Here is a 72089-nt window from a genome sequence, read left to right as displayed (position 1 = left end):
CCTGAGGAGCACTAGATCTGGCTGTATTAAATTGGAATTTGGTCTAATGCTTAAGTTACAAGAGATCAGTAAGCCAGAAGCCAAAAACGCTTTATCTCAGCGAAAGAAGTCAAAAATGGACTATCTGTGAATTTGCAGCTTTACATTCAATTTTCAGCCTTGTTAGTTGTTGGACAGCTCCGAAATGCTGAGCAGCACTATAGCTGGCTGTATTAAATTGGAATTTGGTCTAATGCTTAAGTTACAAGTGATCAGCAAGCCAGAAGCCAAAAACGCTTTATCTCAGCGAAAGAAGTCAAAAATGGACTATCAGTGAATTTTCAGCTTTACATTCAATTTTCAGCCTTGTTAGTTGTTGGACAGCTCCGAAATCCTGAGGAGCACTAGATCTGGCTGTATTAAATTGGAATTTGGTCTAATGCTTAAGTTACAAGTGATCAGCAAGCCAGAAGCCAAAAACGCTTTATCTCAGCGAAAGAAGTCAAAAATGGACTATCAGTGAATTTGCAGCTTTACATTCAATTTTCAGCCTTGTTAGCTGTTGGACAGCTCCGAAATGCTGAGCAGCACTATAGCTGGCTGTATTAAATTGGAATTTGGTCTAATGCTTAAGTTACAAGTGATCAGTAAGCCAGAAGCCAAAAACGCTTTATGTCAGCGAAAGAAGTCAAAAATGGACTATTTGTGAATTTGCAGCTTTACATTCAATTTTCAGCCTTGTTAGTTGCTGGAAAGCTCCGAAATCCTGAGGAGCACTAGATCTGGCTGTATTAAATTGGAATTTGGTCTAATGCTTAAGTTACAAGAGATCAGTAAGCCAGAAGCCAAAAACGCTTTATCTCAACGAAAGAAGTCAAAAATGGACTATCTGTGAATTTGCAGCTTTACATTCAATTTTCAGCCTTGTTAGTTGTTGGACAGCTCCGAAATGCTGAGGAGCACTAGATCTGGCTGTATTAAATTGGAATTTGGTCTAATGCTTAAGTTACAAGAGATCAGTAAGCCAGAAGCCAAAAACGCTTTATCTCAACGAAAGAAGTCAAAAATGGAATATTTGTGAATTTGCAGCTTTACATTCAATTTTCAGCCTTGTTAGTTGCTGGACAGCTCCGAAATGCTGAGCAGCACTATAGCTGGCTGTATTAAATTGGAATTTGGTCTAATGCTTAAGTTACAAGTGATCAGCAAGCCAGAAGCCAAAAACGCTTTATCTCAGCGAAAGAAGTCAAAAATGGACTATCAGTGAATTTTCAGCTTTACATTCAATTTTCAGCCTTGTTAGTTGTTGGACAGCTCCGAAATCCTGAGGAGCACTAGATCTGGCTGTATTAAATTGGAATTTGGTCTAATGCTTAAGTTACAAGTGATCAGCAAGCCAGAAGCCAAAAACGCTTTATCTCAGCGAAAGAAGTCAAAAATGGACTATCAGTGAATTTGCAGCTTTACATTCAATTTTCAGCCTTGTTAGCTGTTGGACAGCTCCGAAATGCTGAGCAGCACTATAGCTGGCTGTATTAAATTGGAATTTGGTCTAATGCTTAAGTTACAAGTGATCAGTAAGCCAGAAGCCAAAAACGCTTTATGTCAGCGAAAGAAGTCAAAAATGGACTATTTGTGAATTTGCAGCTTTACATTCAATTTTCAGCCTTGTTAGTTGTTGGACAGCTCCGAAATGCTGAGGAGCACTAGATCTGGCTGTATTAAATTGGAATTTGGTCTAATGCTTAAGTTACAAGTGATCAGCAAGCCAGAAGCCAAAAACGCTTTATCTCAGCGAAAGAAGTCAAAAATGGACTATCAGTGAATTTTCAGCTTTACATTCAATTTTCAGCCTTGTTAGTTGTTGGACAGCTCCGAAATCCTGAGGAGCACTAGATCTGGCTGTATTAAATTGGAATTTGGTCTAATGCTTAAGTTACAAGTGATCAGCAAGCCAGAAGCCAAAAACGCTTTATCTCAGCGAAAGAAGTCAAAAATGGACTATCAGTGAATTTGCAGCTTTACATTCAATTTTCAGCCTTGTTAGCTGTTGGACAGCTCCGAAATGCTGAGCAGCACTATAGCTGGCTGTATTAAATTGGAATTTGGTCTAATGCTTAAGTTACAAGTGATCAGTAAGCCAGAAGCCAAAAACGCTTTATCTCAGCGAAAGAAGTCAAAAATGGACTATTTGTGAATTTTCAGCTTTACATTCAATTTTCAGCCTTGTTAGTTGCTGGACAGCTCCGAAATCCTGAGGAGCACTAGATCTGGCTGTATTAAATTGGAATTTGGTCTAATGCTTAAGTTACAAAAGATCAGTAAGCCAGAAGCCAAAAACGCTTTATCTCAGCGAAAGAAGTGAAAAATGGACAATCTGTGAATTTGCAGCTGTACATTCAATTTTCAGCCTTGTTAGTTGTTGGACAGCTCCGAAATGCTGAGCAGCACTATAGCTGGCTGTATTAAATTGGAATTTGGTCTAATGCTTAAGTTACAAGTGATCAGTAAGCCAGAAGCCAAAAACGCTTTATCTCAGCGAAAGAAGTCAAAAATGGACTATCAGTGAATTTGCAGCTTTACATTCAATTTTCAGCCTTGTTAGTTGTTGGACAGCTCCGAAATCCTGAGGAGCACTAGATCTGGCTGTATTAAATTGGAATTTGGTCTAATGCTTATGTTACAAGTGATCAGCAAGCCAGAAGCCAAAAACGCTTTATCTCAGCGAAAGAAGTCAAAAATGGACTATCAGTGAATTTGCAGCTTTACATTCAATTTTCAGCCTTGTTAGCTGTTGGACAGCTCCGAAATGCTGAGCAGCACTATAGCTGGCTGTATTAAATTGGAATTTGGTCTAATGCTTAAGTTACAAGTGATCAGTAAGCCAGAAGCCAAAAACGCTTTATGTCAGCGAAAGAAGTCAAAAATGGACTATTTGTGAATTTGCAGCTTTACATTCAATTTTCAGCCTTGTTAGTTGCTGGAAAGCTCCGAAATCCTGAGGAGCACTAGATCTGGCTGTATTAAATTGGAATTTGGTCTAATGCTTAAGTTACAAGAGATCAGTAAGCCAGAAGCCAAAAACGCTTTATCTCAACGAAAGAAGTCAAAAATGGACTATCTGTGAATTTGCAGCTTTACATTCAATTTTCAGCCTTGTTAGTTGTTGGACAGCTCCGAAATGCTGAGGAGCACTAGATCTGGCTGTATTAAATAGGAATTTGGTCTAATGCTTAAGTTACAAGAGATCAGTAAGCCAGAAGCCAAAAACGCTTTATCTCAACGAAAGAAGTCAAAAATGGAATATTTGTGAATTTGCAGCTTTACATTCAATTTTCAGCCTTGTTAGTTGCTGGACAGCTCCGAAATGCTGAGCAGCACTATAGCTGGCTGTATTAAATTGGAATTTGGTCTAATGCTTAAGTTACAAGTGATCAGCAAGCCAGAAGCCAAAAACGCTTTATCTCAGCGAAAGAAGTCAAAAATGGACTATCAGTGAATTTTCAGCTTTACATTCAATTTTCAGCCTTGTTAGTTGTTGGACAGCTCCGAAATCCTGAGGAGCACTAGATCTGGCTGTATTAAATTGGAATTTGGTCTAATGCTTAAGTTACAAGTGATCAGCAAGCCAGAAGCCAAAAACGCTTTATCTCAGCGAAAGAAGTCAAAAATGGACTATCAGTGAATTTGCAGCTTTACATTCAATTTTCAGCCTTGTTAGCTGTTGGACAGCTCCGAAATGCTGAGCAGCACTATAGCTGGCTGTATTAAATTGGAATTTGGTCTAATGCTTAAGTTACAAGTGATCAGTAAGCCAGAAGCCAAAAACGCTTTATGTCAGCGAAAGAAGTCAAAAATGGACTATTTGTGAATTTGCAGCTTTACATTCAATTTTCAGCCTTGTTAGTTGCTGGACAGCTCCGAAATCCTGAGGAGCACTAGATCTGGCTGTATTAAATTGGAATTTGGTCTAATGCTTAAGTTACAAGAGATCAGTAAGCCAGAAGCCAAAAACGCTTTATCTCAACGAAAGAAGTCAAAAATGGACTATCTGTGAATTTGCAGCTTTACATTCAATTTTCAGCCTTGTTAGTTGTTGGACAGCTCCGAAATGCTGAGGAGCACTAGATCTGGCTGTATTAAATTGGAATTTGGTCTAATGCTTAAGTTACAAGTGATCAGTAAGCCAGAAGCCAAAAACGCTTTATCTCAGCGAAAGAAGTCAAAAATGGAATATTTGTGAATTTGCAGCTTTACATTCAATTTTCAGCCTTGTTAGTTGCTGGACAGCTCCGAAATGCTGAGCAGCACTAGATCTGGCTGTATTAAATTGGAATTTGGTCTAATGCTTAAGTTACAAGTGATCAGCAAGCCAGAAGCCAAAAACGCTTTATCTCAGCGAAAGAAGTCAAAAATGGACTATCAGTGAATTTGCAGCTTTACATTCAATTTTCAGCCTTGTTAGCTGTTGGACAGCTCCGAAATGCTGAGCAGCACTATAGCTGGCTGTATTAAATTGGAATTTGGTCTAATGCTTAAGTTACAAGTGATCAGTAAGCCAGAAGCCAAAAACGCTTTATCTCAGCGAAAGAAGTCAAAAATGGACTATTTGTGAATTTTCAGCTTTACATTCAATTTTCAGCCTTGTTAGTTGCTGGACAGCTCCGAAATCCTGAGGAGCACTAGATCTGGCTGTATTAAATTGGAATTTGGTCTAATGCTTAAGTTACAAAAGATCAGTAAGCCAGAAGCCAAAAACGCTTTATCTCAGCGAAAGAAGTGAAAAATGGACTATCTGTGAATTTGCAGCTGTACATTCAATTTTCAGCCTTGTTAGTTGTTGGACAGCTCCGAAATGCTGAGGAGCAATAGATCTGGCTGTATTAAATTGGAATTTGGTCTAATGCTTAAGTTACAAGTGATCAGCAAGCCAGAAGCCAAAAACACTTTATCTCAGCGAAAGAAGTCAAAAATGGACTATCAGTGAATTTCCAGCTTTACATTCAATTTTCAGCCTTGTTAGTTGTTGGACAGCTGCGAAATGCTGAGCAGCACTAGATCTGGCTGTATTAAATTGGAACTTGGTCTAATGCTTAAGTTACAACTGATTAGCAAGCCAGAAGCCAAAAACGCTTTATCTCAACGAAAGAAGTGAAAAATGGACTATCTGTGAATTTGCAGCTTTACATTCAATTTTCAGCCTTGTTAGTTGTTGGACAGCTCCGAAATGCTGAGGAGCAATAGATCTGGCTGTATTAAATTGGAATTTGGTCTAATGCTTAAGTTACAAGTGATCAGCAAGCCAGAAGCCAAAAACGCTTTATCTCAGCGAAAGAAGTCAAAAATGGACTATCAGTGAATTTCCAGCTTTACATTCAATTTTCAGCCTTGTTAGCTGTTGGACAGCTCCGAAATGCTGAGCAGCACTATAGCTGGCTGTATTAAATTGGAATTTGGTCTAATGCTTAAGTTACAAGTGATCAGTAAGCCAGAAGCCAAAAACGCTTTATCTCAGCGAAAGAAGTCAAAAATGGACTATTTGTGAATTTGCAGCTTTACATTCAATTTTCAGCCTTGTTAGTTGTTGGACAGCTCCGAAATGCTGAGCAGCACTAGATCTGGCTGTATTAAATTGGAATTTGGTCTAATGCTTAAGTTACAAGTGATCAGCAAGCCAGAAGCCAAAAACGCTTTATCTCAGCGAAAGAAGTGAAAAATGGACTATCAGTGAATTTCCAGCTTTACATTCAATTTTCAGCCTTGTTAGTTGTTGGACAGCTCCGAAATGCTGAGCAGCACTATAGCTGGCTGTATTAAATTGGAATTTGGTCTAATGCTTAAGTTACAAGTGATCAGTAAGCCAGAAGCCAAAAACGCTTTATCTCAGCGAAAGAAGTCAAAAATGGACTATTTGTGAATTTGCAGCTTTACATTCAATTTTCAGCCTTGTTAGTTGTTGGACAGCTCCGAAATGCTGAGCAGCACTAGATCTGGCTGTATTAAATTGGAATTTGGTCTAATGCTTAAGTTACAAGTGATCAGCAAGCCAGAAGCCAAAAACGCTTTATCTCAGCGAAAGAAGTCAAAAATGGACTATCAGTGAATTTGCAGCTTTACATTCAATTTTCAGCCTTGTTAGCTGTTGGACAGCTCCGAAATGCTGAGCAGCACTATAGCTGGCTGTATTAAATTGGAATTTGGTCTAATGCTTAAGTTACAAGTGATCAGTAAGCCAGAAGCCAAAAACGCTTTATCTCAGCGAAAGAAATCAAAAATGGACTATTTGTGAATTTTCAGCTTTACATTCAATTTTCAGCCTTGTTAGTTGCTGGACAGCTCCGAAATCCTGAGGAGCACTAGATCTGGCTGTATTAAATTGGAATTTGGTCTAATGCTTAAGTTACAAGTGATCAGCAAGCCAGAAGCCAAAAACGCTTTATCTCAGCGAAAGAAGTCAAAAATGGACTATCAGTGAATTTGCAGCTTTACATTCAATTTTCAGCCTTGTTAGCTGTTGGACAGCTCCGAAATGCTGAGCAGCACTATAGCTGGCTGTATTAAATTGGAATTTGGTCTAATGCTTAAGTTACAAGTGATCAGTAAGCCAGAAGCCAAAAACGCTTTATCTCAGCGAAAGAAGTGAAAAATGGACTATCTGTGAATTTGCAGCTTTACATTCAATTTTCAGCCTTGTTAGTTGTTGGACAGCTCCGAAATGCTGAGCAGCACTATAGCTGGCTGTATTAAATTGGAATTTTGTCTAATGCTTAAGTTACAACTGATTAGCAAGCCAGAAGCCAAAAACGCTTTATCTCAGCGAAAGAAGTGAAAAATGGACTATCTGTGAATTTGCAGCTTTACATTCAATTTTCAGCCTTGTTAGTTGTTGGACAGCTCCGAAATGCTGAGCAGCACTAGATCTGGCTGTATTAAATTGGAATGTGGTCTAATGCTTAAGTTACAAGTGATCAGTAAGCCAGAAGCCAAAAACGCTTTATCTCAGCGAAAGAAGTCAAAAATGGAATATTTGTGAATTTGCAGCTTTACATTCAATTTTCAGCCTTGTTAGTTGCTGGACAGCTCCGAAATGCTGAGCAGCACTAGATCTGGCTGTATTAAATTGGAATTTGGTCTAATGCTTAAGTTACAAGTGATCAGCAAGCCAGAAGCCAAAAACGCTTTATCTCAGCGAAAGAAGTCAAAAATGGACTATTTGTGAATTTTCAGCTTTACATTCAATTTTCAGCCTTGTTAGTTGCTGGACAGCTCCGAAATCCTGAGGAGCACTAGGTCTGGCTGTATTAAATTGGAATTTGGTCTAATGCTTAAGTTACAAAAGATCAGTAAGCCAGAAGCCAAAAACGCTTTATCTCAGCGAAAGAAGTGAAAAATGGACTATCTGTGAATTTGCAGCTGTACATTCAATTTTCAGCCTTGTTAGTTGTTGGACAGCTCCGAAATGCTGAGCAGCACTATAGCTGGCTGTATTAAATTGGAATTTGGTCTAATGCTTAAGTTACAAGTGATCAGTAAGCCAGAAGCCAAAAACGCTTTATCTCAGCGAAAGAAGTCAAAAATGGACTATCAGTGAATTTTCAGCTTTACATTCAATTTTCAGCCTTGTTAGTTGTTGGACAGCTCCGAAATCCTGAGGAGCACTAGATCTGGCTGTATTAAATTGGAATTTGGTCTAATGCTTATGTTACAAGTGATCAGCAAGCCAGAAGCCAAAAACGCTTTATCTCAGCGAAAGAAGTCAAAAATGGACTATCAGTGAATTTGCAGCTTTACATTCAATTTTCAGCCTTGTTAGCTGTTGGACAGCTCCGAAATGCTGAGCAGCACTATAGCTGGCTGTATTAAATTGGAATTTGGTCTAATGCTTAAGTTACAAGTGATCAGTAAGCCAGAAGCCAAAAACGCTTTATCTCAGCGAAAGAAGTCAAAAATGGACTATTTGTGAATTTGCAGCTTTACATTCAATTTTCAGCCTTGTTAGTTGCTGGACAGCTCCGAAATCCTGAGGAGCACTAGATCTGGCTGTATTAAATTGGAATTTGGTCTAATGCTTAAGTTACAAGAGATCAGTAAGCCAGAAGCCAAAAACGCTTTATCTCAGCGAAAGAAGTGAAAAATGGACTATCTGTGAATTTGCAGCTTTACATTCAATTTTCAGCCTTGTTAGTTGTTGGACAGCTCCGAAATGCTGAGCAGCACTATAGCTGGCTGTATTAAATTGGAATTTGGTCTAATGCTTAAGTTACAACTGATTAGCAAGCCAGAAGCCAAAAACGCTTTATCTCAGCGAAAGAAGTGAAAAATGGACTATCTGTGAATTTGCAGCTTTACATTCAATTTTCAGCCTTGTTAGTTGTTGGACAGCTCCGAAATGCTGAGCAGCACTATAGCTGGCTGTATTAAATTGGAATTTGGTCTAATGCTTAAGTTACAAGTGATCAGTAAGCCAGAAGCCAAAAACGCTTTATCTCAGCGAAAGAAGTCAAAAATGGACTATTTGTGAATTTGCAGCTTTACATTCAATTTTCAGCCTTGTTAGTTGCTGGACAGCTCCGAAATCCTGAGGAGCACTAGATCTGGCTGTATTAAATTGGAATTTGGTCTAATGCTTAAGTTACAAGAGATCAGTAAGCCAGAAGCCAAAAACGCTTTATCTCAGCGAAAGAAGTGAAAAATGGACTATCTGTGAATTTGCAGCTTTACATTCAATTTTCAGCCTTGTTAGTTGTTGGACAGCTCCGAAATGCTGAGCAGCACTATAGCTGGCTGTATTAAATTGGAATTTGGTCTAATGCTTAAGTTACAAGTGATCAGTAAGCCAGAAGCCAAAAACGCTTTATCTCAGCGAAAGAAGTCAAAAATGGACTATTTGTGAATTTGCAGCTTTACATTCAATTTTCAGCCTTGTTAGTTGTTGGACAGCTCCGAAATGCTGAGCAGCACTATAGCTGGCTGTATTAAATTGGAATTTGGTCTAATGCTTAAGTTACAAGTGATCAGTAAGCCAGAAGCCAAAAACGCTTTATCTCAGCGAAAGAAGTCAAAAATGGACTATTTGTGAATTTGCAGCTTTACATTCAATTTTCAGCCTTGTTAGTTGTTGGACAGCTCCGAAATGCTGAGCAGCACTAGATCTGGCTGTATTAAATTGGAATTTGGTCTAATGCTTAAGTTACAAGTGATCAGCAAGCCAGAAGCCAAAAACGCTTTATCTCAGCGAAAGAAGTCAAAAATGGACTATCAGTGAATTTGCAGCTTTACATTCAATTTTCAGCCTTGTTAGCTGTTGGACAGCTCCGAAATGCTGAGCAGCACTATAGCTGGCTGTATTAAATTGGAATTTGGTCTAATGCTTAAGTTACAAGTGATCAGTAAGCCAGAAGCCAAAAACGCTTTATCTCAGCGAAAGAAATCAAAAATGGACTATTTGTGAATTTTCAGCTTTACATTCAATTTTCAGCCTTGTTAGTTGCTGGACAGCTCCGAAATCCTGAGGAGCACTAGATCTGGCTGTATTAAATTGGAATTTGGTCTAATGCTTAAGTTACAAGTGATCAGCAAGCCAGAAGCCAAAAACGCTTTATCTCAGCGAAAGAAGTCAAAAATGGACTATCAGTGAATTTGCAGCTTTACATTCAATTTTCAGCCTTGTTAGCTGTTGGACAGCTCCGAAATGCTGAGCAGCACTATAGCTGGCTGTATTAAATTGGAATTTGGTCTAATGCTTAAGTTACAAGTGATCAGTAAGCCAGAAGCCAAAAACGCTTTATCTCAGCGAAAGAAGTGAAAAATGGACTATCTGTGAATTTGCAGCTTTACATTCAATTTTCAGCCTTGTTAGTTGTTGGACAGCTCCGAAATGCTGAGCAGCACTATAGCTGGCTGTATTAAATTGGAATTTTGTCTAATGCTTAAGTTACAACTGATTAGCAAGCCAGAAGCCAAAAACGCTTTATCTCAGCGAAAGAAGTGAAAAATGGACTATCTGTGAATTTGCAGCTTTACATTCAATTTTCAGCCTTGTTAGTTGTTGGACAGCTCCGAAATGCTGAGCAGCACTAGATCTGGCTGTATTAAATTGGAATGTGGTCTAATGCTTAAGTTACAAGTGATCAGTAAGCCAGAAGCCAAAAACGCTTTATCTCAGCGAAAGAAGTCAAAAATGGAATATTTGTGAATTTGCAGCTTTACATTCAATTTTCAGCCTTGTTAGTTGCTGGACAGCTCCGAAATGCTGAGCAGCACTAGATCTGGCTGTATTAAATTGGAATTTGGTCTAATGCTTAAGTTACAAGTGATCAGCAAGCCAGAAGCCAAAAACGCTTTATCTCAGCGAAAGAAGTCAAAAATGGACTATCAGTGAATTTGCAGCTTTACATTCAATTTTCAGCCTTGTTAGCTGTTGGACAGCTCCGAAATGCTGAGCAGCACTATAGCTGGCTGTATTAAATTGGAATTTGGTCTAATGCTTAAGTTACAAGTGATCAGTAAGCCAGAAGCCAAAAACGCTTTATCTCAGCGAAAGAAGTCAAAAATGGACTATTTGTGAATTTTCAGCTTTACATTCAATTTTCAGCCTTGTTAGTTGCTGGACAGCTCCGAAATCCTGAGGAGCACTAGGTCTGGCTGTATTAAATTGGAATTTGGTCTAATGCTTAAGTTACAAAAGATCAGTAAGCCAGAAGCCAAAAACGCTTTATCTCAGCGAAAGAAGTGAAAAATGGACTATCTGTGAATTTGCAGCTGTACATTCAATTTTCAGCCTTGTTAGTTGTTGGACAGCTCCGAAATGCTGAGCAGCACTATAGCTGGCTGTATTAAATTGGAATTTGGTCTAATGCTTAAGTTACAAGTGATCAGTAAGCCAGAAGCCAAAAACGCTTTATCTCAGCGAAAGAAGTCAAAAATGGACTATCAGTGAATTTTCAGCTTTACATTCAATTTTCAGCCTTGTTAGTTGTTGGACAGCTCCGAAATCCTGAGGAGCACTAGATCTGGCTGTATTAAATTGGAATTTGGTCTAATGCTTATGTTACAAGTGATCAGCAAGCCAGAAGCCAAAAACGCTTTATCTCAGCGAAAGAAGTCAAAAATGGACTATCAGTGAATTTGCAGCTTTACATTCAATTTTCAGCCTTGTTAGCTGTTGGACAGCTCCGAAATGCTGAGCAGCACTATAGCTGGCTGTATTAAATTGGAATTTGGTCTAATGCTTAAGTTACAAGTGATCAGTAAGCCAGAAGCCAAAAACGCTTTATCTCAGCGAAAGAAGTCAAAAATGGACTATTTGTGAATTTGCAGCTTTACATTCAATTTTCAGCCTTGTTAGTTGCTGGACAGCTCCGAAATCCTGAGGAGCACTAGATCTGGCTGTATTAAATTGGAATTTGGTCTAATGCTTAAGTTACAAGAGATCAGTAAGCCAGAAGCCAAAAACGCTTTATCTCAGCGAAAGAAGTGAAAAATCGACTATCTGTGAATTTGCAGCTTTACATTCAATTTTCAGCCTTGTTAGTTGTTGGACAGCTCCGAAATGCTGAGCAGCACTATAGCTGGCTGTATTAAATTGGAATTTGGTCTAATGCTTAAGTTACAACTGATTAGCAAGCCAGAAGCCAAAAACGCTTTATCTCAGCGAAAGAAGTGAAAAATGGACTATCTGTGAATTTGCAGCTTTACATTCAATTTTCAGCCTTGTTAGTTGTTGGACAGCTCCGAAATGCTGAGCAGCACTATAGCTGGCTGTATTAAATTGGAATTTGGTCTAATGCTTAAGTTACAAGTGATCAGTAAGCCAGAAGCCAAAAACGCTTTATCTCAGCGAAAGAAGTCAAAAATGGACTATTTGTGAATTTGCAGCTTTACATTCAATTTTCAGCCTTGTTAGTTGCTGGACAGCTCCGAAATCCTGAGGAGCACTAGATCTGGCTGTATTAAATTGGAATTTGGTCTAATGCTTAAGTTACAAGAGATCAGTAAGCCAGAAGCCAAAAACGCTTTATCTCAGCGAAAGAAGTGAAAAATGGACTATCTGTGAATTTGCAGCTTTACATTCAATTTTCAGCCTTGTTAGTTGTTGGACAGCTCCGAAATGCTGAGCAGCACTATAGCTGGCTGTATTAAATTGGAATTTGGTCTAATGCTTAAGTTACAAGTGATCAGTAAGCCAGAAGCCAAAAACGCTTTATCTCAGCGAAAGAAGTCAAAAATGGACTATTTGTGAATTTGCAGCTTTACATTCAATTTTCAGCCTTGTTAGTTGTTGGACAGCTCCGAAATGCTGAGCAGCACTATAGCTGGCTGTATTAAATTGGAATTTGGTCTAATGCTTAAGTTACAAGTGATCAGTAAGCCAGAAGCCAAAAACGCTTTATCTCAGCGAAAGAAGTCAAAAATGGACTATTTGTGAATTTGCAGCTTTACATTCAATTTTCAGCCTTGTTAGTTGTTGGACAGCTCCGAAATGCTGAGCAGCACTAGATCTGGCTGTATTAAATTGGAATTTGGTCTAATGCTTAAGTTACAAGTGATCAGCAAGCCAGAAGCCAAAAACGCTTTATCTCAGCGAAAGAAGTCAAAAATGGACTATCAGTGAATTTGCAGCTTTACATTCAATTTTCAGCCTTGTTAGCTGTTGGACAGCTCCGAAATGCTGAGCAGCACTATAGCTGGCTGTATTAAATTGGAATTTGGTCTAATGCTTAAGTTACAAGTGATCAGTAAGCCAGAAGCCAAAAACGCTTTATCTCAGCGAAAGAAATCAAAAATGGACTATTTGTGAATTTTCAGCTTTACATTCAATTTTCAGCCTTGTTAGTTGCTGGACAGCTCCGAAATCCTGAGGAGCACTAGATCTGGCTGTATTAAATTGGAATTTGGTCTAATGCTTAAGTTACAAGTGATCAGCAAGCCAGAAGCCAAAAACGCTTTATCTCAGCGAAAGAAGTCAAAAATGGACTATCAGTGAATTTGCAGCTTTACATTCAATTTTCAGCCTTGTTAGCTGTTGGACAGCTCCGAAATGCTGAGCAGCACTATAGCTGGCTGTATTAAATTGGAATTTGGTCTAATGCTTAAGTTACAAGTGATCAGTAAGCCAGAAGCCAAAAACGCTTTATCTCAGCGAAAGAAATCAAAAATGGACTATTTGTGAATTTTCAGCTTTACATTCAATTTTCAGCCTTGTTAGTTGCTGGACAGCTCCGAAATCCTGAGGAGCACTAGATCTGGCTGTATTAAATTGGAATTTGGTCTAATGCTTAAGTTACAAGTGATCAGCAAGCCAGAAGCCAAAAACGCTTTATCTCAGCGAAAGAAGTCAAAAATGGACTATCAGTGAATTTGCAGCTTTACATTCAATTTTCAGCCTTGTTAGCTGTTGGACAGCTCCGAAATGCTGAGCAGCACTATAGCTGGCTGTATTAAATTGGAATTTGGTCTAATGCTTAAGTTACAAGTGATCAGTAAGCCAGAAGCCAAAAACGCTTTATCTCAGCGAAAGAAGTCAAAAATGGAATATTTGTGAATTTGCAGCTTTACATTCAATTTTCAGCCTTGTTAGTTGTTGGACAGCTCCGAAATGCTGAGCAGCACTATAGCTGGCTGTATTAAATTGGAATTTTGTCTAATGCTTAAGTTACAACTGATTAGCAAGCCAGAAGCCAAAAACGCTTTATCTCAGCGAAAGAAGTGAAAAATGGACTATCTGTGAATTTGCAGCTTTACATTCAATTTTCAGCCTTGTTAGTTGTTGGACAGCTCCGAAATGCTGAGCAGCACTAGATCTGGCTGTATTAAATTGGAATGTGGTCTAATGCTTAAGTTACAAGTGATCAGTAAGCCAGAAGCCAAAAACGCTTTATCTCAGCGAAAGAAGTCAAAAATGGAATATTTGTGAATTTGCAGCTTTACATTCAATTTTCAGCCTTGTTAGTTGCTGGACAGCTCCGAAATGCTGAGCAGCACTAGATCTGGCTGTATTAAATTGGAATTTGGTCTAATGCTTAAGTTACAAGTGATCAGCAAGCCAGAAGCCAAAAACGCTTTATCTCAGCGAAAGAAGTCAAAAATGGACTATCAGTGAATTTGCAGCTTTACATTCAATTTTCAGCCTTGTTAGCTGTTGGACAGCTCCGAAATGCTGAGCAGCACTATAGCTGGCTGTATTAAATTGGAATTTGGTCTAATGCTTAAGTTACAAGTGATCAGTAAGCCAGAAGCCAAAAACGCTTTATCTCAGCGAAAGAAGTCAAAAATGGACTATTTGTGAATTTTCAGCTTTACATTCAATTTTCAGCCTTGTTAGTTGCTGGACAGCTCCGAAATCCTGAGGAGCACTAGGTCTGGCTGTATTAAATTGGAATTTGGTCTAATGCTTAAGTTACAAAAGATCAGTAAGCCAGAAGCCAAAAACGCTTTATCTCAGCGAAAGAAGTGAAAAATGGACTATCTGTGAATTTGCAGCTGTACATTCAATTTTCAGCCTTGTTAGTTGTTGGACAGCTCCGAAATGCTGAGCAGCACTATAGCTGGCTGTATTAAATTGGAATTTGGTCTAATGCTTAAGTTACAAGTGATCAGTAAGCCAGAAGCCAAAAACGCTTTATCTCAGCGAAAGAAGTCAAAAATGGACTATCAGTGAATTTTCAGCTTTACATTCAATTTTCAGCCTTGTTAGTTGTTGGACAGCTCCGAAATCCTGAGGAGCACTAGATCTGGCTGTATTAAATTGGAATTTGGTCTAATGCTTATGTTACAAGTGATCAGCAAGCCAGAAGCCAAAAACGCTTTATCTCAGCGAAAGAAGTCAAAAATGGACTATCAGTGAATTTGCAGCTTTACATTCAATTTTCAGCCTTGTTAGCTGTTGGACAGCTCCGAAATGCTGAGCAGCACTATAGCTGGCTGTATTAAATTGGAATTTGGTCTAATGCTTAAGTTACAAGTGATCAGTAAGCCAGAAGCCAAAAACGCTTTATCTCAGCGAAAGAAGTCAAAAATGGACTATTTGTGAATTTGCAGCTTTACATTCAATTTTCAGCCTTGTTAGTTGCTGGACAGCTCCGAAATCCTGAGGAGCACTAGATCTGGCTGTATTAAATTGGAATTTGGTCTAATGCTTAAGTTACAAGAGATCAGTAAGCCAGAAGCCAAAAACGCTTTATCTCAGCGAAAGAAGTGAAAAATGGACTATCTGTGAATTTGCAGCTTTACATTCAATTTTCAGCCTTGTTAGTTGTTGGACAGCTCCGAAATGCTGAGCAGCACTATAGCTGGCTGTATTAAATTGGAATTTGGTCTAATGCTTAAGTTACAACTGATTAGCAAGCCAGAAGCCAAAAACGCTTTATCTCAGCGAAAGAAGTGAAAAATGGACTATCTGTGAATTTGCAGCTTTACATTCAATTTTCAGCCTTGTTAGTTGTTGGACAGCTCCGAAATGCTGAGCAGCACTATAGCTGGCTGTATTAAATTGGAATTTGGTCTAATGCTTAAGTTACAAGTGATCAGTAAGCCAGAAGCCAAAAACGCTTTATCTCAGCGAAAGAAGTCAAAAATGGACTATTTGTGAATTTGCAGCTTTACATTCAATTTTCAGCCTTGTTAGTTGCTGGACAGCTCCGAAATCCTGAGGAGCACTAGATCTGGCTGTATTAAATTGGAATTTGGTCTAATGCTTAAGTTACAAGAGATCAGTAAGCCAGAAGCCAAAAACGCTTTATCTCAGCGAAAGAAGTCAAAAATGGACTATCTGTGAATTTGCAGCTTTACATTCAATTTTCAGCCTTGTTAGTTGTTGGACAGCTCCGAAATGCTGAGCAGCACTATAGCTGGCTGTATTAAATTGGAATTTGGTCTAATGCTTAAGTTACAAGTGATCAGTAAGCCAGAAGCCAAAAACGCTTTATCTCAGCGAAAGAAGTCAAAAATGGACTATTTGTGAATTTGCAGCTTTACATTCAATTTTCAGCCTTGTTAGTTGTTGGACAGCTCCGAAATGCTGAGCAGCACTATAGCTGGCTGTATTAAATTGGAATTTGGTCTAATGCTTAAGTTACAAGTGATCAGTAAGCCAGAAGCCAAAAACGCTTTATCTCAGCGAAAGAAGTCAAAAATGGACTATTTGTGAATTTGCAGCTTTACATTCAATTTTCAGCCTTGTTAGTTGTTGGACAGCTCCGAAATGCTGAGCAGCACTAGATCTGGCTGTATTAAATTGGAATTTGGTCTAATGCTTAAGTTACAAGTGATCAGCAAGCCAGAAGCCAAAAACGCTTTATCTCAGCGAAAGAAGTCAAAAATGGACTATCAGTGAATTTGCAGCTTTACATTCAATTTTCAGCCTTGTTAGCTGTTGGACAGCTCCGAAATGCTGAGCAGCACTATAGCTGGCTGTATTAAATTGGAATTTGGTCTAATGCTTAAGTTACAAGTGATCAGTAAGCCAGAAGCCAAAAACGCTTTATCTCAGCGAAAGAAATCAAAAATGGACTATTTGTGAATTTTCAGCTTTACATTCAATTTTCAGCCTTGTTAGTTGCTGGACAGCTCCGAAATCCTGAGGAGCACTAGATCTGGCTGTATTAAATTGGAATTTGGTCTAATGCTTAAGTTACAAGTGATCAGCAAGCCAGAAGCCAAAAACGCTTTATCTCAGCGAAAGAAGTCAAAAATGGACTATCAGTGAATTTGCAGCTTTACATTCAATTTTCAGCCTTGTTAGCTGTTGGACAGCTCCGAAATGCTGAGCAGCACTATAGCTGGCTGTATTAAATTGGAATTTGGTCTAATGCTTAAGTTACAAGTGATCAGTAAGCCAGAAGCCAAAAACGCTTTATCTCAGCGAAAGAAATCAAAAATGGACTATTTGTGAATTTTCAGCTTTACATTCAATTTTCAGCCTTGTTAGTTGTTGGACAGCTCCGAAATGCTGAGCAGCACTAGATCTGGCTGTATTAAATTGGAATTTGGTCTAATGCTTAAGTTACAAGTGATCAGCAAGCCAGAAGCCAAAAACGCTTTATCTCAGCGAAAGAAGTCAAAAATGGACTATCAGTGAATTTGCAGCTTTACATTCAATTTTCAGCCTTGTTAGCTGTTGGACAGCTCCGAAATGCTGAGCAGCACTATAGCTGGCTGTATTAAATTGGAATTTGGTCTAATGCTTAAGTTACAAGTGATCAGTAAGCCAGAAGCCAAAAACGCTTTATCTCAGCGAAAGAAATCAAAAATGGACTATTTGTGAATTTTCAGCTTTACATTCAATTTTCAGCCTTGTTAGTTGCTGGACAGCTCCGAAATCCTGAGGAGCACTAGATCTGGCTGTATTAAATTGGAATTTGGTCTAATGCTTAAGTTACAAGTGATCAGCAAGCCAGAAGCCAAAAACGCTTTATCTCAGCGAAAGAAGTCAAAAATGGACTATCAGTGAATTTGCAGCTTTACATTCAATTTTCAGCCTTGTTAGCTGTTGGACAGCTCCGAAATGCTGAGCAGCACTATAGCTGGCTGTATTAAATTGGAATTTGGTCTAATGCTTAAGTTACAAGTGATCAGTAAGCCAGAAGCCAAAAACGCTTTATCTCAGCGAAAGAAATCAAAAATGGACTATTTGTGAATTTTCAGCTTTACATTCAATTTTCAGCCTTGTTAGTTGCTGGACAGCTCCGAAATCCTGAGGAGCACTAGATCTGGCTGTATTAAATTGGAATTTGGTCTAATGCTTAAGTTACAAGTGATCAGCAAGCCAGAAGCCAAAAACGCTTTATCTCAGCGAAAGAAGTCAAAAATGGACTATCAGTGAATTTGCAGCTTTACATTCAATTTTCAGCCTTGTTAGCTGTTGGACAGCTCCGAAATGCTGAGCAGCACTATAGCTGGCTGTATTAAATTGGAATTTGGTCTAATGCTTAAGTTACAAGTGATCAGTAAGCCAGAAGCCAAAAACGCTTTATCTCAGCGAAAGAAGTGAAAAATGGACTATCTGTGAATTTGCAGCTTTACATTCAATTTTCAGCCTTGTTAGTTGTTGGACAGCTCCGAAATGCTGAGCAGCACTATAGCTGGCTGTATTAAATTGGAATTTTGTCTAATGCTTAAGTTACAACTGATTAGCAAGCCAGAAGCCAAAAACGCTTTATCTCAGCGAAAGAAGTGAAAAATGGACTATCTGTGAATTTGCAGCTTTACATTCAATTTTCAGCCTTGTTAGTTGTTGGACAGCTCCGAAATGCTGAGCAGCACTAGATCTGGCTGTATTAAATTGGAATGTGGTCTAATGCTTAAGTTACAAGTGATCAGTAAGCCAGAAGCCAAAAACGCTTTATCTCAGCGAAAGAAGTCAAAAATGGAATATTTGTGAATTTGCAGCTTTACATTCAATTTTCAGCCTTGTTAGTTGCTGGACAGCTCCGAAATGCTGAGCAGCACTAGATCTGGCTGTATTAAATTGGAATTTGGTCTAATGCTTAAGTTACAAGTGATCAGCAAGCCAGAAGCCAAAAACGCTTTATCTCAGCGAAAGAAGTCAAAAATGGACTATCAGTGAATTTGCAGCTTTACATTCAATTTTCAGCCTTGTTAGCTGTTGGACAGCTCCGAAATGCTGAGCAGCACTATAGCTGGCTGTATTAAATTGGAATTTGGTCTAATGCTTAAGTTACAAGTGATCAGTAAGCCAGAAGCCAAAAACGCTTTATCTCAGCGAAAGAAGTCAAAAATGGACTATTTGTGAATTTTCAGCTTTACATTCAATTTTCAGCCTTGTTAGTTGCTGGACAGCTCCGAAATGCTGAGCAGCACTAGATCTGGCTGTATTAAATTGGAATTTGGTCTAATGCTTAAGTTACAAGTGATCAGCAAGCCAGAAGCCAAAAACGCTTTATCTCAGCGAAAGAAGTCAAAAATGGACTATCAGTGAATTTGCAGCTTTACATTCAATTTTCAGCCTTGTTAGCTGTTGGACAGCTCCGAAATGCTGAGCAGCACTATAGCTGGCTGTATTAAATTGGAATTTGGTCTAATGCTTAAGTTACAAGTGATCAGTAAGCCAGAAGCCAAAAACGCTTTATCTCAGCGAAAGAAGTCAAAAATGGACTATTTGTGAATTTTCAGCTTTACATTCAATTTTCAGCCTTGTTAGTTGCTGGACAGCTCCGAAATCCTGAGGAGCACTAGGTCTGGCTGTATTAAATTGGAATTTGGTCTAATGCTTAAGTTACAAAAGATCAGTAAGCCAGAAGCCAAAAACGCTTTATCTCAGCGAAAGAAGTGAAAAATGGACTATCTGTGAATTTGCAGCTGTACATTCAATTGTCAGCCTTGTTAGTTGTTGGACAGCTCCGAAATGCTGAGCAGCACTATAGCTGGCTGTATTAAATTGGAATTTGGTCTAATGCTTAAGTTACAAGTGATCAGTAAGCCAGAAGCCAAAAACGCTTTATCTCAGCGAAAGAAGTCAAAAATGGACTATCAGTGAATTTTCAGCTTTACATTCAATTTTCAGCCTTGTTAGTTGTTGGACAGCTCCGAAATCCTGAGGAGCACTAGATCTGGCTGTATTAAATTGGAATTTGGTCTAATGCTTATGTTACAAGTGATCAGCAAGCCAGAAGCCAAAAACGCTTTATCTCAGCGAAAGAAGTCAAAAATGGACTATCAGTGAATTTGCAGCTTTACATTCAATTTTCAGCCTTGTTAGCTGTTGGACAGCTCCGAAATGCTGAGCAGCACTATAGCTGGCTGTATTAAATTGGAATTTGGTCTAATGCTTAAGTTACAAGTGATCAGTAAGCCAGAAGCCAAAAACGCTTTATCTCAGCGAAAGAAGTCAAAAATGGACTATTTGTGAATTTGCAGCTTTACATTCAATTTTCAGCCTTGTTAGTTGCTGGACAGCTCCGAAATCCTGAGGAGCACTAGATCTGGCTGTATTAAATTGGAATTTGGTCTAATGCTTAAGTTACAAGAGATCAGTAAGCCAGAAGCCAAAAACGCTTTATCTCAGCGAAAGAAGTGAAAAATGGACTATCTGTGAATTTGCAGCTTTACATTCAATTTTCAGCCTTGTTAGTTGTTGGACAGCTCCGAAATGCTGAGCAGCACTATAGCTGGCTGTATTAAATTGGAATTTGGTCTAATGCTTAAGTTACAACTGATTGTAACTTAAGCATTAGATAAGATAGCGTTTTGGAGATAAAGCCAAAAACGCTTTATCTTCAGATAAAACGCTTTTATCTGAGATAAAAACGCTTTATCTCAGCGAAAGAAGTGAAAAATGGACTATCTGTGAATTTGCAGCTTTACATTCAATTTTCAGCCTTGTTAGTTGTTGGACAGCTCCGAAATGCTGAGCAGCACTATAGCTGGCTGTATTAAATTGGAATTTGGTCTAATGCTTAAGTTACAAGTGATCAGTAAGCCAGAAGCCAAAAACGCTTTATCTCAGCGAAAGAAGTCAAAAATGGACTATTTGTGAATTTGCAGCTTTACATTCAATTTTCAGCCTTGTTAGTTGCTGGACAGCTCCGAAATCCTGAGGAGCACTAGATCTGGCTGTATTAAATTGGAATTTGGTCTAATGCTTAAGTTACAAGAGATCAGTAAGCCAGAAGCCAAAAACGCTTTATCTCAGCGAAAGAAGTGAAAAATGGACTATCTGTGAATTTGCAGCTTTACATTCAATTTTCAGCCTTGTTAGTTGTTGGACAGCTCCGAAATGCTGAGCAGCACTATAGCTGGCTGTATTAAATTGGAATTTGGTCTAATGCTTAAGTTACAACTGATTAGCAAGCCAGAAGCCAAAAACGCTTTATCTCAGCGAAAGAAGTGAAAAATGGACTATCTGTGAATTTGCAGCTTTACATTCAATTTTCAGCCTTGTTAGTTGTTGGACAGCTCCGAAATGCTGAGCAGCACTAGATCTGGCTGTATTAAATTGGAATTTGGTCTAATGCTTAAGTTACAAGTGATCAGTAAGCCAGAAGCCAAAAACGCTTTATCTCAGCGAAAGAAGTCAAAAATGGAATATTTGTGAATTTGCAGCTTTACATTCAATTTTCAGCCTTGTTAGTTGCTGGACAGCTCCGAAATGCTGAGCAGCACTAGATCTGGCTGTATTAAATTGGAATTTGGTCTAATGCTTAAGTTACAAGTGATCAGCAAGCCAGAAGCCAAAAACGCTTTATCTCAGCGAAAGAAGTCCAAAATGGACTATCAGTGAATTTGCAGCTTTACATTCAATTTTCAGCCTTGTTAGCTGTTGGACAGCTCCGAAATGCTGAGCAGCACTATAGCTGGCTGTATTAAATTGGAATTTGGTCTAATGCTTAAGTTACAAGTGATCAGTAAGCCAGAAGCCAAAAACGCTTTATCTCAGCGAAAGAAGTCAAAAATGGACTATTTGTGAATTTTCAGCTTTACATTCAATTTTCAGCCTTGTTAGTTGCTGGACAGCTCCGAAATCCTGAGGAGCACTAGATCTGGCTGTATTAAATTGGAATTTGGTCTAATGCTTAAGTTACAAAAGATCAGTAAGCCAGAAGCCAAAAACGCTTTATCTCAGCGAAAGAAGTGAAAAATGGACTATCTGTGAATTTGCAGCTGTACATTCAATTTTCAGCCTTGTTAGTTGTTGGACAGCTCCGAAATGCTGAGCAGCACTATAGCTGGCTGTATTAAATTGGAATTTGGTCTAATGCTTAAGTTACAAGTGATCAGTAAGCCAGAAGCCAAAAACGCTTTATCTCAGCGAAAGAAGTCAAAAATGGACTATCAGTGAATTTTCAGCTTTACATTCAATTTTCAGCCTTGTTAGTTGTTGGACAGCTCCGAAATCCTGAGGAGCACTAGATCTGGCTGTATTAAATTGGAATTTGGTCTAATGCTTATGTTACAAGTGATCAGCAAGCCAGAAGCCAAAAACGCTTTATCTCAGCGAAAGAAGTCAAAAATGGACTATCAGTGAATTTGCAGCTTTACATTCAATTTTCAGCCTTGTTAGCTGTTGGACAGCTCCGAAATGCTGAGCAGCACTATAGCTGGCTGTATTAAATTGGAATTTGGTCTAATGCTTTAAGTTACAAGTGATCAGTAAGCCAGAAGCCAAAAACGCTTTATCTCAGCGAAAGAAGTCAAAAATGGACTATTTGTGAATTTGCAGCTTTACATTCAATTTTCAGCCTTGTTAGTTGCTGGACAGCTCCGAAATCCTGAGGAGCACTAGATCTGGCTGTATTAAATTGGAATTTGGTCTAATGCTTAAGTTACAAGAGATCAGTAAGCCAGAAGCCAAAAACGCTTTATCTCAGCGAAAGAAGTGAAAAATGGACTATCTGTGAATTTGCAGCTTTACATTCAATTTTCAGCCTTGTTAGTTGTTGGACAGCTCCGAAATGCTGAGCAGCACTATAGCTGGCTGTATTAAATTGGAATTTGGTCTAATGCTTAAGTTACAACTGATTAGCAAGCCAGAAGCCAAAAACGCTTTATCTCAGCGAAAGAAGTGAAAAATGGACTATCTGTGAATTTGCAGCTTTACATTCAATTTTCAGCCTTGTTAGTTGTTGGACAGCTCCGAAATGCTGAGCAGCACTAGATCTGGCTGTATTAAATTGGAATTTGGTCTAATGCTTAAGTTACAAGTGATCAGTAAGCCAGAAGCCAAAAACGCTTTATCTCAGCGAAAGAAGTCAAAAATGGACTATCTGTGAATTTGCAGCTGTACATTCAATTTTCAGCCTTGTTAGTTGTTGGACAGCTCCGAAATGCTGAGCAGCACTATAGCTGGCTGTATTAAATTGGAATTTGGTCTAATGCTTAAGTTACAAGTGATCAGTAAGCCAGAAGCCAAAAACGCTTTATCTCAGCGAAAGAAGTCAAAAATGGACTATCAGTGAATTTTCAGCTTTACATTCAATTTTCAGCCTTGTTAGTTGTTGGACAGCTCCGAAATCCTGAGGAGCACTAGATCTGGCTGTATTAAATTGGAATTTGGTCTAATGCTTATGTTACAAGTGATCAGCAAGCCAGAAGCCAAAAACGCTTTATCTCAGCGAAAGAAGTCAAAAATGGACTATCAGTGAATTTTCAGCTTTACATTCAATTTTCAGCCTTGTTAGTTGCTGGACAGCTCCGAAATCCTGAGGAGCACTAGATCTGGCTGTATTAAATTGGAATTTGGTCTAATGCTTAAGTTACAAAAGATCAGTAAGCCAGAAGCCAAAAACGCTTTATCTCAGCGAAAGAAGTGAAAAATGGACTATCTGTGAATTTGCAGCTGTACATTCAATTTTCAGCCTTGTTAGTTGTTGGACAGCTCCGAAATGCTGAGCAGCACTATAGCTGGCTGTATTAAATTGGAATTTGGTCTAATGCTTAAGTTACAAGTGATCAGTAAGCCAGAAGCCAAAAACGCTTTATCTCAGCGAAAGAAGTCAAAAATGGACTATCAGTGAATTTTCAGCTTTACATTCAATTTTCAGCCTTGTTAGTTGTTGGACAGCTCCGAAATCCTGAGGAGCACTAGATCTGGCTGTATTAAATTGGAATTTGGTCTAATGCTTATGTTACAAGTGATCAGCAAGCCAGAAGCCAAAAACGCTTTATCTCAGCGAAAGAAGTGAAAAATGGACTATCTGTGAATTTGCAGCTTTACATTCAATTTTCAGCCTTGTTAGTTGTTGGACAGCTCCGAAATGCTGAGCAGCACTATAGCTGGCTGTATTAAATTGGAATTTGGTCTAATGCTTAAGTTACAACTGATTAGCAAGCCAGAAGCCAAAAACGCTTTATCTCAGCGAAAGAAGTGAAAAATGGACTATCTGTGAATTTGCAGCTTTACATTCAATTTTCAGCCTTGTTAGTTGTTGGACAGCTCCGAAATGCTGAGCAGCACTAGATCTGGCTGTATTAAATTGGAATTTGGTCTAATGCTTAAGTTACAAGTGATCAGTAAGCCAGAAGCCAAAAACGCTTTATCTCAGCGAAAGAAGTCAAAAATGGAATATTTGTGAATTTGCAGGTTTACATTCAATTTTCAGCCTTGTTAGTTGCTGGACAGCTCCGAAATGCTGAGCAGCACTAGATCTGGCTGTATTAAATTGGAATTTGGTCTAATGCTTAAGTTACAAGTGATCAGCAAGCCAGAAGCCAAAAACGCTTTATCTCAGCGAAAGAAGTCAAAAATGGACTATCAGTGAATTTGCAGCTTTACATTCAATTTTCAGCCTTGTTAGCTGTTGGACAGCTCCGAAATGCTGAGCAGCACTATAGCTGGCTGTATTAAATTGGAATTTGGTCTAATGCTTAAGTTACAAGTGATCAGTAAGCCAGAAGCCAAAAACGCTTTATCTCAGCGAAAGAAGTCAAAAATGGACTATTTGTGAATTTTCAGCTTTACATTCAATTTTCAGCCTTGTTAGTTGCTGGACAGCTCCGAAATCCTGAGGAGCACTAGATCTGGCTGTATTAAATTGGAATTTGGTCTAATGCTTAAGTTACAAAAGATCAGTAAGCCAGAAGCCAAAAACGCTTTATCTCAGCGAAAGAAGTGAAAAATGGACTATCTGTGAATTTGCAGCTGTACATTCAATTTTCAGCCTTGTTAGTTGTTGGACAGCTCCGAAATGCTGAGCAGCACTATAGCTGGCTGTATTAAATTGGAATTTGGTCTAATGCTTAAGTTACAAGTGATCAGTAAGCCAGAAGCCAAAAACGCTTTATCTCAGCGAAAGAAGTCAAAAATGGACTATCAGTGAATTTTCAGCTTTACATTCAATTTTCAGCCTTGTTAGTTGTTGGACAGCTCCGAAATCCTGAGGAGCACTAGATCTGGCTGTATTAAATTGGAATTTGGTCTAATGCTTATGTTACAAGTGATCAGCAAGCCAGAAGCCAAAAACGCTTTATCTCAGCGAAAGAAGTCAAAAATGGACTATCAGTGAATTTTCAGCTTTACATTCAATTTTCAGCCTTGTTAGTTGCTGGACAGCTCCGAAATGCTGAGCAGCACTATAGCTGGCTGTATTAAATTGGAATTTGGTCTAATGCTTAAGTTACAACTGATTAGCAAGCCAGAAGCCAAAAACGCTTTATCTCAGCGAAAGAAGTGAAAAATGGACTATCTGTGAATTTGCAGCTTTACATTCAATTTTCAGCCTTGTTAGTTGTTGGACAGCTCCGAAATGCTGAGCAGCACTAGATCTGGCTGTATTAAATTGGAATTTGGTCTAATGCTTAAGTTACAAGTGATCAGTAAGCCAGAAGCCAAAAACGCTTTATCTCAGCGAAAGAAGTCAAAAATGGAATATTTGTGAATTTGCAGCTTTACATTCAATTTTCAGCCTTGTTAGTTGCTGGACAGCTCCGAAATGCTGAGCAGCACTAGATCTGGCTGTATTAAATTGGAATTTGGTCTAATGCTTAAGTTACAAGTGATCAGCAAGCCAGAAGCCAAAAACGCTTTATCTCAGCGAAAGAAGTCAAAAATGGACTATCAGTGAATTTGCAGCTTTACATTCAATTTTCAGCCTTGTTAGCTGTTGGACAGCTCCGAAATGCTGAGCAGCACTATAGCTGGCTGTATTAAATTGGAATTTGGTCTAATGCTTAAGTTACAAAAGATCAGTAAGCCAGAAGCCAAAAACGCTTTATCTCAGCGAAAGAAGTGAAAAATGGACTATCTGTGAATTTGCAGCTGTACATTCAATTTTCAGCCTTGTTAGTTGTTGGACAGCTCCGAAATGCTGAGCAGCACTATAGCTGGCTGTATTAAATTGGAATTTGGTCTAATGCTTAAGTTACAAGTGATCAGTAAGCCAGAAGCCAAAAACGCTTTATCTCAGCGAAAGAAGTCAAAAATGGACTATCAGTGAATTTTCAGCTTTACATTCAATTTTCAGCCTTGTTAGTTGTTGGACAGCTCCGAAATCCTGAGGAGCACTAGATCTGGCTGTATTAAATTGGAATTTGGTCTAATGCTTATGTTACAAGTGATCAGCAAGCCAGAAGCCAAAAACGCTTTATCTCAGCGAAAGAAGTCAAAAATGGACTATCAGTGAATTTGCAGCTTTACATTCAATTTTCAGCCTTGTTAGCTGTTGGACAGCTCCGAAATGCTGAGCAGCACTATAGCTGGCTGTATTAAATTGGAATTTGGTCTAATGCTTAAGTTACAAGTGATCAGTAAGCCAGAAGCCAAAAACGCTTTATCTCAGCGAAAGAAGTCAAAAATGGACTATTTGTGAATTTGCAGCTTTACATTCAATTTTCAGCCTTGTTAGTTGCTGGACAGCTCCGAAATCCTGAGGAGCACTAGATCTGGCTGTATTAAATTGGAATTTGGTCTAATGCTTAAGTTACAACTGATTAGCAAGCCAGAAGCCAAAAACGCTTTATCTCAGCGAAAGAAGTGAAAAATGGACTATCTGTGAATTTGCAGCTTTACATTCAATTTTCAGCCTTGTTAGTTGTTGGACAGCTCCGAAATGCTGAGCAGCACTAGATCTGGCTGTATTAAATTGGAATTTGGTCTAATGCTTAAGTTACAAGTGATCAGTAAGCCAGAAGCCAAAAACGCTTTATCTCAGCGAAAGAAGTCAAAAATGGAATATTTGTGAATTTGCAGCTTTACATTCAATTTTCAGCCTTGTTAGTTGCTGGACAGCTCCGAAATGCTGAGCAGCACTAGATCTGGCTGTATTAAATTGGAATTTGGTCTAATGCTTAAGTTACAAGTGATCAGCAAGCCAGAAGCCAAAAACGCTTTATCTCAGCGAAAGAAGTCAAAAATGGACTATCAGTGAATTTGCAGCTTTACATTCAATTTTCAGCCTTGTTAGCTGTTGGACAGCTCCGAAATGCTGAGCAGCACTATAGCTGGCTGTATTAAATTGGAATTTGGTCTAATGCTTAAGTTACAAGTGATCAGTAAGCCAGAAGCCAAAAACGCTTTATCTCAGCGAAAGAAGTCAAAAATGGACTATTTGTGAATTTTCAGCTTTACATTCAATTTTCAGCCTTGTTAGTTGCTGGACAGCTCCGAAATCCTGAGGAGCACTAGATCTGGCTGTATTAAATTGGAATTTGGTCTAATGCTTAAGTTACAAGTGATCAGTAAGCCAGAAGCCAAAAACGCTTTATCTCAGCGAAAGAAGTCAAAAATGGACTATTTGTGAATTTGCAGCTTTACATTCAATTTTCAGCCTTGTTAGTTGCTGGACAGCTCCGAAATCCTGAGGAGCACTAGATCTGGCTGTATTAAATTGGAATTTGGTCTAATGCTTAAGTTACAAAAGATCAGTAAGCCAGAAGCCAAAAACGCTTTATCTCAGCGAAAGAAGTGAAAAATGGACTATCTGTGAATTTGCAGCTGTACATTCAATTTTCAGCCTTGTTAGTTGTTGGACAGCTCCGAAATGCTGAGCAGCACTATAGCTGGCTGTATTAAATTGGAATTTGGTCTAATGCTTAAGTTACAAGTGATCAGTAAGCCAGAAGCCAAAAACGCTTTATCTCAGCGAAAGAAGTCAAAAATGGACTATCAGTGAATTTTCAGCTTTACATTCAATTTTCAGCCTTGTTAGTTGTTGGACAGCTCCGAAATCCTGAGGAGCACTAGATCTGGCTGTATTAAATTGGAATTTGGTCTAATGCTTATGTTACAAGTGATCAGCAAGCCAGAAGCCAAAAACGCTTTATCTCAGCGAAAGAAGTCAAAAATGGACTATCAGTGAATTTTCAGCTTTACATTCAATTTTCAGCCTTGTTAGTTGCTGGACAGCTCCGAAATGCTGAGCAGCACTATAGCTGGCTGTATTAAATTGGAATTTGGTCTAATGCTTAAGTTACAACTGATTAGCAAGCCAGAAGCCAAAAACGCTTTATCTCAGCGAAAGAAGTGAAAAATGGACTATCTGTGAATTTGCAGCTGTACATTCAATTTTCAGCCTTGTTAGTTGTTGGACAGCTCCGAAATGCTGAGCAGCACTATAGCTGGCTGTATTAAATTGGAATTTGGTCTAATGCTTAAGTTACAAGTGATCAGTAAGCCAGAAGCCAAAAACGCTTTATCTCAGCGAAAGAAGTCAAAAATGGACTATCAGTGAATTTTCAGCTTTACATTCAATTTTCAGCCTTGTTAGTTGTTGGACAGCTCCGAAATCCTGAGGAGCACTAGATCTGGCTGTATTAAATTGGAATTTGGTCTAATGCTTATGTTACAAGTGATCAGCAAGCCAGAAGCCAAAAACGCTTTATCTCAGCGAAAGAAGTCAAAAATGGACTATCAGTGAATTTGCAGCTTTACATTCAATTTTCAGCCTTGTTAGCTGTTGGACAGCTCCGAAATGCTGAGCAGCACTATAGCTGGCTGTATTAAATTGGAATTTGGTCTAATGCTTAAGTTACAAGTGATCAGTAAGCCAGAAGCCAAAAACGCTTTATCTCAGCGAAAGAAGTCAAAAATGGACTATTTGTGAATTTGCAGCTTTACATTCAATTTTCAGCCTTGTTAGTTGCTGGACAGCTCCGAAATCCTGAGGAGCACTAGATCTGGCTGTATTAAATTGGAATTTGGTCTAATGCTTAAGTTACAACTGATTAGCAAGCCAGAAGCCAAAAACGCTTTATCTCAGCGAAAGAAGTGAAAAATGGACTATCTGTGAATTTGCAGCTTTACATTCAATTTTCAGCCTTGTTAGTTGTTGGACAGCTCCGAAATGCTGAGCAGCACTAGATCTGGCTGTATTAAATTGGAATTTGGTCTAATGCTTAAGTTACAAGTGATCAGTAAGCCAGAAGCCAAAAACGCTTTATCTCAGCGAAAGAAGTCAAAAATGGAATATTTGTGAATTTGCAGCTTTACATTCAATTTTCAGCCTTGTTAGTTGCTGGACAGCTCCGAAATGCTGAGCAGCACTAGATCTGGCTGTATTAAATTGGAATTTGGTCTAATGCTTAAGTTACAAGTGATCAGCAAGCCAGAAGCCAAAAACGCTTTATCTCAGCGAAAGAAGTCAAAAATGGACTATCAGTGAATTTGCAGCTTTACATTCAATTTTCAGCCTTGTTAGCTGTTGGACAGCTCCGAAATGCTGAGCAGCACTATAGCTGGCTGTATTAAATTGGAATTTGGTCTAATGCTTAAGTTACAAGTGATCAGTAAGCCAGAAGCCAAAAACGCTTTATCTCAGCGAAAGAAGTCAAAAATGGACTATTTGTGAATTTTCAGCTTTACATTCAATTTTCAGCCTTGTTAGTTGCTGGACAGCTCCGAAATCCTGAGGAGCACTAGATCTGGCTGTATTAAATTGGAATTTGGTCTAATGCTTAAGTTACAAGTGATCAGTAAGCCAGAAGCCAAAAACGCTTTATCTCAGCGAAAGAAGTCAAAAATGGACTATTTGTGAATTTGCAGCTTTACATTCAATTTTCAGCCTTGTTAGTTGCTGGACAGCTCCGAAATCCTGAGGAGCACTAGATCTGGCTGTATTAAATTGGAATTTGGTCTAATGCTTAAGTTACAAAAGATCAGTAAGCCAGAAGCCAAAAACGCTTTATCTCAGCGAAAGAAGTGAAAAATGGACTATCTGTGAATTTGCAGCTGTACATTCAATTTTCAGCCTTGTTAGTTGTTGGACAGCTCCGAAATGCTGAGCAGCACTATAGCTGGCTGTATTAAATTGGAATTTGGTCTAATGCTTAAGTTACAAGTGATCAGTAAGCCAGAAGCCAAAAACGCTTTATCTCAGCGAAAGAAGTCAAAAATGGACTATCAGTGAATTTTCAGCTTTACATTCAATTTTCAGCCTTGTTAGTTGTTGGACAGCTCCGAAATCCTGAGGAGCACTAGATCTGGCTGTATTAAATTGGAATTTGGTCTAATGCTTATGTTACAAGTGATCAGCAAGCCAGAAGCCAAAAACGCTTTATCTCAGCGAAAGAAGTCAAAAATGGACTATCAGTGAATTTTCAGCTTTACATTCAATTTTCAGCCTTGTTAGTTGCTGGACAGCTCCGAAATGCTGAGCAGCACTATAGCTGGCTGTATTAAATTGGAATTTGGTCTAATGCTTAAGTTACAACTGATTAGCAAGCCAGAAGCCAAAAACGCTTTATCTCAGCGAAAGAAGTGAAAAATGGACTATCTGTGAATTTGCAGCTTTACATTCAATTTTCAGCCTTGTTAGTTGTTGGACAGCTCCGAAATGCTGAGCAGCACTAGATCTGGCTGTATTAAATTGGAATTTGGTCTAATGCTTAAGTTACAAGTGATCAGTAAGCCAGAAGCCAAAAACGCTTTATCTCAGCGAAAGAAGTCAAAAATGGAATATTTGTGAATTTGCAGCTTTACATTCAATTTTCAGCCTTGTTAGTTGCTGGACAGCTCCGAAATGCTGAGCAGCACTAGATCTGGCTGTATTAAATTGGAATTTGGTCTAATGCTTAAGTTACAAGTGATCAGCAAGCCAGAAGCCAAAAACGCTTTATCTCAGCGAAAGAAGTCAAAAATGGACTATCAGTGAATTTGCAGCTTTACATTCAATTTTCAGCCTTGTTAGCTGTTGGACAGCTCCGAAATGCTGAGCAGCACTATAGCTGGCTGTATTAAATTGGAATTTGGTCTAATGCTTAAGTTACAAGTGATCAGTAAGCCAGAAGCCAAAAACGCTTTATCTCAGCGAAAGAAGTCAAAAATGGACTATTTGTGAATTTTCAGCTTTACATTCAATTTTCAGCCTTGTTAGTTGCTGGACAGCTCCGAAATCCTGAGGAGCACTAGATCTGGCTGTATTAAATTGGAATTTGGTCTAATGCTTAAGTTACAAAAGATCAGTAAGCCAGAAGCCAAAAACGCTTTATCTCAGCGAAAGAAGTGAAAAATGGACTATCTGTGAATTTGCAGCTGTACATTCAATTTTCAGCCTTGTTAGTTGTTGGACAGCTCCGAAATGCTGAGCAGCACTATAGCTGGCTGTATTAAATTGGAATTTGGTCTAATGCTTAAGTTACAAGTGATCAGTAAGCCAGAAGCCAAAAACGCTTTATCTCAGCGAAAGAAGTCAAAAATGGACTATCAGTGAATTTTCAGCTTTACATTCAATTTTCAGCCTTGTTAGTTGTTGGACAGCTCCGAAATCCTGAGGAGCACTAGATCTGGCTGTATTAAATTGGAATTTGGTCTAATGCTTATGTTACAAGTGATCAGCAAGCCAGAAGCCAAAAACGCTTTATCTCAGCGAAAGAAGTCAAAAATGGACTATCAGTGAATTTGCAGCTTTACATTCAATTTTCAGCCTTGTTAGCTGTTGGACAGCTCCGAAATGCTGAGCAGCACTATAGCTGGCTGTATTAAATTGGAATTTGGTCTAATGCTTAAGTTACAAGTGATCAGTAAGCCAGAAGCCAAAAACGCTTTATCTCAGCGAAAGAAGTCAAAAATGGACTATTTGTGAATTTGCAGCTTTACATTCAATTTTCAGCCTTGTTAGTTGCTGGACAGCTCCGAAATCCTGAGGAGCACTAGATCTGGCTGTATTAAATTGGAATTTGGTCTAATGCTTAAGTTACAACTGATTAGCAAGCCAGAAGCCAAAAACGCTTTATCTCAGCGAAAGAAGTGAAAAATGGACTATCTGTGAATTTGCAGCTTTACATTCAATTTTCAGCCTTGTTAGTTGTTGGACAGCTCCGAAATGCTGAGCAGCACTAGATCTGGCTGTATTAAATTGGAATTTGGTCTAATGCTTAAGTTACAAGTGATCAGTAAGCCAGAAGCCAAAAACGCTTTATCTCAGCGAAAGAAGTCAAAAATGGAATATTTGTGAATTTGCAGCTTTACATTCAATTTTCAGCCTTGTTAGTTGCTGGACAGCTCCGAAATGCTGAGCAGCACTAGATCTGGCTGTATTAAATTGGAATTTGGTCTAATGCTTAAGTTACAAGTGATCAGCAAGCCAGAAGCCAAAAACGCTTTATCTCAGCGAAAGAAGTCAAAAATGGACTATCAGTGAATTTGCAGCTTTACATTCAATTTTCAGCCTTGTTAGCTGTTGGACAGCTCCGAAATGCTGAGCAGCACTATAGCTGGCTGTATTAAATTGGAATTTGGTCTAATGCTTAAGTTACAAGTGATCAGTAAGCCAGAAGCCAAAAACGCTTTATCTCAGCGAAAGAAGTCAAAAATGGACTATTTGTGAATTTGCAGCTTTACATTCAATTTTCAGCCTTGTTAGTTGCTGGACAGCTCCGAAATCCTGAGGAGCACTAGATCTGGCTGTATTAAATTGGAATTTGGTCTAATGCTTAAGTTACAAGTGATCAGTAAGCCAGAAGCCAAAAACGCTTTATCTCAGCGAAAGAAGTCAAAAATGGACTATTTGTGAATTTGCAGCTTTACATTCAATTTTCAGCCTTCTTAGTTGCTGGACAGCTCCGAAATCCTGAGGAGCACTAGATCTGGCTGTATTAAATTGGAATTTGGTCTAATGCTTAAGTTACAACTGATTAGCAAGCCAGAAGCCAAAAACGCTTTATCTCAGCGAAAGAAGTGAAAAATGGACTATCTGTGAATTTGCAGCTTTACATTCAATTTTCAGCCTTGTTAGTTGTTGGACAGCTCCGAAATGCTGAGGAGCAATAGATCTGGCTGTATTAAATTGGAATTTGGTCTAATGCTTAAGTTACAAGTGATCAGCAAGCCAGAAGCCAAAAACGCTTTATCTCAGCGAAAGAAGTCAAAAATGGACTATCAGTGAATTTCCAGCTTTACATTCAATTTTCAGCCTTGTTAGCTGTTGGACAGCTCCGAAATGCTGAGCAGCACTATAGCTGGCTGTATTAAATTGGAATTTGGTCTAATGCTTAAGTTACAAGTGATCAGTAAGCCAGAAGCCAAAAACGCTTTATCTCAGCGAAAGAAGTCAAAAATGGACTATTTGTGAATTTGCAGCTTTACATTCAATTTTCAGCCTTGTTAGTTGTTGGACAGCTCCGAAATGCTGAGCAGCACTAGATCTGGCTGTATTAAATTGGAATTTGGTCTAATGCTTAAGTTACAAGTGATCAGCAAGCCAGAAGCCAAAAACGCTTTATCTCAGCGAAAGAAGTGAAAAATGGACTATCTGTGAATTTGCAGCTTTACATTCAATTTTCAGCCTTATTAGTTGTTGGACAGCTCCGAAATGCTGAGCAGCACTAGATCTGGCTGTATTAAATTGGAATTTGGTCTAATGCTTAAGTTACAAGTGATCAGCAAGCCAGAAGCCAAAAACGCTTTATCTCAGCGAAAGAAGTGAAAAATGGACTATCAGTGAATTTCCAGCTTTACATTCAATTTTCAGCCTTGTTAGTTGTTGGACAGCTCCGAAATGCTGAGCAGCACTATAGCTGGCTGTATTAAATTGGAATTTGGTCTAATGCTTAAGTTACAAGTGATCAGTAAGCCAGAAGCCAAAAACGCTTTATCTCAGCGAAAGAAGTCAAAAATGGACTATTTGTGAATTTGCAGCTTTACATTCAATTTTCAGCCTTGTTAGTTGTTGGACAGCTCCGAAATGCTGAGCAGCACTATAGCTGGCTGTATTAAATTGGAATTTGGTCTAATGCTTAAGTTACAAGTGATCAGTAAGCCAGAAGCCAAAAACGCTTTATCTCAGCGAAAGAAGTCAAAAATGGACTATTTGTGAATTTGCAGCTTTACATTCAATTTTCAGCCTTGTTAGTTGTTGGACAGCTCCGAAATGCTGAGGAGCACTAGATCTGGCTGTATTAAATTGGAATTTGGTCTAATGCTTAAGTTACAAGAGATCAGCAAGCCAGAAGCCAAAAACGCTTTATCTCAGCGAAAGAAGTCAAAAATGGACTATCAGTGAATTTCCAGCTTTACATTCAATTTTCAGCCTTGTTAGCTGTTGGACAGCTCCGAAATGCTGAGCAGCACTATAGCTGGCTGTATTAAATTGGAATGTGGTCTAATGCTTAAGTTATAAGTGATCAGTAAGCCAGAAGCCAAAAACGCTTTATCTCAGCGAAAGAAGTCAAAAATGGACTATTTGTGAATTTGCAGCTTTACATTCAATTTTCAGCCTTGTTAGTTGTTGGACAGCTCCGAAATGCTGAGGAGCACTAGATCTGGCTGTATTAAATTGGAATTTGGTCTAATGCTTAAGTTACAAGTGATCAGCAAGCCAGAAGCCAAAAACGCTTTATCTCAGCGAAAGACGTTAAAAATGGACTATCAGTGAATTTGCAGCTTTACATTCAATTTTCAGCCTTGTTAGCTGTTGGACAGCTCCGAAATGCTGAGCAGCACTCGATCTGGCTGTATTAAATTGGAACTTGGTCTAATGCTTAAGTTACAACTGATTAGCAAGCCAGAAGCCAAAAACGCTTTATCTCAGCGAAAGAAGTGAAAAATGGACTATCTGTGAATTTGCAGCTTTACATTCAATTTTCAGCCTTGTTAGTTGTTGGACAGCTCCGAAATGCTGAGGAGCAATAGATCTGGCTGTATTAAATTGGAATTTGGTCTAATGCTTAAGTTACAAGTGATCAGCAAGCCAGAAGCCAAAAACGCTTTATCTCAGCGAAAGAAGTCAAAAATGGACTATCAGTGAATTTCCAGCTTTACATTCAATTTTCAGCCTTGTTAGTTGTTGGACAGCTCCGAAATGCTGAGCAGCACTAGATCTGGCTGTATTAAATTGGAACTTGGTCTAATGCTTAAGTTACAACTGATTAGCAAGCCAGAAGCCAAAAACGCTTTATCTCAACGAAAGAAGTGAAAAATGGACTATCAGTGAATTTCCAGCTTTACATTCAATTTTCAGCCTTGTTAGCTGTTGGACAGCTCCGAAATGCTGAGCAGCACTATAGCTGGCTGTATTAAATTGGAATTTGGTCTAATGCTTAAGTTACAAGTGATCAGTAAGCCAGAAGCCAAAAACGCTTTATCTCAGCGAAAGAAGTCAAAAATGGACTATCAGTGAATTTCCAGCTTTACATTCAATTTTCAGCCTTGTTAGCTGTTGGACAGCTCCGAAATGCTGAGCAGCACTATAGCTGGCTGTATTAAATTGGAATGTGGTCTAATGCTTAAGTTATAAGTGATCAGTAAGCCAGAAGCCAAAAACGCTTTATCTCAGCGAAAGAAGTCAAAAATGGACTATTTGTGAATTTGCAGCTTTACATTCAATTTTCAGCCTTGTTAGTTGTTGGACAGCTCCGAAATGCTGAGGAGCACTAGATCTGGCTGTATTAAATTGGAATTTGGTCTAATGCTTAAGTTACAAGTGATCAGCAAGCCAGAAGCCAAAAACGCTTTATCTCAGCGAAAGACGTTAAAAATGGACTATCAGTGAATTTGCAGCTTTACATTCAATTTTCAGCCTTGTTAGCTGTTGGACAGCTCCGAAATGCTGAGCAGCACTAGATCTGGCTGTATTAAATTGGAACTTGGTCTAATGCTTAAGTTACAACTGATTAGCAAGCCAGAAGCCAAAAACGCTTTATCTCAGCGAAAGAAGTGAAAAATGGACTATCTGTGAATTTGCAGCTTTACATTCAATTTTCAGCCTTGTTAGTTGTTGGACAGCTCCGAAATGCTGAGGAGCAATAGATCTGGCTGTATTAAATTGGAATTTGGTCTAATGCTTAAGTTACAAGTGATCAGCAAGCCAGAAGCCAAAAACGCTTTATCTCAGCGAAAGAAGTCAAAAATGGACTATCAGTGAATTTCCAGCTTTACATTCAATTTTCAGCCTTGTTAGCTGTTGGACAGCTCCGAAATGCTGAGCAGCACTATAGCTGGCTGTATTAAATTGGAATTTGGTCTAATGCTTAAGTTACAAGTGATCAGTAAGCCAGAAGCCAAAAACGCTTTATCTCAGCGAAAGAAGTCAAAAATGGACTATTTGTGAATTTGCAGCTTTACATTCAATTTTCAGCCTTGTTAGTTGTTGGACAGCTCCGAAATGCTGAGCAGCACTATAGCTGGCTGTATTAAATTGGAATTTGGTCTAATGCTTAAGTTACAAGTGATCAGTAAGCCAGAAGCCAAAAACGCTTTATCTCAGCGAAAGAAGTCAAAAATGGACTATTTGTGAATTTGCAGCTTTACATTCAATTTTCAGCCTTGTTAGTTGTTGGACAGCTCCGAAATGCTGAGCAGCACTAGATCTGGCTGTATTAAATTGGAATTTGGTCTAATGCTTAAGTTACAAGTGATCAGCAAGCCAGAAGCCAAAAACGCTTTATCTCAGCGAAAGAAGTCAAAAATGGACTATTTGTGAATTTGCAGCTTTACATTCAATTTTCAGCCTTGTTAGTTGTTGGACAGCTCCGAAATGCTGAGCAGCACTATAGCTGGCTGTATTAAATTGGAATTTGGTCTAATGCTTAAGTTACAAGTGATCAGTAAGCCAGAAGCCAAAAACGCTTTATCTCAGCGAAAGAAGTCAAAAATGGACTATTTGTGAATTTGCAGCTTTACATTCAATTTTCAGCCTTATTAGTTGTTGGACAGCTCCGAAATGCTGAGCAGCACTAGATCTGGCTGTATTAAATTGGAATTTGGTCTAATGCTTAAGTTACAAGTGATCAGCAAGCCAGAAGCCAAAAACGCTTTATCTCAGCGAAAGAAGTCAAAAATGGACTATCAGTGAATTTCCAGCTTTACATTCAATTTTCAGCCTTGTTAGTTGTTGGACAGCTCCGAAATGCTGAGCAGCACTAGATCTGGCTGTATTAAATTGGAACTTGGTCTAATGCTTAAGTTACAACTGATTAGCAAGCCAGAAGCCAAAAACGCTTTATCTCAACGAAAGAAGTGAAAAATGGACTATCTGTGAATTTGCAGCTTTACATTCAATTTTCAGCCTTGTTAGTTGTTGGACAGCTCCGAAATGCTGAGGAGCAATAGAGCTGGCTGTATTAAATTGGAATTTGGTCTAATGCTTAAGTTACAAGTGATCAGCAAGCCAGAAGCCAAAAACGCTTTATCTCAGCGAAAGAAGTCAAAAATGGACTATCAGTGAATTTCCAGCTTTACATTCAATTTTCAGCCTTGTTAGCTGTTGGACAGCTCCGAAATGCTGAGCAGCACTATAGCTGGCTGTATTAAATTGGAATTTGGTCTAATGCTTAAGTTACAAGTGATCAGTAAGCCAGAAGCCAAAAACGCTTTATCTCAGCGAAAGAAGTCAAAAATGGACTATTTGTGAATTTGCAGCTTTACATTCAATTTTCAGCCTTGTTAGTTGTTGGACAGCTCCGAAATGCTGAGCAGCACTATAGCTGGCTGTATTAAATTGGAATTTGGTCTAATGCTTAAGTTACAAGTGATCAGTAAGCCAGAAGCCAAAAACGCTTTATCTCAGCGAAAGAAGTCAAAAATGGACTATTTGTGAATTTGCAGCTTTACATTCAATTTTCAGCCTTATTAGTTGTTGGACAGCTCCGAAATGCTGAGCAGCACTAGATCTGGCTGTATTAAATTGGAATTTGGTCTAATGCTTAAGTTACATGTGATCAGCAAAACGCTTTATCTCAGCGAAAGAAGTCAAAAATGGACTATCTGTGAATTTGCAGCTTTACATTCAATTTTCAGCCTTGTTATTTGTTGGACAGCTCCGAAATGCTGAGCAGCACTATAGCTGGCTGTATTATATCGGAATTTGGTCTAATGCTTAAGTTACAAGCCAGAAGCCAAAAACGCTTTATCTCAGCGAAAGAAGTCAAAAATGGACTATTTGTGAATTTGCAGCTTAACATTCAATTTTCAGCCTTGTTAGTTTTTGGACAGCTCCGAAATGCTGAGCAGCACTAGATCTGGCTGTATGAGACTGAAATTAGGTGATTTGCTAATGTTCGAAATGATCAGCAAGACAGAAGCCAAAAACGCTTTATCTCAGCGAAAGAAGTCAAACATTGACTATTTTGTGAATTTGCAGCTTAACATTTAATTTTCAGCCTTGTTAGTTGTTGGACAGCTCCGAAATGCTGAGGAGCACTAGATCTGGCTGTATTAAATTTTAATTTGGTCTAATGCCTAAGTTACAAGTGATCAGTAAGCCAGAAACCAAAAACGCTTTATCTCAACGAAAGGAGACAAAAATGGACTATCTGTGAATTTTCAGCTTTACATTCAATTTTCAGCCTTGTTAGTTGTTGGACATCTCCGAAATGCTGAGCAGCACTATAGCTGGCTGTATTAAATTAGAATTTGGTCTAATGCTTAAGTTAGAAGTGATCAGCAAGCCATCAGCCAAAAACGCTTTATCTCAGCGAAAGAAGTCAAAAATGGACTATTTGTGAATTTGCAGATTTACATTCAATTTTCAGCCTTGTTAGTTGCTGGACAGCTCCGAAATGCTGAGGAGCACTAGATCTGGCTGTATTAAATTGGAATTTGGTCTAATGCTTTAGTTAGAAGTGATCAGCAAGCCAGAAGCCAAAAACGCTTTATCTCAGCGAAAGAAGTCAAAAATGGACTATCTGTGAATTTGCAGCTTTACATTCAATTTTCAGCCTTGTTATTTGTTGGACAGCTCCGAAATGCTGAGGAGCACTAGATCTGGCTGTATTAAATTGGAATTTGGTCTAATGCTTAAGTTACAAGTGATCAGCAAGCCAGAAGCCAAAAACGCTTTATCTCAGCGAAAGAAGTCAAAAATGTACTATCTGTGAATTTGCAGCTTTACATTCAATTTTCAGCCTTGTTAGTTGTTGGACAGCTCCGAAATGCTGAGCAGCACTATAGCTGGCTGTATTAAATTGGAATTTGGTCTAATGCTTAAGTTACAAGTGATCAGTAAGCCAGAAGCCAAAAACGCTTTATCTCAGCGAAAGAAGTCAAAAATGGACTATTTGTGAATTTGCAGCTTTACATTCAATTTTCAGCCTTGTTAGTTGTTGGACAGCTCCGAAATGCTGAGCAGCACTATAGCTGGCTGTATTAAATTGGAATTTGGTCTAATGCTTAAGTTACAAGTGATCAGTAAGCCAGAAGCCAAAAACGCTTTATCTCAGCGAAAGAAGTCAAAAATGGACTATTTGTGAATTTGCAGCTTTACATTCAATTTTCAGCCTTGTTAGTTGTTGGACAGCTCCGAAATGCTGAGCAGCACTAGATCTGGCTGTATTAAATTGGAATTTGGTCTAATGCTTAAGTTACAAGTGATCAGCAAGCCAGAAGCCAAAAACGCTTTATCTCAGCGAAAGAAGTCAAAAATGGACTATTTGTGAATTTGCAGCTTTACATTCAATTTTCAGCCTTGTTAGTTGTTGGACAGCTCCGAAATGCTGAGCAGCACTATAGCTGGCTGTATTAAATTGGAATTTGGTCTAATGCTTAAGTTACAAGTGATCAGTAAGCCAGAAGCCAAAAACGCTTTATCTCAGCGAAAGAAGTCAAAAATGGACTATTTGTGAATTTGCAGCTTTACATTCAATTTTCAGCCTTATTAGTTGTTGGACAGCTCCGAAATGCTGAGCAGCACTAGATCTGGCTGTATTAAATTGGAATTTGGTCTAATGCTTAAGTTACAACTGATTAGCAAGCCAGAAGCCAAAAACGCTTTATCTCAGCGAAAGAAGTGAAAAATGGACTATCTGTGAATTTGCAGCTTTACATTCAATTTTCAGCCTTGTTAGTTGTTGGACAGCTCCGAAATGCTGAGGAGCAATAGATCTGGCTGTATTAAATTGGAATTTGGTCTAATGCTTAAGTTACAAGTGATCAGCAAGCCAGAAGCCAAAAACGCTTTATCTCAGCGAAAGAAGTCAAAAATGGACTATCAGTGAATTTCCAGCTTTACATTCAATTTTCAGCCTTGTTAGCTGTTGGACAGCTCCGAAATGCTGAGCAGCACTATAGCTGGCTGTATTAAATTGGAATTTGGTCTAATGCTTAAGTTACAAGTGATCAGTAAGCCAGAAGCCAAAAACGCTTTATCTCAGCGAAAGAAGTCAAAAATGGACTATTTGTGAATTTGCAGCTTTACATTCAATTTTCAGCCTTGTTAGTTGTTGGACAGCTCCGAAATGCTGAGCAGCACTATAGCTGGCTGTATTAAATTGGAATTTGGTCTAATGCTTAAGTTACAAGTGATCAGTAAGCCAGAAGCCAAAAACGCTTTATCTCAGCGAAAGAAGTCAAAAATGGACTATTTGTGAATTTGCAGCTTTACATTCAATTTTCAGCCTTGTTAGTTGTTGGACAGCTCCGAAATGCTGAGCAGCACTAGATCTGGCTGTATTAAATTGGAATTTGGTCTAATGCTTAAGTTACAAGTGATCAGCAAGCCAGAAGCCAAAAACGCTTTATCTCAGCGAAAGAAGTCAAAAATGGACTATTTGTGAATTTGCAGCTTTACATTCAATTTTCAGCCTTGTTAGTTGTTGGACAGCTCCGAAATGCTGAGCAGCACTATAGCTGGCTGTATTAAATTGGAATTTGGTCTAATGCTTAAGTTACAAGTGATCAGTAAGCCAGAAGCCAAAAACGCTTTATCTCAGCGAAAGAAGTCAAAAATGGACTATTTGTGAATTTGCAGCTTTACATTCAATTTTCAGCCTTATTAGTTGTTGGACAGCTCCGAAATGCTGAGCAGCACTAGATCTGGCTGTATTAAATTGGAATTTGGTCTAATGCTTAAGTTACAAGTGATCAGCAAGCCAGAAGCCAAAAACGCTTTATCTCAGCGAAAGAAGTCAAAAATGGACTATCAGTGAATTTCCAGCTTTACATTCAATTTTCAGCCTTGTTAGTTGTTGGACAGCTCCGAAATGCTGAGCAGCACTAGATCTGGCTGTATTAAATTGGAACTTGGTCTAATGCTTAAGTTACAACTGATTAGCAAGCCAGAAGCCAAAAACGCTTTATCTCAACGAAAGAAGTGAAAAATGGACTATCTGTGAATTTGCAGCTTTACATTCAATTTTCAGCCTTGTTAGTTGTTGGACAGCTCCGAAATGCTGAGGAGCAATAGATCTGGCTGTATTAAATTGGAATTTGGTCTAATGCTTAAGTTACAAGTGATCAGCAAGCCAGAAGCCAAAAACGCTTTATCTCAGCGAAAGAAGTCAAAAATGGACTATCAGTGAATTTCCAGCTTTACATTCAATTTTCAGCCTTGTTAGCTGTTGGACAGCTCCGAAATGCTGAGCAGCACTATAGCTGGCTGTATTAAATTGGAATTTGGTCTAATGCTTAAGTTACAAGTGATCAGTAAGCCAGAAGCCAAAAACGCTTTATCTCAGCGAAAGAAGTCAAAAATGGACTATTTGTGAATTTGCAGCTTTACATTCAATTTTCAGCCTTATTAGTTGTTGGACAGCTCCGAAATGCTGAGCAGCACTAGATCTGGCTGTATTAAATTGGAATTTGGTCTAATGCTTAAGTTACATGTGATCAGCAAAACGCTTTATCTCAGCGAAAGAAGTCAAAAATGGACTATCTGTGAATTTGCAGCTTTACATTCAATTTTCAGCCTTGTTATTTGTTGGACAGCTCCGAAATGCTGAGCAGCACTATAGCTGGCTGTATTATATCGGAATTTGGTCTAATGCTTAAGTTACAAGCCAGAAGCCAAAAACGCTTTATCTCAGCGAAAGAAGTCAAAAATGGACTATTTGTGAATTTGCAGCTTAACATTCAATTTTCAGCCTTGTTAGTTTTTGGACAGCTCCGAAATGCTGAGCAGCACTAGATCTGGCTGTATGAGACTGAAATTAGGTGATTTGCTAATGTTCGAAATGATCAGCAAGACAGAAGCCAAAAACGCTTTATCTCAGCGAAAGAAGTCAAACATTGACTATTTTGTGAATTTGCAGCTTAACATTTAATTTTCAGCCTTGTTAGTTGTTGGACAGCTCCGAAATGCTGAGGAGCACTAGATCTGGCTGTATTAAATTTTAATTTGGTCTAATGCCTAAGTTACAAGTGATCAGTAAGCCAGAAACCAAAAACGCTTTATCTCAACGAAAGGAGACAAAAATGGACTATCTGTGAATTTTCAGCTTTACATTCAATTTTCAGCCTTGTTAGTTGTTGGACATCTCCGAAATGCTGAGCAGCACTATAGCTGGCTGTATTAAATTAGAATTTGGTCTAATGCTTAAGTTAGAAGTGATCAGCAAGCCATCAGCCAAAAACGCTTTATCTCAGCGAAAGAAGTCAAAAATGGACTATTTGTGAATTTGCAGATTTACATTCAATTTTCAGCCTTGTTAGTTGCTGGACAGCTCCGAAATGCTGAGGAGCACTAGATCTGGCTGTATTAAATTGGAATTTGGTCTAATGCTTTAGTTAGAAGTGATCAGCAAGCCAGAAGCCAAAAACGCTTTATCTCAGCGAAAGAAGTCAAAAATGGACTATCTGTGAATTTGCAGCTTTACATTCAATTTTCAGCCTTGTTATTTGTTGGACAGCTCCGAAATGCTGAGGAGCACTAGATCTGGCTGTATTAAATTGGAATTTGGTCTAATGCTTAAGTTACAAGTGATCAGCAAGCCAGAAGCCAAAAACGCTTTATCTCAGCGAAAGAAGTCAAAAATGTACTATCTGTGAATTTGCAGCTTTACATTCAATTTTCAGCCTTGTTAGTTGTTGGACAGCTCCGAAATGCTGAGCAGCACTATAGCTGGCTGTATTAAATTGGAATTTGGTCTAATGCTTAAGTTACAAGTGATCAGTAAGCCAGAAGCCAAAAACGCTTTATCTCAGCGAAAGAAGTCAAAAATGGACTATTTGTGAATTTGCAGCTTTACATTCAATTTTCAGCCTTGTTAGTTGTTGGACAGCTCCGAAATGCTGAGCAGCACTATAGCTGGCTGTATTAAATTGGAATTTGGTCTAATGCTTAAGTTACAAGTGATCAGTAAGCCAGAAGCCAAAAACGCTTTATCTCAGCGAAAGAAGTCAAAAATGGACTATTTGTGAATTTGCAGCTTTACATTCAATTTTCAGCCTTGTTAGTTGTTGGACAGCTCCGAAATGCTGAGCAGCACTAGATCTGGCTGTATTAAATTGGAATTTGGTCTAATGCTTAAGTTACAAGTGATCAGCAAGCCAGAAGCCAAAAACGCTTTATCTCAGCGAAAGAAGTCAAAAATGGACTATTTGTGAATTTGCAGCTTTACATTCAATTTTCAGCCTTGTTAGTTGTTGGACAGCTCCGAAATGCTGAGCAGCACTATAGCTGGCTGTATTAAATTGGAATTTGGTCTAATGCTTAAGTTACAAGTGATCAGTAAGCCAGAAGCCAAAAACGCTTTATCTCAGCGAAAGAAGTCAAAAATGGACTATTTGTGAATTTGCAGCTTTACATTCAATTTTCAGCCTTATTAGTTGTTGGACAGCTCCGAAATGCTGAGCAGCACTAGATCTGGCTGTATTAAATTGGAATTTGGTCTAATGCTTAAGTTACAAGTGATCAGCAAGCCAGAAGCCAAAAACGCTTTATCTCAGCGAAAGAAGTCAAAAATGGACTATCAGTGAATTTCCAGCTTTACATTCAATTTTCAGCCTTGTTAGTTGTTGGACAGCTCCGAAATGCTGAGCAGCACTAGATCTGGCTGTATTAAATTGGAACTTGGTCTAATGCTTAAGTTACAACTGATTAGCAAGCCAGAAGCCAAAAACGCTTTATCTCAACGAAAGAAGTGAAAAATGGACTATCTGTGAATTTGCAGCTTTACATTCAATTTTCAGCCTTGTTAGTTGTTGGACAGCTCCGAAATGCTGAGGAGCAATAGATCTGGCTGTATTAAATTGGAATTTGGTCTAATGCTTAAGTTACAAGTGATCAGCAAGCCAGAAGCCAAAAACGCTTTATCTCAGCGAAAGAAGTCAAAAATGGACTATCAGTGAATTTCCAGCTTTACATTCAATTTTCAGCCTTGTTAGCTGTTGGACAGCTCCGAAATGCTGAGCAGCACTATAGCTGGCTTTATTAAATTGGAATTTGGTCTAATGCTTAAGTTACAAGTGATCAGTAAGCCAGAAGCCAAAAACGCTTTATCTCAGCGAAAGAAGTCAAAAATGGACTATTTGTGAATTTGCAGCTTTACATTCAATTTTCAGCCTTGTTAGTTGTTGGACAGCTCCGAAATGCTGAGCAGCACTATAGCTGGCTGTATTAAATTGGAATTTGGTCTAATGCTTAAGTTACAAGTGATCAGTAAGCCAGAAGCCAAAAACGCTTTATCTCAGCGAAAGAAGTCAAAAATGGACTATTTGTGAATTTGCAGCTTTACATTCAATTTTCAGCCTTGTTAGTTGTTGGACAGCTCCGAAATGCTGAGCAGCACTATAGCTGGCTGTATTAAATTGGAATTTGGTCTAATGCTTAAGTTACAAGTGATCAGTAAGCCAGAAGCCAAAAACGCTTTATCTCAGCGAAAGAAGTCAAAAATGGACTATTTGTGAATTTGCAGCTTTACATTCAATTTTCAGCCTTGTTAGTTGTTGGACAGCTCCGAAATGCTGAGCAGCACTAGATCTGGCTGTATTAAATTGGAATTTGGTCTAATGCTTAAGTTACAAGTGATCAGCAAGCCAGAAGCCAAAAACGCTTTATCTCAGCGAAAGAAGTCAAAAATGGACTATTTGTGAATTTGCAGCTTTACATTCAATTTTCAGCCTTGTTAGTTGTTGGACAGCTCCGAAATGCTGAGCAGCACTATAGCTGGCTGTATTAAATTGGAATTTGGTCTAATGCTTAAGTTACAAGTGATCAGTAAGCCAGAAGCCAAAAACGCTTTATCTCAGCGAAAGAAGTCAAAAATGGACTATTTGTGAATTTGCAGCTTTACATTCAATTTTCAGCCTTATTAGTTGTTGGACAGCTCCGAAATGCTGAGCAGCACTAGATCTGGCTGTATTAAATTGGAATTTGGTCTAATGCTTAAGTTACAAGTGATCAGCAAGCCAGAAGCCAAAAACGCTTTATCTCAGCGAAAGAAGTCAAAAATGGACTATCAGTGAATTTCCAGCTTTACATTCAATTTTCAGCCTTGTTAGTTGTTGGACAGCTCCGAAATGCTGAGCAGCACTAGATCTGGCTGTATTAAATTGGAACTTGGTCTAATGCTTAAGTTACAACTGATTAGCAAGCCAGAAGCCAAAAACGCTTTATCTCAACGAAAGAAGTGAAAAATGGACTATCTGTGAATTTGCAGCTTTACATTCAATTTTCAGCCTTGTTAGTTGTTGGACAGCTCCGAAATGCTGAGCAGCACTATAGCTGGCTGTATTAAATTGGAATTTGGTCTAATGCTTAAGTTACAAGTGATCAGTAAGCCAGAAGCCAAAAACGCTTTATCTCAGCGAAAGAAGTCAAAAATGGACTATTTGTGAATTTGCAGCTTTACATTCAATTTTCAGCCTTATTAGTTGTTGGACAGCTCCGAAATGCTGAGCAGCACTAGATCTGGCTGTATTAAATTGGAATTTGGTCTAATGCTTAAGTTACAAGTGATCAGCAAGCCAGAAGCCAAAAACGCTTTATCTCAGCGAAAGAAGTGAAAAATGGACTATCTGTGAATTTGCAGCTTTACATTCAATTTTCAGCCTTGTTAGTTGTTGGACATCTCCGAAATGCTGAGGAGCACTAGATCTGGCTGTATTAAATTGGAATTTGGTCTAATGCTTAAGTTACAAGTGATCAGTAAGGCAGAAGCCAAAAACGCTTTATCTCAGCGAAAGAAGTCAAAAATGGACTATTTGTGAATTTGCAGCTTTACATTCAATTTTCAGCCTTGTTAGTTGTTGGACAGCTCCGAAATGCTGAGCAGCACTAGATCTGGCTGTATTAAATTGGAATTTGGTCTAATGCTTAAGTTACAAGTGATCAGCAAGCCAGAAGCCAAAAACGCTTTATCTCAGCGAAAGAAGTGAAAAATGGACTATCTGTGAATTTGCAGCTTTACATTCAATTTTCAGCCTTATTAGTTGTTGGACAGCTCCGAAATGCTGAGCAGCACTAGATCTGGCTGTATTAAATTGGAATTTGGTCTAATGCTTAAGTTACAAGTGATCAGCAAGCCAGAAGCCAAAAACGCTTTATCTCAGCGAAAGAAGTGAAAAATGGACTATCAGTGAATTTCCAGCTTTACATTCAATTTTCAGCCTTGTTAGTTGTTGGACAGCTCCGAAATGCTGAGCAGCACTAGATCTGGCTGTATTAAATTGGAATTTGGTCTAATGCTTAAGTTACAAGTGATCAGCAAGCCAGAAGCCAAAAACGCTTTATCTCAGCGAAAGAAGTCAAAAATGGACTATCAGTGAATTTCCAGCTTTACATTCAATTTTCAGCCTTGTTAGTTGTTGGACAGCTCCGAAATGCTGAGCAGCACTAGATCTGGCTGTATTAAATTGGAACTTGGTCTAATGCTTAAGTTACAACTGATTAGCAAGCCAGAAGCCAAAAACGCTTTATCTCAACGAAAGAAGTGAAAAATGGACTATCTGTGAATTTGCAGCTTTACATTCAATTTTCAGCCTTGTTAGTTGTTGGACAGCTCCGAAATGCTGAGGAGCAATAGATCTGGCTGTATTAAATTGGAATTTGGTCTAATGCTTAAGTTACAAGTGATCAGCAAGCCAGAAGCCAAAAACGCTTTATCTCAGCGAAAGAAGTCAAAAATGGACTATCAGTGAATTTCCAGCTTTACATTCAATTTTCAGCCTTTTTAGCTGTTGGACAGCTCCGAAATGCTGAGCAGCACTATAGCTGGCTGTATTAAATTGGAATTTGGTCTAATGCTTAAGTTACAAGTGATCAGTAAGCCAGAAGCCAAAAACGCTTTATCTCAGCGAAAGAAGTCAAAAATGGACTATTTGTGAATTTGCAGCTTTACATTCAATTTTCAGCCTTGTTAGTTGTTGGACAGCTCCGAAATGCTGAGCAGCACTATAGCTGGCTGTATTAAATTGGAATTTGGTCTAATGCTTAAGTTACAAGTGATCAGTAAGCCAGAAGCCAAAAACGCTTTATCTCAGCGAAAGAATTCAAAAATGGACTATTTGTGAATTTGCAGCTTTACATTCAATTTTCAGCCTTGTTAGCTGTTGGACAGCTCCGAAATGCTGAGGAGCACTAGATCTGGCTGTATTAAATTGGAATTTGGTCTAATGCTTAAGTTACAAGTGATCAGTAAGGCAGAAGCCAAAAACGCTTTATCTCAGCGAAAGAAGTCAAAAATGGACTATTTGTGAATTTGCAGCTTTACATTCAATTTTCAGCCTTGTTAGTTGTTGGACAGCTCCGAAATGCTGAGCAGCACTAGATCTGGCTGTATTAAATTGGAATTTGGTCTAATGCTTAAGTTACAAGTGATCAGCAAGCCAGAAGCCAAAAACGCTTTATCTCAGCGAAAGAAGTGAAAAATGGACTATCTGTGAATTTGCAGCTTTACATTCAATTTTCAGCCTTATTAGTTGTTGGACAGCTCCGAAATGCTGAGCAGCACTAGATCTGGCTGTATTAAATTGGAATTTGGTCTAATGCTTAAGTTACAAGTGATCAGCAAGCCAGAAGCCAAAAACGCTTTATCTCAGCGAAAGAAGTGAAAAATGGACTATCAGTGAATTTCCAGCTTTACATTCAATTTTCAGCCTTGTTAGTTGTTGGACAGCTCCGAAATGCTGAGCAGCACTAGATCTGGCTGTATTAAATTGGAATTTGGTCTAATGCTTAAGTTACAAGTGATCAGCAAGCCAGAAGCCAAAAACGCTTTATCTCAGCGAAAGAAGTCAAAAATGGACTATCAGTGAATTTCCAGCTTTACATTCAATTTTCAGCCTTGTTAGTTGTTGGACAGCTCCGAAATGCTGAGCAGCACTAGATCTGGCTGTATTAAATTGGAACTTGGTCTAATGCTTAAGTTACAACTGATTAGCAAGCCAGAAGCCAAAAACGCTTTATCTCAACGAAAGAAGTGAAAAATGGACTATCTGTGAATTTGCAGCTTTACATTCAATTTTCAGCCTTGTTAGTTGTTGGACAGCTCCGAAATGCTGAGGAGCAATAGATCTGGCTGTATTAAATTGGAATTTGGTCTAATGCTTAAGTTACAAGTGATCAGCAAGCCAGAAGCCAAAAACGCTTTATCTCAGCGAAAGAAGTCAAAAATGGACTATCAGTGAATTTCCAGCTTTACATTCAATTTTCAGCCTTTTTAGCTGTTGGACAGCTCCGAAATGCTGAGCAGCACTATAGCTGGCTGTATTAAATTGGAATTTGGTCTAATGCTTAAGTTACAAGTGATCAGTAAGCCAGAAGCCAAAAACGCTTTATCTCAGCGAAAGAAGTCAAAAATGGACTATTTGTGAATTTGCAGCTTTACATTCAATTTTCAGCCTTGTTAGTTGTTGGACAGCTCCGAAATGCTGAGCAGCACTATAGCTGGCTGTATTAAATTGGAATTTGGTCTAATGCTTAAGTTACAAGTGATCAGTAAGCCAGAAGCCAAAAACGCTTTATCTCAGCGAAAGAATTCAAAAATGGACTATTTGTGAATTTGCAGCTTTACATTCAATTTTCAGCCTTGTTAGCTGTTGGACAGCTCCGAAATGCTGAGGAGCACTAGATCTGGCTGTATTAAATTGGAATTTGGTCTAATGCTTAAGTTACAAGAGATCAGCAAGCCAGAAGCCAAAAACGCTTTATCTCAGCGAAAGAAGTCAAAAATGGACTATCAGTGAATTTCCAGCTTTACATTCAATTTTCAGCCTTGTTAGCTGTTGGACAGCTCCGAAATGCTGAGCAGCACTATAGCTGGCTGTATTAAATTGGAATTTGGTCTAATGCTTAAGTTACAAGTGATCAGTAAGCCAGAAGCCAAAAACGCTTTATCTCAGCGAAAGAAGTCAAAAATGGACTATTTGTGAATTTTCAGCTTTACATTCAATTTTCAGCCTTGTTAGTTGCTGGACAGCTCCGAAATGCTGAGGAGCAATAGATCTGGCTGTATTAAATTGGAATTTGGTCTAATGCTTAAGTTACAAGTGATCAGCAAGCCAGAAGCCAAAAACGCTTTATCTCAGCGAAAGAAGTCAAAAATGGACTATCAGTGAATTTCCAGCTTTACATTCAATTTTCAGCCTTGTTAGTTGTTGGACAGCTCCGAAATGCTGAGCAGCACTAGATCTGGCTGTATTAAATTGGAACTTGGTCTAATGCTTAAGTTACAACTGATTAGCAAGCCAGAAGCCAAAAACGCTTTATCTCAACGAAAGAAGTGAAAAATGGACTATCTGTGAATTTGCAGCTTTACATTCAATTTTCAGCCTTGTTAGTTGTTGGACAGCTCCGAAATGCTGAGGAGCAATAGATCTGGCTGTATTAAATTGGAATTTGGTCTAATGCTTAAGTTACAAGTGATCAGCAAGCCAGAAGCCAAAAACGCTTTATCTCAGCGAAAGAAGTCAAAAATGGACTATCAGTGAATTTCCAGCTTTACATTCAATTTTCAGCCTTGTTAGCTGTTGGACAGCTCCGAAATGCTGAGCAGCACTATAGCTGGCTGTATTAAATTGGAATTTGGTCTAATGCTTAAGTTACAAGTGATCAGTAAGCCAGAAGCCAAAAACGCTTTATCTCAGCGAAAGAAGTCAAAAATGGACTATTTGTGAATTTGCATCTTTACATTCAATTTTCAGCCTTGTTAGTTGTTGGACAGCTCCGAAATGCTGAGCAGCACTATAGCTGGCTGTATTAAATTGGAATTTGGTCTAATGCTTAAGTTACAAGTGATCAGTAAGCCAGAAGCCAAAAACGCTTTATCTCAGCGAAAGAAGTCAAAAATGGACTATTTGTGAATTTGCAGCTTTACATTCAATTTTCAGCCTTATTAGTTGTTGGACAGCTCCGAAATGCTGAGCAGCACTAGATCTGGCTGTATTAAATTGGAATTTGGTCTAATGCTTAAGTTACAAGTGATCAGCAAGCCAGAAGCCAAAAACGCTTTATCTCAGCGAAAGAAGTCAAAAATGGACTATCAGTGAATTTCCAGCTTTACATTCAATTTTCAGCCTTGTTAGTTGTTGGACAGCTCCGAAATGCTGAGCAGCACTAGATCTGGCTGTATTAAATTGGAACTTGGTCTAATGCTTAAGTTACAACTGATTAGCAAGCCAGAAGCCAAAAACGCTTTATCTCAACGAAAGAAGTGAAAAATGGACTATCTGTGAATTTGCAGCTTTACATTCAATTTTCAGCCTTGTTAGTTGTTGGACAGCTCCGAAATGCTGAGGAGCAATAGATCTGGCTGTATTAAATTGGAATTTGGTCTAATGCTTAAGTTACAAGTGATCAGCAAGCCAGAAGCCAAAAACGCTTTATCTCAGCGAAAGAAGTCAAAAATGGACTATCAGTGAATTTGCAGCTTTACATTCAATTTTCAGCCTTGTTAGCTGTTGGACAGCTCCGAAATGCTGAGCAGCACTATAGCTGGCTGTATTAAATTGGAATTTGGTCTAATGCTTAAGTTACAAGTGATCAGTAAGCCAGAAGCCAAAAACGCTTTATCTCAGCGAAAGAAGTCAAAAATGGACTATTTGTGAATTTGCAGCTTTACATTCAATTTTCAGCCTTGTTAGTTGTTGGACAGCTCCGAAATGCTGAGCAGCACTATAGCTGGCTGTATTAAATTGGAATTTGGTCTAATGCTTAAGTTACAAGTGATCAGTAAGCCAGAAGCCAAAAACGCTTTATCTCAGCGAAAGAAGTCAAAAATGGACTATTTGTGAATTTGCAGCTTTACATTCAATTTTCAGCCTTGTTAGTTGTTGGACAGCTCCGAAATGCTGAGCAGCACTATAGCTGGCTGTATTAAATTGGAATTTGGTCTAATGCTTAAGTTACAAGTGATCAGTAAGCCAGAAGCCAAAAACGCTTTATCTCAGCGAAAGAAGTCAAAAATGGACTATTTGTGAATTTGCAGCTTTACATTCAATTTTCAGCCTTATTAGTTGTTGGACAGCTCCGAAATGCTGAGCAGCACTAGATCTGGCTGTATTAAATTGGAATTTGGTCTAATGCTTAAGTTACAAGTGATCAGCAAGCCAGAAGCCAAAAACGCTTTATCTCAGCGAAAGAAGTGAAAAATGGACTATCTGTGAATTTGCAGCTTTAAATTCAATTTTCAGCCTTGTTAGTTGTTGGACATCTCCGAAATGCTGAGGAGCACTAGATCTGGCTGTATTAAATTGGAATTTGGTCTAATGCTTAAGTTACAAGTGATCAGTAAGGCAGAAGCCAAAAACGCTTTATCTCAGCGAAAGAAGTCAAAAATGGAATATTTGTGAATTTGCAGCTTTACATTCAATTTTCAGCCTTGTTAGTTGCTGGACAGCTCCGAAATCCTGAGGAGCACTAGATCTGGCTGTATTAAATTGGAATTTTGTCTAATGCTTAAGTTACAAGTGATCAGCAAGCCAGAAGCCAAAAACGCTTTATCTCAGCGAAAGAAGTCAAAAATGGACTATCAGTGAATTTGCAGCTTTACATTCAATTTTCAGCCTTGTTAGCTGTTGGACAGCTCCGAAATGCTGAGCAGCAGTATAGCTGGCTGTATTAAATTGGAATTTGGTCTAATGCTTGCGTTACAAGTGATCAGTAAGCCAGAAGCCAAAAACGCTTTATCTCAGCGAAAGAAGTCAAAAATGGACTATCAGTGAATTTGCAGCTTTACATTCAATTTTCAGCCTTGTTAGCTGTTGGACAGCTCCGAAATGCTGAGCAGCACTATAGCTGGCTGTATTAAATTGGAATTTGGTCTAATGCTTAAGTTACAAGTGATCAGCAAGCCAGAAGCCAAAAACGCTTTATCTCAGCGAAAGAAGTCAAAAATTGACTATCCGTGAATTTTCAGCTTTACATTCAATTTTCAGCCTTGTTAGTTGTTGGACAGCTCCGAAATCCTGAGGAGCACTAGATCTGGCTGTATTAAATTGGAATTTGGTCTAATGCTTAAGTTACAAGTGATCAGCAAGCCAGAAGCCAAAAACGCTTTATCTCAGCGAAAGAAGTCAAAAATGGACTATCAGTGAATTTGCAGCTTTACATTCAATTTTCAGCCTTGTTAGCTGTTGGACAGCTCCGAAATGCTGAGCAGCACTATAGCTGGCTGTATTAAATTGGAATTTGGTCTAATGCTTAAGTTACAAGTGATCAGTAAGCCAGAAGCCAAAAACGCTTTATCTCAGCGAAAGAAGTGAAAAATGGACTATCTGTGAATTTTCAGCTTTACATTCAATTTTCAGCCTTGTTAGTTGTTGGACAGCTCCGAAATGCTGAGCAGCACTATAGCTGGCTGTATTAAATTGGAACTTGGTCTAATGCTTAAGTTACAACTGATTAGCAAGCCAGAAGCCAAAAACGCTTTATCTCAACGAAAGAAGTGAAAAATGGACTATCTGTGAATTTGCAGCTTTACATTCAATTTTCAGCCTTGTTAGTTGTTGGACAGCTCCGAAATGCTGAGGAGCAATAGATCTGGCTGTATTAAATTGGAATTTGGTCTAATGCTTAAGTTACAAGTGATCAGCAAGCCAGAAGCCAAAAACGCTTTATCTCAGCGAAAGAAGTCAAAAATGGACTATCAGTGAATTTCCAGCTTTACATTCAATTTTCAGCCTTGTTAGCTGTTGGACAGCTCCGAAATGCTGAGCAGCACTATAGCTGGCTGTATTAAATTGGAATTTGGTCTAATGCTTAAGTTACAAGTGATCAGTAAGCCAGAAGCCAAAAACGCTTTATCTCAGCGAAAGAAGTCAAAAATGGACTATTTGTGAATTTGCAGCTTTACATTCAATTTTCAGCCTTGTTAGTTGTTGGACAGCTCCGAAATGCTGAGCAGCACTATAGCTGGCTGTATTAAATTGGAATTTGGTCTAATGCTTAAGTTACAAGTGATCAGTAAGCCAGAAGCCAAAAACGCTTTATCTCAGCGAAAGAAGTCAAAAATGGACTATTTGTGAATTTGCAGCTTTACATTCAATTTTCAGCCTTATTAGTTGTTGGACAGCTCCGAAATGCTGAGCAGCACTAGATCTGGCTGTATTAAATTGGAATTTGGTCTAATGCTTAAGTTACAAGTGATCAGCAAGCCAGAAGCCAAAAACGCTTTATCTCAGCGAAAGAAGTGAAAAATGGACTATCTGTGAATTTGCAGCTTTACATTCAATTTTCAGCCTTGTTAGTTGTTGGACAGCTCCGAAATGCTGAGGAGCACTAGATCTGGCTGTATTAAATTGGAATTTGGTCTAATGCTTAAGTTACAAGTGATCAGTAAGGCAGAAGCCAAAAACGCTTTATCTCAGCGAAAGAAGTCAAAAATGGAATATTTGTGAATTTGCAGCTTTACATTCAATTTTCAGCCTTGTTAGTTGCTGGACAGCTCCGAAATCCTGAGGAGCACTAGATCTGGCTGTATTAAATTGGAATTTTGTCTAATGCTTAAGTTACAAGTGATCAGCAAGCCAGAAGCCAAAAACGCTTTATCTCAGCGAAAGAAGTCAAAAATGGACTATCAGTGAATTTGCAGCTTTACATTCAATTTTCAGCCTTGTTAGCTGTTGGACAGCTCCGAAATGCTGAGCAGCACTATAGCTGGCTGTATTAAATTGGAATTTGGTCTAATGCTTAAGTTACAAGTGATCAGTAAGCCAGAAGCCAAAAACGCTTTATCTCAGCGAAAGAAGTCAAAAATGGACTATTTGTGAATTTGCAGCTTTACATTCAATTTTCAGCCTTATTAGTTGTTGGACAGCTCCGAAATGCTGAGCAGCACTAGATCTGGCTGTATTAAATTGGAATTTGGTCTAATGCTTAAGTTACAAGTGATCAGCAAGCCAGAAGCCAAAAACGCTTTATCTCAGCGAAAGAAGTGAAAAATGGACTATCTGTGAATTTGCAGCTTTACATTCAATTTTCAGCCTTGTTAGTTGTTGGACAGCTCCGAAATGCTGAGGAGCACTAGATCTGGCTGTATTAAATTGGAATTTGGTCTAATGCTTAAGTTACAAGTGATCAGTAAGGCAGAAGCCAAAAACGCTTTATCTCAGCGAAAGAAGTCAAAAATGGAATATTTGTGAATTTGCAGCTTTACATTCAATTTTCAGCCTTGTTAGTTGCTGGACAGCTCCGAAATCCTGAGGAGCACTAGATCTGGCTGTATTAAATTGGAATTTTGTCTAATGCTTAAGTTACAAGTGATCAGCAAGCCAGAAGCCAAAAACGCTTTATCTCAGCGAAAGAAGTCAAAAATGGACTATCAGTGAATTTGCAGCTTTACATTCAATTTTCAGCCTTGTTAGCTGTTGGACAGCTCCGAAATGCTGAGCAGCACTATAGCTGGCTGTATTAAATTGGAATTTGGTCTAATGCTTACGTTACAAGTGATCAGTAAGCCAGAAGCCAAAAACGCTTTATCTCAGCGAAAGAAGTCAAAAATGGACTATTTGTGAATTTGCAGCTTTACATTCAATTTTCAGCCTTGTTAGTTGCTGGACAGCTCCGAAATCCTGAGGAGCACTAGATCTGGCTGTATTAAATTGGAATTTGGTCTAATGCTTAAGTTACAAGTGATCAGTAAGGCAGAAGCCAAAAACGCTTTATCTCAGCGAAAGAAGTGAAAAATGGACTATCTGTGAATTTGCAGCTTTACATTCAATTTTCAGCCTTGTTAGTTGTTGGACCGCTCCGAAATGCTGAGCAGCACTAGATCTGGCTGTATTATATTGGAATTTGGTCTAATGCTTAAGTTACAAGTGATCAGCAAGCCAGAAGCCAAAAACGCTTTATCTCAGCGAAAGAAGTCAAAAATGGACTATCAGTGAATTTGCGGCTTTACATTCAATTTTCAGCCTTGTTAGCTGTTGGACAGCTCCGAAATGCTGAGCAGCACTATAGCTGGCTGTATTAAATTGGAACTTGGTCTAATGCTTAAGTTACAAGTGATCAGCAAGCCAGAAGCCAAAAACAATTTATCTCAGCGAAAGAAGTCAAAAATGGACTAATTGTGAATTTGCAGATTTACATTCAATTTTCCGCCTTGTTAGTTGCTGGACAGCTCCGAAATGCTGAGGAGCACTAGATCTGGCTGTATTAAATTGGAATTTTGTCTAATGCTTAAGTTACAAGTTATCAGCAAGCCAGAAGCCAAAAACGCTTTATCTCAGCGAAAGAAGTCAAAAATGGACTATCTGTGAATTTGCAGCTTTACATTCAATTTTCAGCCTTGTTGGTTGTTGGACAGCTCCGAAATGCTGAGCAGCACTAGATCTGGCTGTATTAAATTGGAATTTGGTCTAATGCTTAAGTTACAAGTGATCAGCAAGCCAGAAGCCAAAAACGCTTTATCTCAGCGAAAGAAGTCAAAAATGGACTATTTGTGAATTTGCGGCTTAACATTCAATTCTCAGCCTTGGTAGTTGTTGGACAGCTCCGAAATGCTGAGGAGCACTAGATCTGGCTGTATTAAATTGGAATTTGGTCTAATGCTTTAGTTAGAAGTGATCAGCAAGCCAGAAGCCAAAAACGCTTTATCTCAGCGAAAGAAGTCAAAAATGGACTATCTGTGAATTTGCAGCTTTACATTCAATTTTCAGCCTTGTTATTTGTTGGACAGCTCCGAAATGCTGAGCAGCACTAGATCTGGCTGTATTAAATTGGAATTTGGTCTAATGCTTAAGTTACATGTGATCAGCAAAACGCTTTATCTCAGCGAAAGAAGTCAAAAATGGACTATCTGTGAATTTGCAGCTTTACATTCAATTTTCAGCCTTGTTCTTTGTTGGACAGCTCCGAAATGCTGAGCAGCACTATAGCTGGCTGTATTATATCGGAATTTGGTCTAATGCTTAAGTTACAAGCCAGAAGCCAAAAACGCTTTATCTCAGCGATAGAAGTCAAAAATGGACTATTTGTGAATTTGCAGCTTAACATTCAATTTTCAGCCTTGTTAGTTTTTGGACAGCTCCGAAATGCTGAGCAGCACTAGATCTGGCTGTATGAGACTGAAATTAGGTGATTTGCTAATGTTCGAAATGATCAGCAAGCCAGAAGCCAAAAACGCTTTATCTCAGCGAAAGAAGTCAAACATTGACTATTTTGTGAATTTGCAGCTTAACATTTAATTTTCAGCCTTGTTAGTTGTTGGACAGCTCCGAAATGCTGAGGAGCACTAGATCTGGCTGTATTAAATTTTAATTTGGTCTAATGCCTAAGTTACAAGTGATCAGTAAGCCAGAAACCAAAAACGCTTTATCTCAACGAAAGAAGACAAAAATGGACTATCTGTGAATTTTCAGCTTTACATTCAATTTTCAGCCTTGTTAGTTGTTGGACATCTCCGAAATGCTGAGCAGCACTATAGCTGGCTGTATTAAATTAGAATTTGGTCTAATGCTTAAGTTAGAAGTGATCAGCAAGCCATCAGCCAAAAACGCTTTATCTCAGCGAAAGAAGTCAAAAATGGACTATTTGTGAATTTGCAGATTTACATTCAATTTACAGCCTTGTTAGTTGCTGGACAGCTCCGAAATGCTGAGGAGCACTAGATCTGGCTGTATTAAATTGGAATTTGGTCTAATGCTTAAGTTACAAGTGATCAGCAAGCCAGAAGCCAAAAACGCTTTATCTCAGCGAAAGAAGTCAAAAATGTACTATCTGTGAATTTGCAGCTTTACATTCAATTTTCAGCCTTGTTATTTGTTGGACAGCTCCGAAATGCTGAGGAGCACTAGATCTGGCTGTATTAAATTTTAATTTGGTCTAATGCCTAAGTTACAAGTGATCAGTAAGCCAGAAGCCAAAAACGCTTTATCTCAGCGAAAGAAGTCAAAAATGGACTATTTGTGAATTTGCAGCTTTACATTCAATTTTCAGCCTTGTTAGTTGCTGGACAGCTCCGAAATCCTGAGGAGCACTAGATCTGGCTGTATTAAATTGGAATTTGGTCTAATGCTTAAGTTACAAGTGATCAGTAAGGCAGAAGCCAAAAACGCTTTATCTCAGCGAAAGAAGTGAAAAATGGACTATCTGTGAATTTGCAGCTTTACATTCAATTTTCAGCCTTGTTAGTTGTTGGACCGCTCCGAAATGCTGAGCAGCACTAGATCTGGCTGTATTATATTGGAATTTGGTCTAATGCTTAAGTTACAAGTGATCAGCAAGCCAGAAGCCAAAAACGCTTTATCTCAGCGAAAGAAGTCAAAAATGGACTATCAGTGAATTTGCGGCTTTACATTCAATTTTCAGCCTTGTTAGCTGTTGGACAGCTCCGAAATGCTGAGCAGCACTATAGCTGGCTGTATTAAATTGGAACTTGGTCTAATGCTTAAGTTACAAGTGATCAGCAAGCCAGAAGCCAAAAACAATTTATCTCAGCGAAAGAAGTCAAAAATGGACTAATTGTGAATTTGCAGATTTACATTCAATTTTCCGCCTTGTTAGTTGCTGGACAGCTCCGAAATGCTGAGGAGCACTAGATCTGGCTGTATTAAATTGGAATTTTGTCTAATGCTTAAGTTACAAGTTATCAGCAAGCCAGAAGCCAAAAACGCTTTATCTCAGCGAAAGAAGTCAAAAATGGACTATCTGTGAATTTGCAGCTTTACATTCAATTTTCAGCCTTGTTGGTTGTTGGACAGCTCCGAAATGCTGAGCAGCACTAGATCTGGCTGTATTAAATTGGAATTTGGTCTAATGCTTAAGTTACAAGTGATCAGCAAGCCAGAAGCCAAAAACGCTTTATCTCAGCGAAAGAAGTCAAAAATGGACTATTTGTGAATTTGCGGCTTAACATTCAATTCTCAGCCTTGGTAGTTGTTGGACAGCTCCGAAATGCTGAGGAGCACTAGATCTGGCTGTATTAAATTGGAATTTGGTCTAATGCTTTAGTTAGAAGTGATCAGCAAGCCAGAAGCCAAAAACGCTTTATCTCAGCGAAAGAAGTCAAAAATGGACTATCTGTGAATTTGCAGCTTTACATTCAATTTTCAGCCTTGTTATTTGTTGGACAGCTCCGAAATGCTGAGCAGCACTAGATCTGGCTGTATTAAATTGGAATTTGGTCTAATGCTTAAGTTACATGTGATCAGCAAAACGCTTTATCTCAGCGAAAGAAGTCAAAAATGGACTATCTGTGAATTTGCAGCTTTACATTCAATTTTCAGCCTTGTTCTTTGTTGGACAGCTCCGAAATGCTGAGCAGCACTATAGCTGGCTGTATTATATCGGAATTTGGTCTAATGCTTAAGTTACAAGCCAGAAGCCAAAAACGCTTTATCTCAGCGATAGAAGTCAAAAATGGACTATTTGTGAATTTGCAGCTTAACATTCAATTTTCAGCCTTGTTAGTTTTTGGACAGCTCCGAAATGCTGAGCAGCACTAGATCTGGCTGTATGAGACTGAAATTAGGTGATTTGCTAATGTTCGAAATGATCAGCAAGCCAGAAGCCAAAAACGCTTTATCTCAGCGAAAGAAGTCAAACATTGACTATTTTGTGAATTTGCAGCTTAACATTTAATTTTCAGCCTTGTTAGTTGTTGGACAGCTCCGAAATGCTGAGGAGCACTAGATCTGGCTGTATTAAATTTTAATTTGGTCTAATGCCTAAGTTACAAGTGATCAGTAAGCCAGAAACCAAAAACGCTTTATCTCAACGAAAGAAGACAAAAATGGACTATCTGTGAATTTTCAGCTTTACATTCAATTTTCAGCCTTGTTAGTTGTTGGACATCTCCGAAATGCTGAGCAGCACTATAGCTGGCTGTATTAAATTAGAATTTGGTCTAATGCTTAAGTTAGAAGTGATCAGCAAGCCATCAGCCAAAAACGCTTTATCTCAGCGAAAGAAGTCAAAAATGGACTATTTGTGAATTTGCAGATTTACATTCAATTTACAGCCTTGTTAGTTGCTGGACAGCTCCGAAATGCTGAGGAGCACTAGATCTGGCTGTATTAAATTGGAATTTGGTCTAATGCTTAAGTTACAAGTGATCAGCAAGCCAGAAGCCAAAAACGCTTTATCTCAGCGAAAGAAGTCAAAAATGTACTATCTGTGAATTTGCAGCTTTACATTCAATTTTCAGCCTTGTTATTTGTTGGACAGCTCCGAAATGCTGAGCAGCACTATAGCTGGCTGTATTAAATCTGATTTTGGTCTAATGCTTAAGTTACAAGCGAGAAGCCAAAAACGCTTTATCTCAGCGAAAGAAGTCAAAAATAGACTATTTGTGAATTTGCAGCTTAACATTAAATTTTCAGCCTTGTTAGTTGTTGGACAGCTCCGAAATGCTGAGGGGCACTAGATCTGGCTGTATTAAATTGGAATTTGGTCTAATGCTTAAGTTACAAGTGATCAGCAAGCCAGAAGCCAAAAACGCTTTATCTCAGCGAACGAAGTCAAAAATGGACTATTTGTGAATTTGCAGCTTTACATTCAATTTTCAGCCTTGTTAGTTGTTGGACAGCTCCGAAATGCTGAGCAGCACTAGATCTGGCTGTATTAAATTGGAATTTGGTCTAATGCTTAAGTTACATGTGATCAGCAAAACGCTTTATCTCAGCGAAAGAAGTCAAAAATGGACTATCTGTGAATTTGCAGCTTTACATTCAATTTTCAGCCTTGTTATTTGTTGGACAGCTCCGAAATGCTGAGCAGCACTATAGCTGGCTGTATTATATCGGAATTTGGTCTAATGCTTAAGTTACAAGCCAGAAGCCAAAAACGCTTTATCTCAGCGAAAGAAGTCAAAAATGGACTATTTGTGAATTTGCAGCTTAACATTCAATTTTCAGCCTTGTTAGTTTTTGGACAGCTCCGAAATGCTGAGCAGCACTAGATCTGGCTGTATGAGACTGAAATTAGGTGATTTGCTAATGTTCGAAATGATCAGCAAGACAGAAGCCAAAAACGCTTTATCTCAGCGAAAGAAGTCAAACATTGACTATTTTGTGAATTTGCAGCTTAACATTTAATTTTCAGCCTTGTTAGTTGTTGGACAGCTCCGAAATGCTGAGGAGCACTAGATCTGGCTGTATTAAATTTTAATTTGGTCTAATGCCTAAGTTACAAGTGATCAGTAAGCCAGAAACCAAAAACGCTTTATCTCAACGAAAGGAGACAAAAATGGACTATCTGTGAATTTTCAGCTTTACATTCAATTTTCAGCCTTGTTAGTTGTTGGACATCTCCGAAATGCTGAGCAGCACTATAGCTGGCTGTATTAAATTAGAATTTGGTCTAATGCTTAAGTTAGAAGTGATCAGCAAGCCATCAGCCAAAAACGCTTTATCTCAGCGAAAGAAGTCAAAAATGGACTATTTGTGAATTTGCAGATTTACATTCAATTTTCAGCCTTGTTAGTTGCTGGACAGCTCCGAAATGCTGAGGAGCACTAGATCTGGCTGTATTAAATTGGAATTTGGTCTAATGCTTTAGTTAGAAGTGATCAGCAAGCCAGAAGCCAAAAACGCTTTATCTCAGCGAAAGAAGTCAAAAATGGACTATCTGTGAATTTGCAGCTTTACATTCAATTTTCAGCCTTGTTATTTGTTGGACAGCTCCGAAATGCTGAGGAGCACTAGATCTGGCTGTATTAAATTGGAATTTGGTCTAATGCTTAAGTTACAAGTGATCAGCAAGCCAGAAGCCAAAAACGCTTTATCTCAGCGAAAGAAGTCAAAAATGTACTATCTGTGAATTTGCAGCTTTACATTCAATTTTCAGCCTTGTTATTTGTTGGACAGCTCCGAAATACTGAGCAGCACTATAGCTGGCTGTATTAAATCGGAATTTGGTCTAATGCTTAAGTTACAAGCCAGAAGCCAAAAACGCTTTATCTCAGCGAAAGAAGTCAAAAATAGACTATTTGTAAATTTGCAGCTTTACATTAAATTTTCAGCCTTGTTAGTTGTTGGACAGCTCCGAAATGCTGAGGAGCACTAGATCTGGCTGTATTAAATTGGAATTTGGTCTAATGCTTAAGTTACAAGTGATCAGCAAGCCAGAAGCCAAAAACGCTTTATCTCAGCGAACGAAGTCAAAAATGGACTATTTGTGAATTTGCAGCTTTACATTCAATTTTCAGCCTTGTTATTTGTTGGACAGCTCCGAAATGCTGAGCAGCACTATAGCTGGCTGTATTAAATCTGAATTTGGTCTAATGCTTAAGTTACAAGCCAGAAGCCAAAAACGCTTTATCTCAGCGAAAGAAGTCAAAAATAGACTATTTGTGAATTTGCAGCTTAACATTCAATTTTCAGCCTTGTTAGTTTTTGGACAGCTCCGAAATGCTGAGCAGCACTAGATCTGGCTGTATGAGACTGAAATTAGGTGATTTGCTAATGTTCGAAATGATCAGCAAGCCAGAAGCCAAAAACGCTTTATCTCAGCGAAAGAAGTCAAACATTGACTATTTTGTGAATTTGCAGCTTAACATTTAATTTTCAGCCTTGTTAGTTGTTGGACAGCTCCGAAATGCTGAGGAGCACTAGATCTGGCTGTATTAAATTGGAATTTGGTCTAATGCCTAAGTTACAAGTGATCAGTAAGCCAGAAACCAAAAACGCTTTATTTCAACGAAAGAAGACAAAAATGGACTATCTGTGAATTTTCAGCTTTACATTCAATTTTCAGCCTTGTTAGTTGTTGGACATCTCCGAAATGCTGAGCAGCACTATAGCTGGCTGTATTAAATTAGAATTTGGTCTAATGCTTAAGTTAGAAGTGATCAGCAAGCCATCAGCTAAAAACGCTTTATCTCAGCGAAAGAAGTCAAAAATGGACTATTTGTGAATTTGCAGATTTACATTCAATTTTCAGCCTTGTTAGTTGCTGGACAGCTCCGAAATGCTGAGGAGCACTAGATCTGGCTGTATTAAATTGGAATTTGGTCTAATGCTTAAGTTACAAGTGATCAGCAAGCCAGAAGCCAAAAACGCTTTATCTCAGCGAAAGAAGTCAAAAATGGACTATTTGTGAATTTGCAGCTTTACATTCAATTTTCAGCCTTGTTAGTTGTTGGACAGCTCCGAAATGCTGAGCAGCACTAGATCTGGCTGTATTAAATTGGAATTTGGTCTAATGCTTAAGTTACAAGTGATCAGCAAGCCAGAAGCCAAAAACGCTTTATCTCAGCGAAAGAAGTCAAAAATGGACTATCTGTGAATTTGCAGCTTTACATTCAATTTTCAGCCTTGTTATTTGTTGGACAGCTCCGAAATGCTGAGCAGCACTATAGCTGGCTGTATTAAATCGGAATTTGGTCTAATGCTTAAGTTACAAGCCAGAAGACAAAAACGCTTTATGTCAGCGAAAGAAGTCAAAAATGGACTATTTGTGAATTTGCAGCTTAACATTCAATTTTCAGCCTTGTTAGTTTTTGGACAGCTCCGAAATGCTGAGGAGCATTAGATCTGGCTGTATTAAATTGGAATTTGGTCTAATGCTTAAGTTACAAGTGATCAGCAAGCCAGAAGCCAAAAACGCTTTATCTCAGCGAAAGAAGTCAAAAATGGACTATTTGTGAATTTGCGGCTTAACATTCAATTCTCAGCCTTGGTAGTTGTTGGACAGCTCCGAAATGCTGAGCAGCACTAGATCTGGCTGTATTAAATTGGAATTTGGTCTAATGCTTTAGTTAGAAGTGATCAGCAAGCCAGAAGCCAAAAACGCTTTATCTCAGCGAAAGAAGTCAAAAATGGACTATCTGTGAATTTGCAGCTTAACATTAAATTTTCAGCCTTGTTATTTGTTGGACAGCTCCGAAATGCTGAGGAGCACTAGATCTGGCTGTATTAAATTGGAATTTGGTCTAATGCTTAAGTTACAAGTGATCAGCAAGCCAGAAGCCAAAAACGCTTTATCTCAGCGAACGAAGTCAAAAATGGACTATTTGTGAATTTGCAGCTTTACATTCAATTTTCAGCCTTGTTATTTGTTGGACAGCTCCGAAATGCTGAGCAGCACTATAGCTGGCTGTATTAAATCTGAATTTGGTCTAATGCTTAAGTTACAAGCCAGAAGCCAAAAACGCTTTATCTCAGCGAAAGAAGTCAAAAATAGACTATTTGTGAATTTGCAGCTTAACATTCAATTTTCAGCCTTGTTAGTTTTTGGACAGCTCCGAAATGCTGAGGAGCACTAGATCTGGCTGTATTAAATTGGAATTTGGTCTAATGCTTAAGTTACATGTGATCAGCAAAACGCTTTATCTCAGCGAAAGAAGTCAAAAATGGACTATCTGTGAATTTGCAGCTTTACATTCAATTTTCAGCCTTGTTCTTTGTTGGACAGCTCCGAAATGCTGAGCAGCACTATAGCTGGCTGTATTATATCGGAATTTGGTCTAATGCTTAAGTTACAAGCCAGAAGCCAAAAACGCTTTATCTCAGCGATAGAAGTCAAAAATGGACTATTTGTGAATTTGCAGCTTAACATTCAATTTTCAGCCTTGTTAGTTTTTGGACAGCTCCGAAATGCTGAGCAGCACTAGATCTGGCTGTATGAGACTGAAATTAGGTGATTTGCTAATGTTCGAAATGATCAGCAAGCCAGAAGCCAAAAACGCTTTATCTCAGCGAAAGAAGTCAAACATTGACTATTTTGTGAATTTGCAGCTTAACATTTAATTTTCAGCCTTGTTAGTTGTTGGACAGCTCCGAAATGCTGAGGAGCACTAGATCTGGCTGTATTAAATTTTAATTTGGTCTAATGCCTAAGTTACAAGTGATCAGTAAGCCAGAAACCAAAAACGCTTTATCTCAACGAAAGAAGACAAAAATGGACTATCTGTGAATTTTCAGCTTTACATTCAATTTTCAGCCTTGTTAGTTGTTGGACATCTCCGAAATGCTGAGCAGCACTATAGCTGGCTGTATTAAATTAGAATTTGGTCTAATGCTTAAGTTAGAAGTGATCAGCAAGCCATCAGCCAAAAACGCTTTATCTCAGCGAAAGAAGTCAAAAATGGACTATTTGTGAATTTGCAGATTTACATTCAATTTACAGCCTTGTTAGTTGCTGGACAGCTCCGAAATGCTGAGGAGCACTAGATCTGGCTGTATTAAATTGGAATTTGGTCTAATGCTTAAGTTACAAGTGATCAGCAAGCCAGAAGCCAAAAACGCTTTATCTCAGCGAAAGAAGTCAAAAATGTACTATCTGTGAATTTGCAGCTTTACATTCAATTTTCAGCCTTGTTATTTGTTGGACAGCTCCGAAATGCTGAGCAGCACTATAGCTGGCTGTATTAAATCTGATTTTGGTCTAATGCTTAAGTTACAAGCCAGAAGCCAAAAACGCTTTATCTCAGCGAAAGAAGTCAAAAATAGACTATTTGTGAATTTGCAGCTTAACATTAAATTTTCAGCCTTGTTAGTTGTTGGACAGCTCCGAAATGCTGAGGGGCACTAGATCTGGCTGTATTAAATTGGAATTTGGTCTAATGCTTAAGTTACAAGTGATCAGCAAGCCAGAAGCCAAAAACGCTTTATCTCAGCGAACGAAGTCAAAAATGGACTATTTGTGAATTTGCAGCTTTACATTCAATTTTCAGCCTTGTTAGTTGTTGGACAGCTCCGAAATGCTGAGCAGCACTAGATCTGGCTGTATTAAATTGGAATTTGGTCTAATGCTTAAGTTACATGTGATCAGCAAAACGCTTTATCTCAGCGAAAGAAGTCAAAAATGGACTATCTGTGAATTTGCAGCTTTACATTCAATTTTCAGCCTTGTTATTTGTTGGACAGCTCCGAAATGCTGAGCAGCACTATAGCTGGCTGTATTATATCGGAATTTGGTCTAATGCTTAAGTTACAAGCCAGAAGCCAAAAACGCTTTATCTCAGCGAAAGAAGTCAAAAATGGACTATTTGTGAATTTGCAGCTTAACATTCAATTTTCAGCCTTGTTAGTTTTTGGACAGCTCCGAAATGCTGAGAAGCACTAGATCTGGCTGTATGAGACTGAAATTAGGTGATTTGCTAATGTTCGAAATGATCAGCAAGACAGAAGCCAAAAACGCTTTATCTCAGCGAAAGAAGTCAAACATTGACTATTTTGTGAATTTGCAGCTTAACATTTAATTTTCAGCCTTGTTAGTTGTTGGACAGCTCCGAAATGCTGAGGAGCACTAGATCTGGCTGTATTAAATTTTAATTTGGTCTAATGCCTAAGTTACAAGTGATCAGTAAGCCAGAAACCAAAAACGCTTTATGTCAACGAAAGGAGACAAAAATGGACTATCTGTGAATTTTCAGCTTTACATTCAATTTTCAGCCTTGTTAGTTGTTGGACATCTCCGAAATGCTGAGCAGCACTATAGCTGGCTGTATTAAATTAGAATTTGGTCTAATGCTTAAGTTAGAAGTGATCAGCAAGCCATCAGCCAAAAACGCTTTATCTCAGCGAAAGAAGTCAAAAATGGACTATTTGTGAATTTGCAGATTTACATTCAATTTTCAGCCTTGTTAGTTGCTGGACAGCTCCGAAATGCTGAGGAGCACTAGATCTGGCTGTATTAAATTGGAATTTGGTCTAATGCTTTAGTTAGAAGTGATCAGCAAGCCAGAAGCCAAAAACGCTTTATCTCAGCGAAAGAAGTCAAAAATGGACTATCTGTGAATTTGCAGCTTTACATTCAATTTTCAGCCTTGTTATTTGTTGGACAGCTCCGAAATGCTGAGGAGCACTAGATCTGGCTGTATTAAATTGGAATTTGGTCTAATGCTTAAGTTACAAGTGATCAGCAAGCCAGAAGCCAAAAACGCTTTATCTCAGCGAAAGAAGTCAAAAATGTACTATCTGTGAATTTGCAGCTTTACATTCAATTTTCAGCCTTGTTATTTGTTGGACAGCTCCGAAATACTGAGCAGCACTATAGCTGGCTGTATTAAATCGGAATTTGGTCTAATGCTTAAGTTACAAGCCAGAAGCCAAAAACGCTTTATCTCAGCGAAAGAAGTCAAAAATAGACTATTTGTGAATTTGCAGCTTTACATTAAATTTTCAGCCTTGTTAGTTGTTGGACAGCTCCGAAATGCTGAGGAGCACTAGATCTGGCTGTATTAAATTGGAATTTGGTCTAATGCTTAAGTTACAAGTGATCAGCAAGCCAGAAGCCAAAAACGCTTTATCTCAGCGAACGAAGTCAAAAATGGACTATTTGTGAATTTGCAGCTTTACATTCAATTTTCAGCCTTGTTATTTGTTGGACAGCTCCGAAATGCTGAGCAGCACTATAGCTGGCTGTATTAAATCTGAATTTGGTCTAATGCTTAAGTTACAAGCCAGAAGCCAAAAACGCTTTATCTCAGCGAAAGAAGTCAAAAATAGACTATTTGTGAATTTGCAGCTTAACATTCAATTTTCAGCCTTGTTAGTTTTTGGACAGCTCCGAAATGCTGAGCAGCACTAGATCTGGCTGTATGAGACTGAAATTAGGTGATTTGCTAATGTTCGAAATGATCAGCAAGCCAGAAGCCAAAAACGCTTTATCTCAGCGAAAGAAGTCAAAAATGGACTATTTGTGAATTTGCGGCTTAACATTCAATTCTCAGCCTTGGTAGTTGTTGGACAGCTCCGAAATGCTGAGGAGCACTAGATCTGGCTGTATTAAATTGGAATTTGGTCTAATGCCTAAGTTACAAGTCATCAGTAAGCCAGAAACCAAAAACGCTTTATTTCAACGAAAGAAGACAAAAATGGACTATCTGTGAATTTTCAGCTTTACATTCAATTTTCAGCCTTGTTAGTTGTTGGACATCTCCGAAATGCTGAGCAGCACTATAGCTGGCTGTATTAAATTAGAATTTGGTCTAATGCTTAAGTTAGAAGTGATCAGCAAGCCAGAAGCCAAAAACGCTTTATCTCAGCGAAAGAAGTCAAAAATGGACTATTTGTGAATTTGCAGCTTTACATTCAATTTTCAGCCTTGTTAGTTGTTGGACAGCTCCGAAATGCTGAGCAGCACTAGATCTGGCTGTATTAAATTGGAATTTGGTCTAATGCTTAAGTTACAAGTGATCAGCAAGCCAGAAGCCAAAAACGCTTTATCTCAGCGAAAGAAGTCAAAAATGGACTATCTGTGAATTTGCAGCTTTACATTCAATTTTCAGCCTTGTTATTTGTTGGACAGCTCCGAAATGCTGAGCAGCACTATAGCTGGCTGTATTAAATCGGAATTTGGTCTAATGCTTAAGTTACAAGCCAGAAGACAAAAACGCTTTATGTCAGCGAAAGAAGTCAAAAATGGACTATTTGTGAATTTGCAGCTTAACATTCAATTTTCAGCCTTGTTAGTTTTTGGACAGCTCCGAAATGCTGAGGAGCATTAGATCTGGCTGTATTAAATTGGAATTTGGTCTAATGCTTAAGTTACAAGTGATCAGCAAGCCAGAAGCCAAAAACGCTTTATCTCAGCGAAAGAAGTCAAAAATGGACTATTTGTGAATTTGCGGCTTAACATTCAATTCTCAGCCTTGGTAGTTGTTGGACAGCTCCGAAATGCTGAGCAGCACTAGATCTGGCTGTATTAAATTGGAATTTGGTCTAATGCTTTAGTTAGAAGTGATCAGCAAGCCAGAAGCCAAAAACGCTTTATCTCAGCGAAAGAAGTCAAAAATGGACTATCTGTGAATTTGCAGCTTAACATTAAATTTTCAGCCTTGTTATTTGTTGGACAGCTCCGAAATGCTGAGGAGCACTAGATCTGGCTGTATTAAATTGGAATTTGGTCTAATGCTTAAGTTACAAGTGATCAGCAAGCCAGAAGCCAAAAACGCTTTATCTCAGCGAACGAAGTCAAAAATGGACTATTTGTGAATTTGCAGCTTTACATTCAATTTTCAGCCTTGTTATTTGTTGGACAGCTCCGAAATGCTGAGCAGCACTATAGCTGGCTGTATTAAATCTGAATTTGGTCTAATGCTTAAGTTACAAGCCAGAAGCCAAAAACGCTTTATCTCAGCGAAAGAAGTCAAAAATAGACTATTTGTGAATTTGCAGCTTAACATTCAATTTTCAGCCTTGTTAGTTTTTGGACAGCTCCGAAATGCTGAGGAGCACTAGATCTGGCTGTATTAAATTGGAATTTGGTCTAATGCTTAAGTTACAAGTGATCAGCAAGCCAGAAGCCAAAAACGCTTTATCTCAGCGAACGAAGTCAAAAATGGACTATTTGTGAATTTGCAGCTTTACATTCAATTTTCAGCCTTGTTAGTTGTTGGACAGCTCCGAAATGCTGAGCAGCACTAGATCTGGCTGTATTAAATTGGAATTTGGTCTAATGCTTAAGTTACAAGTGATCAGCAAGCCAGAAGCCAAAAACGCTTTATCTCAGCGAAAGAAGTCAAAAATGGACTATCTGTGAATTTGCAGCTTTACATTCAATTTTCAGCCTTGTTATTTGTTGGACAGCTCCGAAATGCTGAGCAGCACTATAGCTGGCTGTATTAAATCGGAATTTGGTCTAATGCTTAAGTTACAAGCCAGAAGACAAAAACGCTTTATCTCAGCGAAAGAAGTCAAAAATGGACTATTTGTGAATTTGCAGCTTAACATTCAATTTTCAGCCTTGTTAGTTTTTGGACAGCTCCGAAATGCTGAGGAGCACTAGATCTGGCTGTATTAAATTGGAATTTGGTCTAATGCTTAAGTTACAAGTGATCAGCAAGCCAGAAGCCAAAAACGCTTTATCTCAGCGAAAGAAGTAAAAAATGGACTAATTTGCAGCTTAACATTCAATTTTCAGCCTTGTTAGTTTTTGGACAGCTCCGAAATGCTGAGCAGCACTAGATCTGGCTGTATGAGACTGAAATTATGTGATTTGCTAATGTTCGAAATGATCAGCAAGCCAGAAGCCAAAAACGCTTTATCTCAGCGAAAGAAGTCAAAAATGGACTATTTGTGAATTTGCGGCTTAACATTCAATTCGCAGCCTTGGTAGTTGTTGGACAGCTCCGAAATGCTGAGGAGCACTAGATCTGGCTGTATTAAATTGGAATTTGGTCTAATGCTTTAGTTAGAAGTGATCAGCAAGCCAGAAGCCAAAAACGCTTTATCTCAGCGAAAGAAGTCAAAAATGGACTATCTGTGAATTTGCAGCTTTACATTCAATTTTCAGCCTTGTTATTTGTTGGACAGCTCCGAAATGCTGAGGAGCACTAGATCTGGCTGTATTAAATTGGAATTTGGTCTAATGCTTAAGTTACAAGTGATCAGCAAGCCAGAAGCCAAAAACGCTTTATCTCAGCGAAAGAAGTCAAAAATGTACTATCTGTGAATTTGCAGCTTTACATTCAATTTTCAGCCTTGTTATTTGTTGGACAGCTCCGAAATACTGAGCAGCACTATAGCTGGCTGTATTAAATCGGAATTTGGTCTAATGCTTAAGTTACAAGCCAGAAGCCAAAAACGCTTTATCTCAGCGAAAGAAGTCAAAAATAGACTATTTGTGAATTTGCAGCTTAACATTAAATTTTCAGCCTTGTTAGTTGTTGGACAGCTCCGAAATGCTGAGGAGCACTAGATCTGGCTGTATTAAATTGGAATTTGGTCTAATGCTTAAGTTACAAGTGATCAGCAAGCCAGAAACCAAAAACGCTTTATCTCAGCGAACGAAGTCAAAAATGGACTATTTGTGAATTTGCAGCTTTACATTCAATTTTCAGCCTTGTTAGTTGTTGGACAGCTCCGAAATGCTGAGCAGCACTAGATCTGGCTGTATTAAATTGGAATTTGGTCTAATGCTTAAGTTACAAGTGATCAGCAAGCCAGAAGCCAAAAACGCTTTATCTCAGCGAAAGAAGTCAAAAATGGACTATCTGTGAATTTGCAGCTTTACCTTCAATTTTCAGCCTTGTTATTTGTTGGACAGCTCCGAAATGCTGAGCAGCACTATAGCTGGCTGTATTAAATCGGAATTTGTTCTAATGCTTAAGTTACAAGCCAGAAGACAAAAACGCTTTATCTCAGCGAAAGAAGTCAAAAATGGACTATTTGTGAATTTGCAGCTTAACATTCAATTTTCAGCCTTGTTAGTTTTTGGACAGCTCCGAAATGCTGAGCAGAACTAGATCTGGCTGTATGAGACTGAAATTATGTGATTTGCTAATGTTCGAAATGATCAGCAAGCCAGAAGCCAAAAACGCTTTATCTCAGCGAAAGAAGTCAAACATTGACTATTTGTGAATTTGCAGCTTAACATTTAATTTTCAGCCTTGTTAGTTGTTGGACAGCTCCGAAATGCTGAGCAGCACTAGATCTGGCTGTATTAAATTGGAATTTGGTCTAATGCTTTAGTTAGAAGTGATCAGCAAGCCAGAAGCCAAAAACGGTTTATCTCAGCGAAAGAAGTCAAAAATGGACTATCTGTGAATTTGCAGCTTTACATTCAATTTTCAGCCTTGTTAATTGTTGGACAGCTCCGAAATGCTGAGCAGCACTATAGCTGGCTGTATTAAATCGGAATTTGGTCTAAAGCTTAAGTTACAAGCCAGAAGCCAAAAACGCTTTATCTCAGCGAAAGAAGTCAAAAATGGACTATCTGTGAATTTGCAGCTTTACATTCAATTTTCAGCCTTGTTAGTTGTTGGACAGCTCCGAAATGCTGAGCAGCACTAGATTTGGCTGTATTAAATTGGAATTTGGTCTAATGCTTAAGTTACAAGTGATCAGCAAGCCAGAAGCCAAAAACGCTTTATCTCAGCGAACGAAGTCAAAATAGGACTATTTGTGAATTTGCAGCTTTACATTCAATTTTCAGCCTTGTTAGTTGTTGGACAGCTCCGAAATGCTGAGCAGCACTAGATCTGGCTGTATTAAATTGGAATTTGGTCTAATGCTTAAGTTACAAGTGATCAGCAAGCCAGAAGCCAAAAACGCTTTATCTCAGCGAAAGACGTCAAAAATGGACTATCTGTGAATTTGCAGCTTTACATTCAATTTTCAGCCTTGTTATTTGTTGGACAGCTCCGAAATGCTGAGCAGCACTATAGCTGGCTGTATTAAATCGGAATTTGGTCTAATGCTTAAGTTACAAGCCAGAAGACAAAAACGCTTTATCTCAGCGAAAGAAGTCAAAAATGGACTATTTGTGAATTTGCAGCTTAACATTCAATTTTCAGCCTTGTTAGTTTTTGGACAGCTCCGAAATGCTGAGGAGCACTAGATCTGGCTGTATTAAATTGGAATTTGGTCTAATGCTTAAGTTACAAGTGATCAGCAAGCCAGAAGCCAAAAACGCTTTATCTCAGCGAAAGAAGTCAAAAATTGACTATTTGTGAATTTGCAGCTTAACATTCAATTTTCAGCCTTGTTAGTTTTTGGACAGCTCCGAAATGCTGAGCAGCACTAGATCTGGCTGTATGAGACTGAAATTATGTGATTTGCTAATGTTCGAAATGATCAGCAAGCCAGAAGCCAAAAACGCTTTATCTCAGCGAAAGAAGTCAAAAATGGACTATCTGTGAATTTGCAGCTTTACATTCAATTTTCAGCCTTGTTAGTTGTTGGACAGCTCCGAAATGCTGAGCAGCACTAGATCTGGCTGTATTAAATTGGAATTTGGTCTAATGCTTAAGTTACAAGTGATCAGCAAGCCAGAAGCCAAAAACGCTTTATCTCAGCGAAAGAAGTCAAAAATGGACTATTTGTGAATTTGCAGCTTAACATTCAATTTTCAGCCTTGTTAGTTGTTGGACAGCTCCGAAATGCTGAGGAGCACTAGATCTGGCTGTATTAAATTGGAATTTGGTCTAATGCTTAAGTTACAAGTGATCAGCAAGCCAGAAGCCAAAAACGCTTTATCTCAGCGAAAGAAGTCAAAAATGGACTATCTGTGAATTTGCAGCTTTACATTCAATTTTCAGCCTTGTTAGTTGTTGGACAGCTCCGAAATGCTGAGCAGCACTATAGCTGGCTGTATTAAATCGGAATTTGGTCTAAAGCTTAAGTTACAAGCCAGAAGCCAAAAACGCTTTATCTCAGCGAAAGAAGTCAAAAATGGACTATCTGTGAATTTGCAGCTTTACATTCAATTTTCAGCCTTGTTAGTTGTTGGACAGCTCCGAAATGCTGAGCA

The sequence above is a fragment of the Poecilia mexicana genome, unplaced genomic scaffold (genome assembly GCF_051168715.1).
Source record: "Poecilia mexicana isolate PSO_F unplaced genomic scaffold, ASM5116871v1 scaffold_14, whole genome shotgun sequence".
Taxonomy (NCBI): domain Eukaryota; kingdom Metazoa; phylum Chordata; class Actinopteri; order Cyprinodontiformes; family Poeciliidae; genus Poecilia; species Poecilia mexicana.
This window is presented reverse-complemented; position numbering follows the sequence as displayed.